Source organism: Triticum urartu, chromosome 3, assembly GCF_003073215.2.
Source record: "Triticum urartu cultivar G1812 chromosome 3, Tu2.1, whole genome shotgun sequence".
NCBI classification, from domain to species: Eukaryota; Viridiplantae; Streptophyta; class Magnoliopsida; order Poales; family Poaceae; genus Triticum; species Triticum urartu.
In genome coordinates, this window is record NC_053024.1 from 399,851,846 (window position 1) to 399,923,934 (window position 72,089).

Genomic DNA, 72,089 nt, shown 5'->3' on the forward strand with positions numbered 1-72,089 from the left:
CTTCACAATTGTAGCAATTACATTCATGACTTGAAGATCTTTTTTCATTGTAGGACCTTGACTTGGAACTTCTTTCCTTGCTTCTACTCTTGTAGAACTTGTTGAAGTTCTTCACAATTAAGCTCAATTCTTCATTGAAGGTTTGTTTCTCACTTGATGATGTGGGAGCATCACATGAGGCTTTGTAAGCACCACTAGACTTGTTGTGGAGCTCTTCCTTATCCTTGAGTGACATCTCATGAGCAACAATTCTTCAAATGACTTCTGTTGGCTTCAGATATTTGTAATTGGGCATCATTTGGATCAATGTGCACACGGTATCATATTTTCCATCCAAGGCTCTTAGGATCTTCTTGATGATGAATCTGTCAATACCTTCGTGCATATCAATCAAAGTATCACAAATTTCCTTTACATTCTCAAGACGGCTGATTATGTTGAATTCTTCAGGGCTTAATCCGTTGAAGAGAATATCACAAGCTTGAGCATTGTATTGCAACATCTTCAACTCTTCCGCAGTAGCTTCACGGTTCGGTTCTCTCCCGTCAAAGAATTCACCTTGCAAGCCAATACACACAATAGCCCAAACGGCGGTGTTATGTCCAAGAATATGCATTTTCATCTTATGCTTCCAACTAGTAAAATTAGTACCATCAAAGTAAGGACCTCTACGGTGGTAATTTCCCTCGCTAGACGCCATACTCTCCAAGGTTGTGAAAAGAAGGCTATGATCACCAAAAGCTATGGAAATCAAAGCAGATGGAGACCAAAGCTCTGAAACCACTTGTAGGATTGAAAGTATGTCTAGAGGGGGGTGTGACGCCCTCGATTCAATCGTACACTAATCATACACGCAAATGTGTACGATCAAGATCAAGGACTCACGGGAAGATATCACAACACAACTCTAGACACAAATTAACATAATACAAGCTTTATATTACAAGCCAGGGGCCTCGAGGCCTCGAATACATAAGCTCGAATACACAAGAGTCAGCGGAAGCAACAATATCTGAGTACAGACATAAGTTAGACAAGATTGCCTTAAGAAGGCTAGCACAAAATCAAGAACGATCGAAAAGGCAATGCCTCCTGCCTGGGAGCCTCCTAACTACTCCAAGTCGTCAGCGGTCTTCACATAGTAGTAGGCATCTATCACGCCCTCGATGCGGCTATATCTCCTACGTGTCGAAGCACGACTTAGAGGCATAACCGCATTGAAAGCAATGTCGCAAGTGAGTAATCTTCCCAACAACCCATGTAAATAAATAAAGGGGAAAAGTACATAGTTGGCTTACACTCGCCATGTCACACAAATACCTAAATAAGTCATTACATTCATCCAATACACTCAGGGTCCGACTACGGAACCAAAATAAAGATCAACCCCCAAATGCGACAAAGTCCCCGATCGCCCCAACTAGGCACCATTACTGATCATCTGGGAAAGCCACATAGTAACGACGAGAGTCTTCATCAAACTCTCACTTGAGCTCGGTCATATCATCAGGAACGGCATCATCGGTACCTGCATCTGGTTTTGAAAGTAATCTGTGAGTCACAGGAACTCAGCAATCTCGCACCCTCGCGATCAAGACTATTTAAGCTTATAGGTAAGGCAAAGGTATGAGGTGGAGCTGCAGCAAGCGAATTGCATATATGGTGGCTAACATATTCGCAAAAGAGAATGAGAAGAGAAGGCAAAAGCACGGTTGAACAACTATGATCAAGAAGTGATCCTAGAACAACCTACGTCAAGCATTACTCCAAAACCGTGTTCACTTCCCGGACTCCGCTGAGAAGAGACCATCACAGTAACACACGCGGTTGGTGCGATGGTAAAACAAGTCCAGCAACACCGCCCGAATGTGCCGACAAATCCCGATAGGAGATGCACATATCTCGTTCTCAGGTCACACTCATATGAGCCAGACGTCGGGTAGGCTAGCCCAGAGTTGCCCCTGGTAGCCCCGTACATCGCTCAGTTGGACCAACACTTAGAGAAGCACTGGCCCGGGGGGGTTAAAATAAAGATGACCCTTGAGTCCGTGAAACCCAAGGGAAAAAAGGCTAGGTGGCGAATGGTAAAACCAATGTTGGGCATTGCTAGAATAGTTTTATTCAAGGCGAACTGTCAAGGGGTTCCCATTATAACCCAACCGTGTAAGGAACGCAAAATCCGGGAACATAACACCGATATGACGGAAACTAGGGCGGCAAGAGTGGAAGAAAACACCAGGCATAAGGCCGAGCCTTCCACCCTTTACCAAGTATATAGATGCATTAATTAAATAAGAGATATTGTGATATCCCAACAAAATATCCATGTTCCAAACATGGAACAAACTCCAATCTTCACCTGCAACTAACAACGCTATAAGAGGGGCTGAGCAAAGAGGTATCATAGCAAAACAACGGTTTGCTAGGACAAGGTGTGTTAGAGGCTTGTCTCAACAATATGGGAGGCATGATAAGCAAGTGGTAGGTATCGCGGCATAGGCATAGCAAAAGAGCGAGCAACTAGCAAGCAAAGATAGAAGTGATTTCGAGGGTATGATCATCTTGCCTGAAATCCCGCAAGGAAGAAGAACGAGTCCATGAAGAAGACAAACGGACGTAGTCGAACTGGTCCTCACAAACGCGACGTTGTCGGAACCAACCCGAAGAAGCAACACCGGAAAGAAGCACACAACATAGTAAACAACCAACACATGAACATGGTATGATATGCGGGATGCGGTATGTGATGCATATGCATGATTTGGGAAAGGAATGATTGAACCTAACCTCAACTTGGAAATCCAAGAGTGCCACTGGAAAGAGGAGCTGATTTTGGTCAAAATCGATATAAAGATCACCGGAATCGGATGCACGGTTTGGAAATGGCAAGCAAAACAAATATGGCACCGGTCTGCGATTAACAGCAAGTGACCATCTAAATGCATCAAGATAAATATGCTCCAGCACTCAAACATGGCAAGAAAATACATGGCAGGGATCCACTCATGATGCTTGACAAAAGATGAACACAGAGCTACGGCTAATTCACTCATTAACAGGTTCAAACAAGCATGGCAAAAGTGCAAATGATAACAGGTTACAGACTTAGAGAAAAAACTGGAGCATGGCAAAACAGATTAACGAGTAGGCATGTTTATGAGCTTGATGCACTCACTAAAGAGCATGGCATGACAAACTAATCATACACCCATGAATAAGACATGGCATAGAAGCTATACATGGCAAGAACAACAACATAGCATGCACGGAACAATAGCAACATCCTCGGAAAAATCGCTAAACATGTCAACAACCTGCCAGGATCATTTTATAGCAAAGTAGAGCTCGATTGACTCAAGCTACGGTGCTCCATAAATGAAATCAAAGACATGGATGGATAGAGCACCACAGTATTAACAAAACATCCTTACTGATCATCCTCAAAAGAGGCACGGATCACTAGGAAACAACATGAACATATGTCATAAAAACAAAATCAGGACAAGGACTTGGTGAAATTCTAAGTCCCTGAAATTAGCATCACCGAGTAAGCTACTTTGCATGCTTGTCCTAGTCACCACAAATATCACAAAAATACAATACAAGCACCTCTGTAAAGATAACATGGCATTCTACAAAACACATGTAGAGCTCATGATCATAGCATGCACACATTAATCATGGCAAAAATGACAAAATGCCATTTGCTGAAACAGATCTGACTAATTCATCACATAGCCCTCTACCAACAGCATTTCGGGCATCAAGATGAGCTCAAATGAAAATGATGCAATGAGACGAAATGATGTACTCGTCGAGGCGAACATTTTGATATGCTACACGCACGAACCGGAGCTACGGATGCAGAGTTATGGCATGTCAAAGTATGCAAATAAGTTAGGGTTTCGGGAGGAAAAAGTCAACCAAGGCAAACGGATCTCAGATCCAGATCCAGCCGGCGCGGTTCCCGAGGTTCACCGGAGTAACTGTTTGCCGGAGTGAGGGAGTCGCCGGAGTCAGACTTGGAGGGGCTCGCCGGCGAGGAGGACGACGGCGGGGCGGCGAGGCTCGCTGGAGACGTAGCAGGACGGCGCCAGTCGCCGGAGTAAACAAAGGCCTCTTGGCAAGTCTCGGTCCAATCCGAAAATGTTTAACTCCCGCACACGAAAAGAGGTAGAAAGGGACACCGGATGACATAGGAGCGCCGGATTGCAAAACGGACAACGGGGAAAATGCTCGGATGCATGAGACGAACATGTATGCAAATGAAATGCACATGATGACATGATATGCAATGCATGACACGCAAGCAATGACAAGGCAACAACAGCGAATAACTGGAGGACACCTGGCACATCGGTCTCGGGGCGTTACAACACTCCACCACTACGAGAGGATCTCGTCCCAAGATCTAGAATGGCACCGGAGGGAAAAGGGAAGAGAAAGAGAAAAGGTAAAATGAAGTTGCTCCTTTGACAAATGAGTGAAACCAAAGAACCTTGCAAAGGTTAAGCCATTTCAAGAAAAGAATACAATGGAGATGACGAAGTTGAAAAACACCTCCTCAAGCAATACCATCCGGCGTCTCCCTTCAACACCTCCTCAAGCTGTCTGTCCAGCCTTCACCAGAATCAGACTCCATCTTCGTGCCGGCTCCTCCCGAAGAAGTCGGATCCGACTCCAGAGCCCCGGCAGACGGTATGGGGATTTTGGCAGATGGCTCCAAAGCCGCCACAGTTGAGGCCAGCCCGGGGACTGCAGTACCCAGCCTGGGGACTGCGGCGGCGGGCTCGAAGACTCCAGAACTCGGCCCAAGAACCGCGCCAGTCGGCCCGGGGACTTCATTAACCCAGCAAGCGGTTGCTGAGTCCAACCCGCCGCCTCCCAGCCCAACCGCCCTCATCCAAGTCACAGTTCTAGCAGTCGAAGAAATAGCAGCACCCTCATGGGCCCAGCCCATCCTCAAATTCCTGGTGAGCAAAGAGCTGCCGACTGATGAGACTTCAGCTCGGCAATTACAACGCCGAGCGGCAGCCTACACCATAGTCAACAGAGAGCTGGTCAGGCGCAGCGTGACTGGTATCTACCAGCGCTACGTAGAGCCAGAGCAAGGCCAAGAAATTCTCAGAGACATCCATCAAGGCGAGTGCGGCAACCATGCGGCTTCAAGAGCACTCGTCGCAAAAACCTTCCGACACGGTTTCTTCTGGCCGACTGCCTTAGAAGAGGCCAAGGAATTGGTCCAAAAATGCAAAGGGTGCCAGAAGTTTAGCTCCAAGCCGCAACAGCCGGCTTCTGCACTCAAGACCATCCCCATTGCCTGGCCTTTCGCAGTTTGGGGTCTAGACATGGTGGGACCATTCAAGACAGCACGAGGTGGCTTAACTCACTTACTTGTCGCAGTGGACAAGTTCACCAAGTGGATAGAAGTGAAGCCAATCAAGAAACTGAACGGTGCGACTGCCGTGACTTTCATCTCCGATATCACAATTCGGTACGGCATACGACACAGCATCATCACCGACAATGGCATAAATTTTGCCAAAGGCGCCTTGGCCCGTTTTTGCGCAACACAAGGCATCCGACTGGACCTAGCGTCCGTCGCCCATCCACAGTCCAACAGCCAGGTGGAGCGAGCAAACGGCCTCATCCTGTCCGGCATCAAGCCCCGGCTGGTCGAGCCTCTGGAGCGCTCGGCTGACTGCTGGCTCGATGAGCTGCCAGCCGTCCTCTGGAGTCTGCGCATGACTCCAAACAAGTCAACAGGCTTCACGCCTTTCTTCCTCGTCTACGGTGCCGAAGCCGTCATCCCAACGAACATAGAGTTCGACTCCCCGCGAGTCACCATGTACACCGAGGAGGAAGCAGAAGAAGCATGTCAAGACGGCGTCGATCTGTAGGAAGAGGGCCGGCTGTTGGCACTCAGCCAGTCCAGCATCTACCAGTAGAACCTGCGCCGATACTACAACAGGAAGGTCAAGCCAAGATCTTTCCAAGAAGGCGACCTTGTGCTCCGGCTGATCCAGCGAATAGCCGGCCAGCACAAGTTGTCAGCACCTTGGGAAGGCCCTTTCATCATCAGCAAAGTGCTGGGCAATGACTCCTACTACCTGATTGACACTCAGAAGCCCTGAGCACGCAAGAAGGACGACTCCGGCAAAGAGACAGAGCGGCCATGGAATGCAAATATCCTCTGAAGATTTTATAGTTGATGCAGTATGTACCACGCTACCTTTTATATTAAAGTACCAAGACTTCAGGCCCCCCGAGACAAGCTCGGGGACTGCCCTCTTTTGTCTACATGATAAAAGTTATGCCTACGAGTATGTTACTCTTTGTTATGCCGCTTGGCACCGGGCTCGACAGGTCGGCCCGGGGACTTGCCGACTTGCACTACGAAAAGCTTCCTGCAGCCGAACAAGTAGTGTGTGGCGTCTAAGCCATTTCCTGTCAGAAGCCGCAGCTCGCAGAGGGACTGTACGGTGGGCAGGAGTAAGGCAGAATGGGCGCTCACATGAAAAATGGCTAAGGACCCAAAGCATAAAACATAGCTCAAGACGGCTTCCAGCCTTCCTTTTCCTTTGTCACAAACCGACTATTAACCAGTCGGCTCACCGCCTTCTATCCAACTTGCTAAAAAACTCTAAAGCGGCTAAGTACTTGCCTTCCCAATGTAGCCAAGCATTTGAGCCAACGGCAGTCCGCAGAGCGGTTGTCCGACTGGCAAGGCAGGCAACTAAGGGAAAGCGGCAAAGGAAAAAAGCCAAAAGAGCAATGAGCAAGAAAAGATAGAACTCGGATAAGTATTTACATAGCATAGGCCCTTGGCCGAATCTTCGAGCAGAAGTTCAAAATACACCCCGCGGGTGGAATTGTGCGAATTAACAAGTTCTTCAAGGTTACTAAAGCAGATAAAATAAAGATATGGCGGCAGCCTAAGATGCGGCAGACGGATTCGGAGGGTCGGAGGAGGCGGCAGCGTCAGGCGTTGGGGCGGCCGGCTGGGCAGTCTCGGCTTGACCGCCTCCGGCGACAGTCGGCTCGGTCGCACGCAGCTCGTTGCTGGAGGCGCGGTCGAGCTGAGGCTGGCTGTCCGCTCCGTCTTCTGGTGCTTCCGTCTCGCCTCCGTCCTCCGCCTCGCCTTCCTCCTTGATGCTGGAGCCGATCACCTCCACCGAGTCCTCGCAGTAGTCTGGGTTCATCCCAAACCACTCCGGCGGCACCTCCTCGCCGTCTTCAGACCGCTCGGGAACGAAGATGCTGGTGTCGGTGTACTTAGCGATCGCCACGGCACGCTTGACGAGGGCGTCTTCTGCGGCTGCCAGTTCCGTCTGGGCCTCTGACCAGAGCGTGGCCAGCCGGTCTAGATCCAGCCCCGGATACCACACCTTGATGAACTCCAAGGCCCAGCGCGCTCCAGCTCGGGCCGAGGAACCCTTCCAGGCCTCAAGACGACCAGCCGCGACCTCTAGCCAGTTGGCAGTCAGGCTGGGGGTGCGCGGAGCCTGCATGTCCGGCCACAGGGCGGCAATCGCCTGGGCGCCGACACGTTGAAGCCAGCGCAGCATCCGGTGAGTCAGCCGAGGGCGAGCCTCGATGCTCAGGATATGCTCATCAAGGGTTTGGGGGGTGTCGGCGGCGATCTCTGCACCTTCCGCCCTCCTACCTTCACGGTCAGCCTTGATGGCTTGGATGGCGGCCTGCGAGTGCCCAGGGAAGAAGTCTGCCAAGACGGAAGAAACGAAGAAACAAGTCAAAAACCAGGAGTCAGCACGATTTATAATTGGCAGCTCGAAGAAAGAAAGTAAAGAAACTCACCATCAACGATGTATTCAATCTCATGGAAGCCAGAGGCCAGCAGTGCCTCTCTATCAGTCCAGGAGGAGCGCTCGCTCGCGAACTCGGCCAGGAGGGCGGTTTCCGCCTCTTCTACCTCCTTCTGCGTCTTCGCGAGCAGCTCCCTCTGCTCTGCCAAATGAGTGGCCAGCAGATCGCGCTCTGTAGCGAGCTTGTTGCACTCCTCCCCCTTGGCGCGCAACGTGGAGTTCGCCTCGCTCAGCTGCTGTTGAAGAACAGCGTTGGCTTCTGAAGAGAAGGAAGAAAGAAGGCGTTAAGTCATCAGGAAAGAAGGTCGCCGGGGAGATCCGGCCCGACTGCTCAGCAGTCGGCCTGAATCTTGGGGACTACAGCCCACGGGTGCGCCAGCACGCCCCCGCGAAGAAGGAAAAGAACTCACTCCGGCTCTCCGACAATTCGGCGGTCCGCTTGCCCAGCTCTTCAACATTGCGGTTGAAGGCAGTAACGCGGAGGTTGTGATAGTCCTGCGACAAAATATTTCAGACAAAAGTAAGTACCCGGAACTCACCAATAGGAGTTCCGGGCCGCCTGCTCAGCAGCCGACCCGAAACTCGAGGACTACACCCAGTGGGTGCGCTGGCGCGCCCCCTAGAGAGGAACAAAAAAACAAGGACCAAAGAGAGAACATACCCGGACGGCTGCCCGCGATGCCAGGTACGCCTTGGTGCAGTTCTGGATGGCGTCGCCCTCAGCTCGAAGCTTCATTTGGACGTCCAGAAGTGCCTGATTCAGCGGCCCCATGCCGCCTCCTCTCACCCACCCAATGGGCGCGGCGCTCGTCGCTTCGGCATCCGGGATCGCCGAGCTGGTGGTGCCGGTCTCCAGGGGGCGTGGCGCCGAGGTCGCCTTCTCAAGACGGCGGCGCGTTGGCGAGCCGACTTGAAGGAATAGCCTCGCCACGGCCTCATCTTCAGTCGGCGGCACCGGCGGGTCCGCCGGCTGTTCGCCTTGCGCGCCCCCAGACGGCGGCAGAGGTGGCGGCGGAACGATCACGTCCGGCGTGGAGGAGTCGCCGCCTTCCCTCTCCAGGACGGGGTTCTCGCCGCCGGCTTCCCCAGTATGCCCCGTGAACTCCGGAGGCGGCGGCGCAGAGTTCAACGGGGTGACGAACACCGCCGATTGGCGGCGCGTGGCCTCCTCAGCCTGCCGCTTCGCCGCGGCAGCGGCTTCGGCCTCGGCCAGTTTCTTCTTGGCGGAGGCCTCTGCCTTATCAGCCTCCACCTTCTCCAGGCGGGCGGCCTCTTCCTCGTTGCGCTTCTCCTGCGCATTCTGCTCCATCGCCTCCCGGAGGTCGGCGGCGGGGTCAATCCGCCGAGTGGTGGCGGACGTCTCCGCTGACCCCATGACGGAGGCAGCGACGGCCCTCTCAAGAGTGAGGGGACCCCTGAAGCAAGTAAAACACTCAGACAAAGCCACAAAGTAAGAATAAAGCATTGAAACGGAATAATCATGCGGAGACCAGTGGCGGCTTCTTCACTTCCTTACGGAAGCGGAGGGCCTTCGCAGCCGACTCGTCCTGCCGGGTCGCCGCAGCCGAACTCTTGGGCTTCTTCGGCCGACTGCCGAACAAAGTCGGCATGGGCCTACCCTTCTTCCCGCCGCCTGGAGCACTCAGCGCGGCAGAAGAGCCCGCGCCGGGATGACTGGCTCCTGGTCGGTGGTGGGGGGCGACCTCCTCCTCATCATCAGGCCAGTCCTCTAGACTGGCCCCGAGCCGCGGGCCGCCTCCTCCCTCGGCATCGTCCTCCAAAGCCGCCGCCCCCAGATCAGGGTCGTCGACGTCGCTCTCTGCCCAGTCGGCGAGGAACTCGCGGACCGGCCCCGAGGTGCCGGCTCGTGGATGGAGGAGGGGATTCTGACCAAAGCGGACTGGTCAGGTCGGACAAGATAAACTCGGCAACAGAGAAGACAATTCAAAGAAATAAGGAAAAAGGCAACTCACTATGGGCGGGGGGTTGGCGCGAGAGTACGGCTCCTTGCCGAACTTCCAATCCTCCAGGAGCTTGCTGTCCGAGAGGTAGTTCACCATGTAGGCCACCTCCTCATGAGGCATGTCCTTGGTGCACATCTGACTCGGGTCACGGTGCCCGCTCATTTGGCATATCATGTGGGGGCGACCTTGGAGCGGGAGGACTCGGCGCGCCACGGAGGCGGCCAGCAGGTCTGGAACAGTCAAGCCCTCCGACTGCGTCAGCACTCGGAGTCGCGTGATGGCGCCGGCTTCCGCAGGCGTCAGCGACTTGGCCCGGTACAACTAGTTGGGCAGTCTCCCAGCCGGCAGGTTGACCCAATCGCCCCTCGCAAAGACGCTCTTGACGTGGAAGTACGAGTGCTGCCACATCTTCACCGACTTTATCAGCTTGATGGCGGGGAAGGGGTTGTCGGCCCCCAATCTCCGCACGGCGACGAAGGCGCCGCATTGAGCTGGCACGCCTGCAGCCTGGTGTCGAGCTTGTAGAAGAAGAACTCCCCCAGAGCTCGAGGGTGGGGAGGACTCCGAGGAAGCCTTCGCACAAAGCCACGAAGGCGGACAACAGCACCACCGTATTGGGCGTGAGGTGGTGCGGCTGGCGGCCGTAGAACTCCAGAAAAGAGCGGGAGAAGCTGCTCCCCGGCAGCCCCAATCCGCGTAGGCAGTGCGAGCGGAAGATGACCCGCTCGCCCACCTCCGGCGCAGGGGAAATCTCCCCCTCGACGCAAGACACACCCGCACGTGATCTTCGTCGGGGAGCCCAAGAGTCTTGCGGAGGAACTCAATGTGGTCGTCATGCACTTCTGAGCCGTCCCAGGTGCCGGAATGCGCCGAGGGAGGCGCGGCGGCAGAGGAAGAACTCATCACGAGCTGATCGCCGCGACGTTCGGCAAAGCTTGGGCGCGCGGCGGAGCAAGGAAGAAGAAGAAGGAGAAGAGCAAGGAGTAGTGGGAAGGAGGGGCGCGCGTGCTCTGCCGTGCCCCCCTCCTCCCCCTACTTATAGCCTCATGGGCTGCGAAGCCGAGGGGGCGGGCATGGGATTTACTACGCCCACGACCCCACGACCCCCACGTTACAACGACAAAGTTACTGCGCGCAGTAACTTCACAAGAATCCCAACCATCCGCACGGGCCGCAGTGGATCCGCTTGAGGGCCGAGGCGCGGTAGTGGCCGGCCTCTCCTACGGGCCTGTCCCGTCACGCATGTAGGCTGGCAGACTAGCCCGGCCGCGCGTTGCCACGTGACAGGCCCGGAACGGGCGGCGGCCTGGAAGCTTAGCCGCCACGCTACTTGGATCCCGCCAAGACGTTCGAAGTACTGTGCAAGTCAGAGTTGGGCGGGTCCGACTCCTTCTAGTTGGCCCGGCAGAAATCAAGCAAGAACCATGTGTCAAGCGCCCGAAGAGAGAAACTGCTGAGGCTTCTCGGCCGATCGTCCGTGGCGCCTCACCAGCTTCGGGGACTACTGTCGGAGTAATGGGCCACGGGTAGGCTAACCCGAGCCCCAGAACCTTTCAAGACATCGGGGCAGGCTGCGCCCCTCAAGACCCCAGGACGAAGAGCCGCCTTCTGAGAAGTTGGTGGCAAGACAGCCGACTGCCCACTCGTGGCCGAGTCCCGGGGACGACTTCAGGATAAGCCGACTCCTGACTGGCGACTTCCAGAGAAGCCGGCTTTGGAGAGTCGGCCCGCGACTCCAACAAACCCCATGCCCTCATCAAGAGGGACGGGACGGGGAGTGGCTACAGTCAAGCCCACTCCCACCCCTTACCAGGGGCAGGCATGGCTACAACACGTCGTACCTAGGAAGATCTCCGTGCGGCGTGGCACTGTTGCCGTGCCGGCCCTGACATCAGCACCAAAGGACCGAATCCTGCGCCCACGACGACTTGTCTATATGACCCTAGGGCGGCGGGTCCCACCAGCCAGTGAAACCCCAGGAGACGGCAAGTGCACCCCCAGTCGGACCCGTTGGGAGTCGGCCCCGAGAGTCGGCCAGATCCTCCCCCGGGGCCCATGCGCCATTAATCAGATGTGACAGAGAATGGCGACAGTGATCGCCCGCCAGGCGGCGGGGCTGTTGCCATGACTCCATGACCAAGCCCGCGTCATCAGAAGCACGGCTACAGTAATCAGCAGCCGGGAAGACCCGCCCACGGCGGACGCGGCCTGTCGGCTCCGTACCTAGCCAGTCGGCGGGCCCCAGCAGTCGGCGGAGAAGACGGAGGCCGGAGACGCTGACGGCTGGGCCCACGTCCAGCCAGATTACCATTGTACCCCTGGGGTAGGCCTATATAAACCCCCCAGGGCACCCATGCAGGGGGTTGGAATCCATTAGCTCTAGACCAGATCATATAGGAGGGAGAGAGCTAGCCTTGCCCTCTCCTACCTCCAGGAAAACAGCTCTAGGAGCAATCGTGTAACACTTTGCCATAGTGATCATGCGGAGACCCCGCAGAGCAGCAGTAGTGGTGTTATCTCCCCGGATAGCCCTGAAGCTGGGTAAGATTCACAGGCGTGCATGTCTACGCCTCATCTCGTTTCCAGGCACCGGCGACGTTCTACTCACCCCCACCATGATAAGCCATCCTTTTGGCATATGTCGCACCCAACCCCCGACATCGATGCACTCACTACAGAGCATGGCATGACAAACTAAGCATACACCCATGAAGAATACATGGCATAGAGGCTATACATGGCAAGAACAACAACATAGCATGCACGGATCAATAGCAACATCCTCGGCAAAATCGCTAAACATGTCAACAACCTGCGAGGATCATTTTATAGCAAAAGTAGAGCTCGATTGACTCAAGCTAGGTTGCTCCATAAATGCAAACAAAGACATGGATGGATTGAGCACCACAATATTAAAAAAACATCCTTACTGATCATCCTCAAAAGAGGCACGGATCACTTGGAAACAATATGAACATATGGCATAAAAACAAAATCAGGACAAGGACTTAGTGAAATTCTAAGTCCCTGAAATCAGCATCACCGAGTAAGCTACTTTGCATGCTTGTGCTAGTCACCACAAATATCACAAAAATATAAGACAAGCACCTCTGTAAAGATAACATGGCATTCTACAAAACACATGTAGAGCTCAGGATCATAGCATGCACACATTAATCATGGAAAAAATGACAAAAGGCCATTTGCTGAAACAGATCTGACAAATTCATCACATAGCCCTCTTCCAAAAGCATTTCGGGCATCAAGATGAGCTCAAATGAAAATGATGCAATGAGATGAAATGATGTACTCGTCGAGTCGAACATTTTGATATGCTACACGCACGAATCGGAGCTACGGATGCAGAGTTATGGCATGTCAAAGTATGCAAATAAGCTAGGGTTTCAGGAGGAAAATGTCAACCAAGGCAAACGGATCTCAGATCCAGATCCAGTCGGCGCGGTTCCCGAGGTTTGCCGGAGTAACTATTCGCCGGAGTGAGGGAGTCACCGGAGTCGGACTTGGAGGGGCTCGCCGGCCGGAGGAGGAGGAGGACGACGGCGGGGCGGCGCGGCGGAGAGGCCGGGGCGGCGAGGCGTGGCCGGGCGGCGAGGCTCACTGGAGATGGAGCGGGACGGCGCCGGTCGCCGGAGTAGGAAGGGCGGCGGTCGCCGGCATACGGTGGCGCGGGCGCCGGTGAGAGGAGAGGCGGCGGCGGCGGGCGGGCTCCTCCCGCGGGCGGCAGCGACGAGGAGACGGGCCGCGGGGGCCTGGATTGGGACTCCCGGCCCGCAGCGGCGACGAGCGGCGAGCGCCACATGGCGGGACGCCACTGGTGCGGGCGGCGGCGCGGTGTGTCCGACACGGGCGGACAATGTCCGGCGCGCTGAGATGAGATTTTTAGGGTTTCGGGGAAGAGGAGACCCGGGATTTTCGTGGGGGATGTATTTATAGCGGTAGAGGGAGCTAGGAAGCTCCAAATGAGGTGCGGTTTTCGGCCACGCGATCGTGATCGAACGCTCTAGATGATGGAGGGGTCTTTGGTGGGTTTTGGGCTAGTTTGGAAGGGTGTTGGGATGCAACCCACACGAGGCCTTTTTGGTCCCTCGGTTAACCGTTGGAGTATCAAAGAAAGTCCAAATGGCACGAAACTTGACAGCCGGTCCAATCCGAAAACGTTTAACACCCGCACATGAAAAGAGGTAGAAAGGGACACCAGATGACATAGGAGCGCCGGATTGCAAAACGGACAACGGGGAAAATGCTCGGATGCATGAGATGAACATGTATGCAAATGAAATCCACATGATGACATGATATTCAATGCATGACACGCAAGCAATGACAAGGCAACAACAGCGAATAACTGGAGGACACCTGGCACATCGGTCTCGGGGCGTTACAGCATCCTCCGGGTAGTAGTAGTCATCAGTGGCGTTGTCTGGCTCCTGGGATCCGTCATCTGGTCGCAACAATCAGGTATGGGGGAAAAAGAAGTAGCAAAGCAACCGTGAGTACTCATCCAAAGTACTCACAAGACTTACATCAGATCTAAACTAAGTATGCATCTGTATCAAAGGAAAGGGTTGTATCTGTGGACTAAACTGCAGAATGCCAGAAGGGAAGGGGAAAGCCTAGCCTATCGAAGACTAGCATCTTCTGGAAACCACCATCTTGCAGCAACAGGAGGGAGTAGAGTAGCATAAACTAAAGTAGTAGAAGTGTTATCAACCTCGGCCAGAGATCCTTTCTCGACTCCCTGCGAGAAAGCAATCCTAGAGACATACTATCCAGTTATCATCTCATATCCAAATCTCATCTCCATGTCTCATATCAAGTATCCAGTTCTAGTTGTATCGATCGGGATACAACTCCAAGTGTCCGTTACCGTAGGACAGGCTATCGATAGATGTTTTCTTCCCTGCAGGGGTGCACCAACTTACCCACCACGCTCGATTAACTCCGGCCGGACACCCTTTCCTAGGTCATGCCCGGCCTCGGCCAAACAATACGCCGCAACCCGACCTAGGCTTAATAGAGAGGCTAGCACGCGGGACTAAACCTATGCCCCGAGGGGTCATGGGCCATCTCCCCGGGAACTCTTGCATGTTGCGTGGGCGGCCGGTGAGCAGACCTAACTACCTCCTTCAACAAGGCAGGAGCTTACGCAGTCCAACCCGGCGCGCGTCGCTCAGTCGCTGACATCTATTAAGCTTCGGCTGATGTATACTATGCAGAACACCCATACTATGTCCACGTGATGGTTAGTGCTATCAGGCCAGAGGCCCCGCGGACTAAATATCCAAATCGTAGTGGATTAGGAGCATGCGGTAATGAGCAGAGACTCATGATCGATGTGACCCCATCGCCCCATCTCAAGTACTTGCGGTAAGGGTTAAGAATGCCCGGCCACGCCTCGTAAGTATCTCGCGGCCACCTTCCAGGTCAACCCGACTCCACATCACTCGCAATTAAGCTCGCGCGGGTACCCCTCAGGGCCGAACCGTCTTTAGTAACATGGCTCAGTGCAAATTCATAATAACCATAGTAACTGTGTGTTTAACACCAAGGGGAAAAGCAGAGGAATCACCCCTGGTGAATCCCACTCGATGTTATCATCAAGGTGAACGTAAGAGGATCCACCCTCGAGGTTCACATTTGATGAGTTGCACGACAGAGCCGTAACGGAAGTGGTTAAGGAGGAAATCACCCTCGATGACCCCGACCGGATAGATACACTACAGAGATCTCATCAGGAGTGATGTAAGAGGTTCCACCCTCGGCACTCGATAGTAACTCTGCAGAGTCGTACAAATAGGGGGGTGATGTGCGGTGTCGGGGCCTGGACATCGATCACATGATCGAGTCATCGAACATAAAGCGAGGCAACTACGACAAGGTGGGGTCACTGATGGATCTCTAACCAACCTATACTAAGCAATTTAGGATAAGCAAGTAACAACAACATGCTATGCATCAGAGTAGGATCATACAGAAAGCAGTAGCAGTTCTAATGCAAGCATGAGAGGGAAGAAATGGGCGATATCGGAATGCTCAAGGGGGTTTGCTTGCCTGGTTGCTCTAGCAAGGAGGGGTCGTTGGGGATGTAGTCGTACTCAGTCGCATCAACGTCGGTCTCGGGGTCTACCGCAGAAGAAGAGGGGGGAGAAACAGTAAATACGGGGCAAACAAGCATCAAAAAAAGATAACAAGGCAAAACACGGTGCCAGGGGTGACCTAACGAAGTACTAGGCGATACTGGCGAAGGGGGAAAACATCCGGGAAAGTTTTCTCGGAGTTAGGCATTTTCGGACAGATGAAACGGAGGGGGGCGGTTGCAGGTTTGCTATGAAAGGGACGTGTGGCGGACGAACGGGTTGCGTATCCGGGTTCGTCTCGTCGTTCTGAGCAACTTTCATGTAGAAAGCATTTTCATCCGAGCTACGGTTTATTTTATATTTATTTTAAAATATTTGATTCATTTTTAGGATTTATTTAATTATTTAAATTCAACATTATCCAGAATAGTGTTTGTTGACGTTAGCATGACGTCAGCATGATGTCAACAGTCAACGTTGACCGTTGACCTGGTCAACCTGACATGGGGGACCCACCTGTCATTCTCTGCTTAGGTTAATTAGGGTTATGTTAATTAAGTATTGTTTAATTAAACTAACAGGTTAATTAGATTAATTAAATATGATTAATTAACTTAATTAATTAATTAATTAATTCATTAATTAATTATTTTAATTATTATTTATTTATTTATTTTAATTATATATGTTTAATTTTTTAAACTAACATTTTCTGGGCTAGGCCCACTTGTCATTTGCTCATAGGGGCCTAACAGTTCGGGCGTGCTAGCGGGCGAGGCCGTGGGTGCCCGATGGGCGTGGCGCAACCCGAATGGGCGCGCTGGCGAGGAGGGCGTCGGCGACCGTGGCCGGCGCGGGCACCACGATACGGGCCGCGACGAGCAGCGAGCGTGGGGAGCGGAGCTTAGCGAGGGAGGCCGGAGCGGGGTGGCGAGCGAGGAGCAGCAGGGCGTCGGCCGCGGGGTGGAGCGCGAGGTGGGAGGTACGCCGCGGGCGCGCGCGCAGGCGGGCGCGTCATAGGGCGGTCCAGTGTGTGCGGGAGCACGGCGGTGGCCGCGGCCGCCAGCGGCAGATGCGGCATGGGCGCGCGCGGCAGCGCGGTGGAGCACACGAGCGGGAGGCAGAGGAGCAGCATCAGGGGCGCCGGGGCGTGACGGCGGGCACGGGCGAGCGCGGCGTGCGTGCAGCGGGAGCGGGAGGAAGGGGAGGCCAGGGGCAAGGCACAACCGGCGCGGCGGCTCACCGTGAAGCTGTAGGGAAGGGGCAGTGGACTCGGGACGGCTTGGGGTGGTCCGGCGAGGGAGAGGATGAGGCGGACGATGGCGACGGGGACGAGATTGTCCGGCGTTGGCACGGTCGCGGATGAGACGGCGTCAGCGCTGTCGGCGACATCGAGCCGCACCCCCCCCCCCCCCCCCCCCCCTGATCCAGACGGGACCGCGCAGTGGAGGGGGGGTCCGGCGATGGGGCAGCAGGTGATGGAGGCGACGGGGCGGCGCCGGGAACGGGCGCCGACGGCGGGCTCGCGGGGCTGTTGCCCCCACTCGATCCAGATGCGGGAGGGAGAGGAAGGAGAGATCGGGAGAGGAGCAAGTGGTGGATGGGGATCGTGGGGGTGTGGGTGATTAGGTCACATGGAGTGGGGGGTTATGGGGGAGAGGTGGGCCGGCCTGTGGTTGCCCAGCTGGGCCGGTTGGCCTAGTGGGGGAGGCCTTTTCTTTCTCTTTTTTTTGATTTTATGCTTTTCTCTTTTTATTTAAAACAGAGACGGCCAGGGAAAGGTTTGGGCTACCAAGAGACTTTGAAAAAAATGTGGGACTAGGCCACTTAAATTCCTATTAGTATTTGGCACTTCCACAAAGAGTTTGAGGGACAACTGAACCCATTTGGATTTTCCCCCAATAAAATAGCATTTTAAAATGCTGAAATGGCACTGTTTTAATTACTATAGTCCATCTTGGCTTGGAGGCGATGTTATTTTCCTTAACAATCATTTGTTATGGAATTTTGGCCAAATGATGAACTATTTTGTAGCAACTTTTTGTGCAACTTCAAAAATCACTTCCTAATTGAATTTGATTTCAAAGTGGAATCTCAACTGATATTTGAATCGAAGTTGATCAAGCACCGTTTAGCAAAACGATTAGCTTTAATCATGGAGGGTTACTGTTGCATGACACCGGGGTGTTACAAATCTCCTCCACTACAAGAAATCTCGTTCCAAGATTTAAGGGGTGGAGTAAGGGGGAAAGACTCGGGAAGGACGGAGCTCAACACAAGATAGGTACCTGGGGGCTATCTCAGTGAATGTAGCATAGAGCCACCCCTTGAGTCGAAATTCAAAAAGGACGTCGAGATCAAGGTAAGGAGGTGCAATAAGAAGTTTCGAGTGGGAAGGCAATCGTCTGATGCCAAATCAGAAGGCCAAAGGGGTTCGGAGCAACGAAAGGAAATATTCGGTCTGATAACAGAATAGATCGTCTCTCGGAAGGTGGCTCGTCATTTACATACGAAGCCAATCATGAGAAATAACCTTAGAAAGAAGGGTGTACATGAGAGTCAGGTTTCGATCTTGTGGAACTGTGGGTCATGGGCCCACCATGTGGGTTAAAAGCAGGAAGGCGCTAACATCTTGAATGGTCATGATAGCAAGGCAGGTCAGAGGATAACCTTTCAGTTATGTTGGCAACAAAGTTTGGTACCAAGGGCAAGGGACGAAGAGAACTATTTTCCTGCTCGTTAAGACGAGGCGGACCAATAGGCAAAGTTCTCATCCATCGGTGGTTACCGGAATGTCATCAACAATAGTAACAAGGTCTTACTTACAGAGCTTGTACACCGAGGTGTTTACAAGACCCCCGAAATTATTTCTGCTAATAACATATATAGATCACAAGAAAGATTAAACAAACCAATGGAAATAAAATGTGTTTATACACAAGATTTAGGAGTGTAACTTTTCCCAAGGAAAAGTAGAGCATGATATACATGTTAGATCAACAAGTACACCACCATTTGGATAAAGGGGCAAGGGAATTCATGATGTTATCCATACAACGGTGTTTGGATAATAGAGCAAGAAACATTTGGCAATACACTTCCAATGTTCTTGTTGTTGTTCGGCGTACCACAGTCATGCTTCGAGGTAACATTAACATGGTGTTTCAAGCAAGATTGAATCTGAGGGTCACAAGAAGTACAAAGGAACAATTCCAAGAATGTTAAGGAATGTAAGATATAACCAAAACATGACCAAGTCTGTGTTGGCAGGAAGTCAAGGATGTTGTCGATGATATCACAAACCATCGAGGGGTACGGATGGTATTTCTAGCCATGAATTCAATTGACATCTCTGAAGAAGCCAAAGTGTTGACGGTGATCACGACAAATTTTGTTGAGAGGCTTTATGAAGATGCCATCGAGCAGCGACGACATCAAGCAAAAGGGAGGATGAAGTGAAAAGCTATGAGAACCACAGATTTGACACAAGCTTGAAATCAAGCTTGTTGTTTGAGGTGAAATGATAAGATGAGGAAGATCGACGTAGGCTTAGCTCGTCGACGGAAGTTGTTCCGGGCATAAGGACCAGGTAGCACAGTTAGAATTAGCACGATAATGATGTAGTTGATCAGGCTAGGAATGACTTGAAGGATTATTAAACTCGTAAGCAATGAAAATTAATTAGATTTGTTGCATCGGAGTGCGGGATCGATTCTCTTATCGGTGTTCTTGATTGATAAACAACCCAGAACCCATGAAGTGACAAAGACAGGGTAAGGTAGTACTTCATAAAAAATTTATAAGATGTAGAGTAATGGCATGATATGCTCGAGATACCATGGGTAATACTCGAAGGTAGATCATAACAGAGGTCGGGCAGACGCATTGATCTGTAGAAGTCAGATGTTTTAACTTGTCCGAGAAATGGGATCAAAGAAGAACAATCATGGTTGGATCCATGGTTGTAAAGGATCAATTCACAGATACCAGATGATAGTTATCAAGGAAATAGTTATTATTACAAGAAGCTTCCACGATAGGATCTACATCGTGTCCATGGGCATGAACACAAAGTTCAAAGTCGACTCCCACTTCTTCAATGCATAACCTTCCATTCACTTCTTGTTTTCGATGAAGTCGTAGTTTTGAAATTATATCTGGCAAAACACCAGAAGAGTAAGACTCGTTAAAACTCTCGGGTTCAAACGGATTATGGGAGGCATAGGTTCAACCCATAGGGGCATCTTAGGAACCTATTCCACAAACTTCAAAAGTAAACAACACCAGCTCAAAAGCAAAGCATGGTTGACAAAAGGAGAGGATACAATTACCAAAGGCATTATGTATTTGGGAAAGAACTTCACGAGGTTCTTTGAATATGAAGGACTTTGTCGGATGTTAAACCAATAATGGGTCTGGCGATCCACAACGGAGCTGATGTGAGTATCGATATTCAATCAGAAGAAGAAATAATGCAGAGGCATCGGATTTTGGAAATATCTGATAATTCCAAAGCTTAAATGCAAAGGAATTATGATTTCCAATTCAGGGGATCAGAAGCAGACGCTCTAATCAAGGATGGATAATTAGAATAGACCTAGGGGCACAATCGATGACAAATAGATTGGTCGAGAACCAGCTCATGTTCGAAATGACGTCTGAGCCGGAAAGATAATTTAGAAGGATCAACTGATGATTGCGTGCTTTCACACACATGTTGAATCGATAGGATCAAAATGATGGTGTCAAAGGATACTAATGAATATTGCTACACATATGAAAAGCATCCATAATGCAAGCAGACAAGTATTGCAGAGCAATAGTTTGAAGAGGATTCTCGGAAGATCGGATAGTATTTACAAGTATTTTGAAAAGCATATGAACAACTGGGGATGAGCAGACCCCAGTTAAGTGAATTATCCTTAGTGCAAAAAGAAGCTGCGAAGCAGAAGGCACCAGGATTCTCGGAACAACGGAGCGTACTAGTGGTATCTTGTAATAACAGGAGCAACTAGGGATGAAGGTACAAGTGGAAAGGATGTTATTCAGGGGGATTATCGGTGGTCAGGAACTGCAAGGTGGTTGGCACAGGGTCTCGAGAAACATCAAGGAGTATCTGCAGAATCTTCTTGGCGAAACAAGAGATCGTCAGTAATGTCGGGGCTCTCCGGGAGGAAGTGGGTATGAGAACCTAATGTTAGAGTTAGTAAAATGTTTAACCCGAATGGAAGAGAGATTAGAGTCCCAGAGTATAGATGAGGAGTAAAAGATCCTAATACCACCCAATGGCGACGTGGGCCCGTAAGACACACAGCCATGTTAGTAAAAGTTTTTGGAGTGACTCAACTCGACTTCGGCCAAGGAGATGGAAAGGGGGCTACCTACAGGCAGTCGGCTCTGATACCAACTTGTGACACCCTCGATTCAATCATACACTAATCATACACAAAAATGTGTACGATCAAGATCAAGGACTCATGGGAAGATATCACAACACAACTCTAGACACAAATTAACATAATACAAGCTTTATATTACAAGCCAGGGGCCTCGAGGGCTCGAATACATAAGCTCAAATACACAAGAGTCAGCAGAAGCAACAATATCTGAGTACATACATAAGTTAGACAAGATTGCCTTAAGAAGGCTAGCACAAAATCAACAACGATTGAAAAGGCAAGGCCTCCTGCCTGGGAGCCTCCTAACTACTCCAAGTTGTCAGCGGTCTTCACGTAGTAGTAGGCATCCTCCGGGTAGTAGTTGTCATCAATGGCGTCGTCTGGCTCCTGGAATCCGTCATCTGGTCGCAACAATCGGGTATGGGGAAAAAAAGAAGTAGCAAAGCAACCGTGAGTACTCATCCAAAGTACTCGCAAGACTTACATCAGATCTAAACTAAGTATGCATCTGTATCAAAGGAAAGGGTTGTATCTATGGACTAAACTACAGAATGCCAGAAGGGAAGGGGAAAGCCTAGCCTATCGAAGACTAGCATCTTCTGGAAACCACCATCTTGCAGCAACAGGAGGGAGTAGAGTAGCATAAACTAAAGTAGTAGAAGTGTTATGAACCTCGGCCAGAGATCCTTTCTCGACTCCCTGCGAGAAAGCAATCCCAGAGCCATACTATCCAGTTATCATCTCATATCCAAGTCTCATCTCCATGTCTCATCTCAAGTATCCAGTTCTAGTTGTATCGATCGGGATACAACTCCAAGTGTCCGTTACCGTAGGACAGGCTATCGATAGATGTTTTCTTCCCTGCAGGGGTGCACCAACTTACCCACCAGGCTCGATTAACTCCGGCCGGACACCCTTTCCTGGGTCATGCCCAGCCTCGGCCAAACAATACGCCGCAACCCGACCTAGGCTTAATAGAGAGGCCAGCACGCCGGACTAAACCTATGCCCCCAGGGGTCATGGGCCATCACCCCGGGAACTCCTGCGTGTTGCGTGGGCGATCGGTGAGCAGACCTAGCTACCTCCTTCAACAAGGCTGGATCTTACGCAGTCCAACCCGGCGCGCGCCGCTCAGTCGCTGACGTCTATTAAGCTTCAGCTGATGAATACGACGCAGGACGCCCATACTATGTCAACGTGATGGTTACTGCTATCAGGCCAGAGGCCCCTCCGATCAAATATCCAAATTGTAGTGGATTAGGAGCACGCGGTAACGAGCAGAGACTCACGATCGATGTGACCCCGTCACCCCATCTCGAGTACTTGCGGCAAGGGCTAAGAATGCCCGGCCACACCTCGTAAGTATCTCACGGGCACCTTCCAGGTCAACCCGACTCCACATCACTCGCAATTAAGCTCGCGCGGGTACCCCTCAGGGCCGACCCGTCTTTAGTAACATGGCTCAGTGCAAAGTCATAGTAACCATAGTAACTGTGTGTCTAACACCAAGGGGAAAACCCGAGGTATCACCCCCGGTGAATCCCACTCGATGTTATCATCAAGGTGAATGTAAGAGGATCCACCCTCGAGGTTCACATTTGATGACTTGCACGACAGAGCCGTAACGGAAGTGGTTAAGGAGGAAATCACCCTCGATGACCCCGACCGGATAGCTACACTACAGAGATCTCATCAGGAGTGATGTAAGAGGTTCCACCCTCGGCACTCGATAGTAACTCTGCAGAGTCGTACAACTAGGGGGTGATGTGCGGTGTCGGGGCCTGGACATCGATCACATGATCGAGTCATCGAACATAAAGCGAGGCAACTGGGACAAGGTGGGGTCAGTGATGGATCTCTAACCAACCTATACTAAGCAGTTTAGGATAAGCAGGTAAGGTATGAAAGCAGGTAGCAACAACAGGCTATGCATCAGAGTAGGATCATACAAAAAGCAGTAGCAATTCTAATGCAAGCATGAGAGGGAAGAAATGTGCGATATCGGAATGCTCAAGGGGGCTTTGCTTGCCTGGTTACTCTGGCAAGGAGGGGTCGTCGGGGATGTAGTCATACTCAGTCGCATCAACGTCGGTCTCGGGGTCTACCGGAGAAGAAGAGGGGGGAGAAACAGTAAATACGGGGCAAACAAGCATCAAAAAAATATAACAAGGCAAAATGCGGTGCCAGGGGTGACCTAACGCAGTACTAGGTGATACTGGCGAAGGGGGGAAACATCCGGGAAAGTTTTCCCGGAGTTAGGCATTTTCGGACAGATGAAACGGAGTGGGACGGTTGCAGGTTTGCTATGGTAGGGACGTGTGGCGGACGAACGGGTTGCGTATCCGGGTTCGTCTCATCGTTCTGAGCAAACTTCTTGTAGAAAACATTTTCATCCGAGCTATGGTTTATTTTATATTTATTTTAAAAGATTTAATTCATTTTTAGGATTTATTTAATTATTTAAATTCAACATTATCCAGAATAGTGTTTGCTGACGACAGCATGACGTCAGCATGATGCCAGCAGTCAACATTGACCGTTGACCTGGTCAACCCGACGTGTGGGCCCTGTGGGACCCACCTATCATTCTCTGCTTAGGTTAATTAGGGTTAGGTTAATTAAGTACTGTTTAATTAAACTAACAGGTTAATTAGATTAATTAAATAGGATTAATTAACTTAATTAATTAATTAATTATTTTAATTATTATTTATTTATTTATTTTAATTATATATATTTAATTTTTTTAACTAAATTCGTTCTGGGCTAGGCCCACTTGTCATTTGCTCACAAGGGCCTAACGGTTCGGGCGTGCTAGCGGGCGAGGCCGTGGGCGCCCGATGGGCGTGGCGCCACCCGAATGGGCGCCCCGGCGAGCAGGGCGTCGACGGCCGTGGCTGGCGCGGGCACCGCGATACGGGCCGTGACGAGCAGCAAGCGTGGGGAGCGGAGCGCGGCGAGGGAGACTGGAGCGGGGCGGCGGGCAAGCAGCAGCAGGGCGTCGGTCGCGGGGTGGAGCGCGAGGTGGGAGGTACGCCGCGGGCGCGTGCGCGCAGGAGGGCACGTCATAGGGCGGTCCAGTGTGTGCGGGAGCACGGCGGTGGGCGCGCGCGGACGTAGGTGGCTGCGGGCGCCAGCGGCTGACGCGGCATGGGCGCGCGCGGCAGCGCGGTGGAGCACACCAGCGGGCGGAAGAGGAGCAGCATCAGGGGCGCCGGGGCGCGACGGCGGGCGCGGGCGAGCGCGGCGTGCGTGCAGCGGGAGCGGGAGGCAGGGGAGGCCAGGGGCGAGGCACAACCAGCGCGGCGGCTCACCACGAAGCTGTAGGGAGGGGGCAGTGGGCTCGAGGTGGCTTGGGGTGGTCCGGCGAGGGAGAGGACGAGGCGGACAACGGCGACGGGGACGAGGTTGTCCGGTGTCTGCGCGGTCGCGGATGAGGCGGCGTCAGCGCGGTTGGTGACATTGGAGCCTCATCCCCCCTGATCCAGACGGGATCGCGCAGTGGAGGGGGGTCCGGTGATGGGGCGGCAGGTGATGGAGGCGGTGGGGCGGCGGCGAGAACGGGCGCCGGCGGCGGGCTCGTGGGGCTATTGCCCCCACTCGATCCAGGTGCGGGAGGGAGAGGAAGGAGAGATCGGGAGAGGAGCAAGTGGTGGATGGGGATCGTGGGGGTGTGGGTGATTAGGTCACAGGGAGTGGGGGGGGGGTTATGTGTAACGCCCTTGATGCTGCTATATCTCCCACGTGTCGAAGCACGACTTAGAGGCATAACCGCATTGAAAGCAATGTCGCAAGTGAGGTAATCTTCACAACAACCCATGTAATACATAAGGGAAAGAGATACATAGTTGACTTACAATCGCCACTTCACACAATACATGAATCAAGCATTCCATCATCCAGATACAATCAAGGTCCGACTACAGAACCAAAATAAAAGAAGACTACCCCAAAAGTTACACAGATCCCCGATCGTCCCGACTGGGCTCCACTACTGATCAACTGGAAACGAAACAACACAAAGAACGAGATCTTCATCGAGCTCCTCCTTGAGCTCGGTTGCGTCACTTGCACGATATCATCGGCACCTGCAAGCTGGTTTTGGAAGTATCTGTGAATCACGGGGACTCAGCAATCTCACACCCGCGAGATCAAGACTATTTAAGCTTATGGGGAGGTAAAAGGTATGAGGTGGAGCTGCAGCAAGCACTAGCATATATGGTGGCTAACATACGCAAATGAGAGCGAGAAGAGAAGGCAAAGCACGTTCGAGAATCTATGATCAAGAAGTGATCCTAGAGTAACCTACGTCAAGCATAACTCCAACACCGTGTTCACTTTCCGAACTCCGCCGGAAAGAGACCATCACGGCTACACACACTGTTGATCCATTTTAATTAAGTTAAGTTTCAGGTTTTCTACAACCGGACATTAACAAATTCCCATCTGCCCAAAACCGCATGCACGGCTTTCGATAGTTCAAATCCCTGCAGGGGTGTCCCAACTTAGCCCATCACAAGATCTCATGGTCAACGAAGGATATTCCTTCTCCCAAGACAATCCGATCAGCTCGGAATCCTGGTTACAAGACATTTTGACAATGGTAAAACAAGACCAGCAAAGCCACCCAGATGTGCCGACAAATCCTGATAGGAGCTGCACATATCTCGTTCTCAGGGCACACCGGATGAGCAAGACGTCGGGTAGGCCAGCCCAGAGTTGCCCCTGGTAGCCCCGGACATCGCTCAGTTGGACCAACACTTAGAGAAGCACTGGCCCGGGGGGTTGAAATAAAGATGACCCTTGAGTCTGCAGAACCCAAGGGAAAGAAAAGGCTAGGTGGCAAATGGTAAAACCAATGTTGGGCCTTGCGGGAGGATTTTATTCAAGGCGAACTGTCAAGGGGTTCCCATTATAACCCAACCGTGTAAGGAACACAAAATCAAGGAACATAACACCGGTATGACGGAAACTAGGGCGGCAAGAGTGGAACAAAACACCAGGCATAAGGCCGAGCCTTCCACCCTTTACCAAGTATATTGATGCATTAATTAAATAAGAGATATTGTGATATCCCAACAATAATCATGTTCCAACAAGGAACAAACTCCAATCTTCACCTGCAACTAGCAACCCTATAAGAGGGGCTGAGCAAAGCGTAACATAGCCAAACAACGGTTTGCTAGGACAAGGTGGGTTAGAGGCTTGACATGGCAATATGGGAGGCATGATAAGCAAGTGGTAGGTACCGTAGCATAGGCATAGCAATAGAGCGAGCATCTAGCAAGCAAAGATAGAAGTGATTTCGAGGGTATGGTCATCTTGCCTGAAATCCCGCAAGGAAGAAGAACGAGTCCATGAAGAAGACAAACAGACGTAGTCGAACGGATCCTCACAAACACGACGTTATTGGAACTAGCCCGAATAAGCAACACCGGAAAGAAGCAAACAACATAGTAAACAACCAAGCATAACATGGCATGATGCACAACCAAGTATGATGCATGTCTGATTTAATGAGGCATGGCATGGAAAAGAGCACAAACAATACTACAAGTTAAGTGGAGCTCAATATGCAACGAGTTGCATATTGACGGAACCACATCCTTATTTGGTTCACTCTCAGTTAGATACTCAACAATATTAAATGTTGGTTAACATGGCAAGAGGTGAGTGATACGTCTCCAACATATCTATAATTTTTGATTGCTCCATGCTATATTATCTACTGTTTTGGACTATATTGGGCTTTATTTTCCACTTTTATATTATTTTTGGGACTAACCTATTAACCGGAGGCCCAGCCCAGAATTGCTGTTTTTTGCCTATTTTAGTGTTTCGGATAAACAGAATATCAAACGGATACACCAGACTTCGAAAAATGCCACTAGAAATGGCATGAAATGGCATTTTCCAAAGTTTGGAAATTGTAGTGGCATTTCTCGGATACACTAGATTTGGAGTGGCATTTATCAAATTAACCCAAAACAAAAATAACTAGGCGAGCTGCTGGGTCCCTGGTGTCAGCCGCTTGTTGTGCAATTCTCTCGTTTATTGACTACGTTGACAATGGCATGGGACCCAGATGTCAGAAATCCACTAGGAGGAGCCATTTTTTCTATTGGCTTGAAATAAGGAGGCACTTGCTTGCGTACGAGCTTGTCAGTTTCTTCGGAGGTAGGCATTTTTATTCAAAAAACTGCCACTTCGCATCTTGCGTCGCAAATAAAACTGCCAGGAGCGCATTTGTAGGCTAGCTAGTGATCGATCAGTAACTTGTAAACACTGAGCGAACAGAAATAAGTAACTGTTAATGCATCTCAATGATTCAAAGATCATATACAAATATGTAGCTCCAAAAGCAAAGATCAGCCACTTCGGATCTTGCGTCGCAACTAAAAAGCGAACAGAAATAAGTAACTGTTAATGCATCTCAATGATTCACAGATCATATACAAATATGTACCTCCAAAAGCAAAGATCAGCCACTTCGGATCTTGCGTCGCAACTAAAACTAACTAGTACGATTCCCATACATAAGATCAACATGTTAATGCATCTCAATGACTCACAGATCATATACAAATATGTAGCTCCAAAAGCAAAGATCTAGAAAAAACATCTGTTCTTCCTACTAACATGGATGCTTCTATTGGCCAACATTCAGTACAGACTGAAAGACAAATTTGTTTGTGAAGTCTACAATTCCTCTTGCAAACATAAGTGGTTTCACCAACAACTGGAACCATGAGAATGAACCAGACATGATGGAGGAGCATGCACTGCAATATGATTTGGTCTTCCCACGATCACACTGCGAGACTATTTTCAGAATACAAACTTTAACTTAGGCAAAATGATGTCCATTGTATAATCAGACCAAACCAATGAAGCACCTAGTGTTGGCCAATAAATAGTACAGTACTACATTTCTGCAGTCCATGAAGTGGCTATCCAATCTTTCTGTGTCTATTTTCAAATGGCACTGCATGCAGTGACTATACCATTCTCTTCTGCAGTTCACCAAAATTTTGGGCACTGTGTTGGTTTGCCAAATAGCAACGGGCAGACATCTCTGTCTGCACAAATATCAAGCAGCTAGTAAAATATACCACACCTTGTATTTTCGGTTTAAACATGTCTCTTCCGCTTAGCATCTGTCATGTTCTGCACTGGACAATCTGATACAATTATGTTTTGCCCTGGACAATTTCTTACTGAATTGATTTGCTGGTTCAGAGCAGAAATATAGCGCCTATTCTTCATCAGACCAAGGATATCCATGTTCGCAGTGATGGAAGAGGTGAAATCGATACAACCGAAATTGAGCATCCAATCATTGAATCCTATCCTGCACCTCCAATGTAGGTCCACCCTGCCAATAAATTCACATGCAAACCACTAGTATTACTATCTAATGACAGTACAAAAAGAGTAGCAAGATAGTAGCAAACCATGTACCTTCATAATGAACAGATCATAGTGCCACCAATTGGATATAAAGGTTGGGAAAAAACATGCTCCTAATGTTGAACCAGTTGGACTTTTTGTGCAGTTCCACTAAAATCGAGCATCCCTGTTTGCATAGATATTGAAAGTGTGATTACTCTAAAAGTGGCACTAGTTGAAGCATGGACTCACAAATATAAGCATTCCAATTTCTTAATGGGAAAAGGTAGCAAGACTGTTTCTAACCACTTGTTTGAAGGAATAAATAAAGCAATAGTGGCTGATGTGAGGAAAGCATACATAGTTTTTTCTAGAAAAGTGAGCCATTCCTGACCTTTCCTCTTCTTTTAAGAAAATTTTGTGCAGTTCTACTAAAATAAAATGCCATCACCGCCTTGACAATTCAGTGACACTGTACAAAAGGAAATGACTTAACATTACATCATGATGTCAGGTATGTAGTCGACAGGCATTAGAGAAAAACATACATACCTCCTCAAGAGAACAACCGGAGGAGGAGGTGCCCACTCTTGACCTTTCCTCTTGTTTTCATAATTGTCTGTGCAGTTTAACCAAAATAAAATGACATCAGCGCCTTGGCATTTTGGTGACAATGTACAAAAAAATTAACTTATCTCATGAAAGTGAGGTATGTAATCTATAAGCATTAACAGTGCAAAAATCTGACGGGAGTAACAAGTTTCATCATTGGTATACTGGCTGTGCAACATCATTAGAATGCCTTATAGCTGAAAAATCTTTAATACATCCACAATCAACAGCTAACCCTAAAATAATCGAGTGACATTAAATGGCATTGCTTAAATTTATGGGTGGCATTAGACTGAGAGCGGCATTAGTTAAATGTGGCATCACTTTAGCAGTAGCATTGCTTGACTTGACTGCTGGCGTTATACTAACAGCAAAAAAAAGTGGCAATAAGAGCATGGGAGGCACCAGTACGATGTACCTCCACGGACGCAGAGTGGTGAGGGAGGTATGGTTGCCTAGAGCAACAATATCCACGCAGCATATGTGGATTACGGTCCCATTTTTGTTCTCTTTAGACACCTTTTTCCTATGCGAGGACAACAAACCGATCGACCTGGTCATTCTCTATTGCGTTGTCATGCCTTTCTACCGTTCTTCAACCAAGAGACACGAGACTCGTTCCTTAGCTACTGATTTTCCCCTTTTCAACCTAGATGCGGGTTCGATGCCTACTCTCTTGGACAGTACAGTCTCCCTTCCTTTCCTTATTCAACCCAGACATGGATTAGTCTGCATGAAGTAGGGTTTCCTTTAATAGTGCAAATTATGGTTTTCGTCTGCGTGGCCAGCAGAGTAGAGGATAGCAAATTGGGAAGATGGTGGAGTGGAAAAATATCCACATGCAACGACATAGCAGATGGGGCAATAGAACAAGGTTATGGCTCGAAAAGAGGTAGCATACCTGAGGGTCGGCGGGAAGTGGCTTCGCTCGTGGTCGTCGTCCTCCGCACACACTACGGCAGCGAGCTTGGGGACGGAGGCCATCCCGCGCGGGCGCTAGGTCTGAGAGGACGGCCTTGTCGTCAGTGCGTGACCTCTCTCGCCGACGACGAGTGCGTCAACGCTGCACGTCCTTTTCTTCCCCGGAGGATCTGTGACCACTGGTGAGGAGGGAGAGAGGGGCCGTCTTTTTAGATCTGGAGAGAGGGTGGTAGTGTGAGATGCAAGTGGGCAGCCCTTAGCAAGAAAGCGTTGAAGCTCCAGCCTATATATATCTTTTTTATACTACTAGTACTGGAGGTGGGGTAGTGGTAGAGTAGTTTATATTTTATCTGCGTACAGTACCAGTTAGTCGTGCTTCAAAACTGATCGGCACACCATTAAAAAAATAAAGGTCTATAACTAATGCAGCACCTCGGGCCAACACGGCCAGATCACATTTTGCACGAGAAATTACACACCATGTTTCGTTGACATGTGGTCCCGTTCCAACATATTAGTGAGATGACGACGAGTAGTAGGAGTATTTCCGAACGGACGTGTAAGCCGGGGCGCCTCTTCGTGAACCGTGGCAAACTCGCAACCGTCAACCGACTCTTCGCCTTTCCCTCTCGATTTGGAATTGTTGTCGCACGCTCTTCCTCTCCCTCCTCCATTTTCCTTCAGCCCTTCACCCTTTCTTCTGCCATTGTTCGATCATCTTCTCCATGGAGGGAACAGGCCGGAAACGACCTCGGTATTCTTGCCCTGATCTGAAAGATGACGTGGTGGAGGAACTCATTAATCGGTGCGACGTCATCACCTCGGCTAGCATGGCAGGTTCATTCCAGCCCATTCTCGACTCAACTAATAACATCATTGCAAGGAACCCAAGGGTCAAGGAGCGGTTTGATCTCCCCTATCTTCTTCGCCGCGACCCTGATGACTGGCGCCGGCACGACGGAGGCCTCGCCTTGTGCAAGTTGATGCCGCTTGATAATGATATGTGTGATGTTAAGATGCCATCTCTTGAGGGCAAGGCTTGGGCGGGCGCAAATGGAGATTGGGTTATTTACATTGGGTCCAACTGCGAGTGGGAACTTGTGAATGTGTACACTCGTCACCGGGTTCCACTTCCAAAAATCTCAGCACACTGCCCAGAGGTTGAGCACACCGGTAATGTACGCACGTTCAAATATGATCATGGTGACTGTCTTCTATGGAAGATAGCAATTTGTCGAGTTCCCAACCGCTCTTGGAATTACAAAAACTATGATGTTGTTGCTATGTTCGACAAGCTTGTTTCCGTCCTTGATGGTTTCACTCGATGGATATTGCTCAAAAATCAGTTTCCGTACACGGATGAGTACTATGATGCAATTGAATACGAGGGCCTTGTGTTTGCTGCCACCACTTGTGGCACTATTTTTTCATGGCATCCTCGTTGTTTTCGTACATTTGTCTTCCACCATAATTATAATTGTTTCATCCACATGCATGCGGGTTAGCAAGTTTCCCTTTACTAATTAACCTTCTTCTTGTGTTTCCAAGGTCCTGTGAACATCCCACCACCTATACTTGAAGATTTTTATAACCAAGGGGGAGATGACGATGGTGATGATCAAGAGCATGAGGACGAGCAGCGCCGATATACTCTGTGGCGCCTGGCAACTAATTCCGATGGATCACCTCTTCTTGTGTGTATACAACCCACTGATGATGTTACTGCTAAGGAAGCAGGTGTAGTCTCCCATGGTCGCACTCTCCGGACCTATTCCAACACCCGTTGCATGGTATTTGGGATGGATACTAGGGTGCTAGCGCCAAATCCTTCTCCTTGGCACGGAATTGATAGTCTTGGAGAAAACTCGCTCTTCCTTGGACAAAACTATCCGATGATGGTGAAAGGCGATCCAACTGCTGTTGACACATTTATGAGAAGCAAATGTGTCCATACCTCGGACATTTGGGTGGTTCCCTACCCTGGTACTGAGATAGTAGGCCGCTTCAGCCTGGATGATCAGTCCTACATTGGTCTCCAGATCGACAACGGATGGCCCGTCCCAGAGAATCACTTGTTGTTCAAAGAAAGCGTTTCCAACACCGCGGAATGGTTGAGTTGAAGTTCATTTCATGGCTTGTTATTTTTTGTTTGGTGAAAACTTTAGTATTTATAATGTATCCTCGTTGTCGATGTGGGTTGATGACCTGTTGTACTATGTAATAAAATGATATGCCTGTGATAAACTTACTAAATTTATGAATGGCTTTCGAGTCGCTTCTTTGAGTGAGTGGTGCGATGAGGCAAAAAAATATTTTCCGAATACATAATTGTACGTGCATTGCAACAGGTTATTGGATGAGGCCAATCAACAATAGTAGTACACTATTTGTACTAGCTTCACATGCTTTGCGCGTCGGGCGGTTGTTTTTACTGTAGCCATATGTTAATGTGTTCGTTGTATGTAACCAACACCTCGAATCCTCGATATACTAGTAGTATAGTATATAGTAAGAGTATGTAGTAGGAGTAGTAGGGTGGCATGGGCCAGAACAAGCATTCACGTCCAGGAGTACGGCTCATGCCACCACCACGACATCCATCTGACACCATATTATTTCTTGGAGTCCGTGCGAGAGCAATCTCTTCAACCTCGTCGTTTCTCTAACTTCATCCATCGGACGGCGTGCGAGGTGGGGGTTTGCCAATGGTCGGTTTCCTTAACTGCGGTCCCACTTGTAAGGCCAACTCCAATGCACGACCCCAAACGGACCTCTGTTTTGCACGAACTCCAACGATAATTTTGACTACTCCTATAGTAAGTTGGATTAGTGCCTTCTCGATGCATTCATTGTTAATCTGCGGAGGCTCGATCTTGCGTGCTTCTTTCTTCTTCGAGTGTAAAGAAGTAGACGTTGCTTCCTCGCATCTAGTCTCATGTCTAGCCTCTATTCTATACTAGCTAAAAGTGATAGAACATCTACTAAATTGTGCTCTATCAATATATGGATGTACTCTCCTTCCCAATACAAAAACTTGCATCCATTCAACTCCCTCCGTTGCACAATACTACATGCCTTCTATTTGTCAAAGTATATATGTATCTAGACATGTCTTAGTATATAGGTACATCCATTTTTGGACAAATGGAAGTCAAGTATTTTGGAACGGAGGGAGTACACAATAAAAATTTTAAGTTAGCACAACTAGTCTAATCCGAGAGCAGAACCGAAGATTTGGTCGGGCTCTTCCTCCTTTTCCCGACACGTGGGACATCCAGCATCCAGGTCGTGTCATGAAAGAAAATAGAGTGGTAGTTGAAGCCACGAGATGTGCATCTTGGGTTAAACTGTAAATAGAATCTTACTACTCTTGAGTAACTCCAAAAGCAGCCACCGAAAATCTTTATTGGATTTGTTTTTCATCACCACCACGTCGAGGTGAAAGATGTGCAGGTTCAGTGGGTCCTCTTGTGTTTTCACTGACATGTGGGGCCGCATGTGAGCAAACAGACGATGGGCTCCGCGCGTCCGCTAGCTGGCTGAGAAGAGAGATAGAGGAGGGCTGAGCACGGACTGCAGGAAATTTGTTCCACGTACTTCGATATAGGCTCGATATAGTGGGGTGGCATGGGGCATAACTAGCATTCACGTCTAGCAGTACGGCACACACCACCCACACGAGTCCCATCCGACACCAATTTTCTTGGAGTCCGTGCTACAGCCATCTCTTCTCCCTCCTGTCCTCTTTTCTCAGCCATCGCGCGGTGGGTGGGGTGGGGGTTTGCCGATAGTTGGTTTGCTGAATTGCGGTCCCACTTGTAAGTGAAAATGCAAGACCGCACGCATTCCCGCTTGAGCGGCGTGCCGAACCAACCGTGTGGGGGTGCGACGCGAACACGGCAGGATTTTCCTTTTGAACTCGTAACTTGTAAAATTTGGTTCTGCTCCATGGCGCGACCGATAGATAGAAAATAACGATTTTGCCTGGAGTAATGAGAAGTTTGCTTCTGGCACCGTTCATGCATGGAGTACGAACGAAAATTATGAAGTTGATGCAAAAGGTAAAATAATTATTGTAGTATCATATACTACTACATGGATTTGACGGATGGATAAAAATACATACGGATCCATCATCATTCAACAATATCCTCACGCCCTAGTGCGCCGGGTCACCAACCGACGTGTGAGGAGCAGCGGCGTTGGCGGCGAGCTCAACGTTCTTCTGAACAGTGCCGTCCAAGGTTGCCCTGCGCTCCAAGAAGGCCAGCGTCCTATCGTCCTCCTCTTGCATGTACTAGTCCTTGTGGACGATTTGCGCGTAGACGTGGGTGATTATGTCGATGGTGTCTTGCTGCGCCAGGTGCTGCGCGGCGAGCGCGACCTCGAGGTGGACATTCCCGGCGCGACAGTGGGCAGTCGCAGGGCCACCAGTGCGTCGAAGAGGTTGTTACCATAGTGGCCGTTGAGGGTGGCGGGCATCATAGAGCCTGGGCGCGTCGGCTGGAGGCTTACGTCAAAGTCGTCCGCAAGCTTCTTGACGACGGTGAACTTGTCGAGGAAACCGATGAGGACCTCGTCGAACAAGGATGCGAAGCTGTCGTCCAAGCAGCCCCTCGCCCTGGCAGCCTCAAGCAATACTACCTGCTGGGCCGCAGGCCGGCATCATGGACCATCTGGCACAGCCGGCTGATGCTCGCGCTCATCGCCTCCATGGGTCTAGCGTAGCTTCTAGTCAACTGATCTTGCGATTCGAGTGATCACTCAGCCCTTGGTTAGCGTGCGTAGGTGCGTAGGATTTCGTACTACTCATCGGCCCTCTACTGCACCTGCCTTTGGCTGTATGATAGGTGGGCCGGCCACCCCCTGGGGCCACGTGTCATTCATCTCCTGACATGTCTCTCACATGCACCCTACAAGTGTATATACTCCCTCCTTTCCGGTTTATAGGGCTTATCTCAAAATCTTACCTTTTCCATTTCATAAGGCTCAATTTGGTTGTTTTCCAAGGTGCATTAAATCATTGCATGCAAGTACTAAGAGAAAATTGACCAATGCATGTAATTTATGCATGCATGCATTGCAATTAATGCATTGGTAAACATACTTTTTTGAGGAAAACAAGAGCATTAATTGGGTGCTTTTGCAAACTACAAAAAGTATTCCACCACTCACCATCTACCTTGGTTGGTGAGAATTTTGAATTGAGCCTTATAAACCGGAAAGGAGGGAGTATAGTGGTTTTCTTTTTCTCTCCATATCAACCATTTTATATTGCGTACGTGTCATTCAAGAGTGAAATGATGGTTGCTTCTTCCGACTAACTTACTGTGTGATTTGACTGCTCCTTAGTGGCCCCTACACGTACTCCCCCTACGTGTATGCAATAGTCACACGTACACATGGACGCAAAAACGCGCGCGACGCCCTAATGCATGCATGTCCGAGCATACAACGGAACACACACGGTGACGCTCAAGTGCTCAAACTACACGTGCATGCACACACATACTCAGTCAGGGTGAGCTAGTGACCATATGAACACCGGAATATATATATATTGAGCGCAATGAGCGTATTATGAAGTCCACTGACCATATTTTTACAAATATACTGTGACAGACAGTGTATTTATCTCGTTTGAAATTAAGCCATGTTAACCGGAGAGGAGGCAACATGGACTAGCATTACTTTGCGGTGTCCCGTCAACTTGCCGAACGAGGAGAAGGTTACAGGATGGGAGAAGCTTGCGCGCGGTGGCTCACAGGACAAGGAGAAACTTTTGACTAATGCAAGCTCTCCCTCGCTCAGGCGGCGGATGTGCAACAGTTAATTCGGTGTCAGATTGCCTGAAGCATACTGCACTATACTACTAGGAACTGGATGGAGGAGCTTCTGCACTCTTATTATAATTTTAAAATGTGATAAAGCAATCTTCAACACATTTGGTTCTCTTCGAGGGTTATCGCATGTGATAATGGAAGTTGATTGCATGGAACACTCGCCACAATTCTCGCTTAATTCTGGCTCATATCCTATTACAAATAGTAGCGCTCGGTAATATTTCCTCTTTTTTTGTTATTCAGCATGTAAACAGGTCAGCAAACCTTGCGGTGCATCTTCGTGTGAACCGTGCTTGCTGCACTTTGAATGTGGCCGAGAGCTGGCTTGATGAAACACCTCGCTTCCTACTTCTTTTTTTGGCTTCCTAGTGACCAGTGTCTTGGCTGATCGTCCTAAGAATGCTTATATATGAATAAAGCTCTCTCATTTACCCGCAAAAAAGATTAAGCCATATTAACCGGAAAGGAGGGAGTATGAACTAGCACTCCTTTTTGGTGTGTCCCGTCAATTCGCAGAACGAGGAGAAGCTTGCAGGACAAGGTGAAGCTCGCTTACGCCTTTTGACTAATGCAACCTACCCTCGGTGGACATTCATCAGTCCATTCGGTGTCAGATTGTCAGAGGCATACACTGTAGTACCCAACATGTGGAGTACCATCATTGTTCGACTTCACGAAGGGGCAAAGAGCCAAGCGCAGTACTAGTACGCGTACTTGGTTTTGCACCTTCATACTACTCCACCCTCCGTCACAGTTTACATGGCGCGCTTCATTATGATGCATTTCTCTCAATGCATTTCCAGCACCAGAGAGACTTAAGACGCGTTTGGTTTAATGCTCAATTAATTAGGGCGTGCTAACCGCAATCAAGTCCACAATTTTCTCTCCATGTACTATACTACTACGGAGTGCATGCATGTGTGTACCCGGGGTGGAAGCACTGCATGCATGTGTGTACGCATTATTCCCTCTAGTAATAGACGACGTGCTATAACTACCAATGCTATTTTTCAGGCCGATCGCTAGTCGCCTTGGTCCCATAGATTTTTTTCTTTTTTCTGAAGCGCACTGTATAAACAGTGACGGATGGAATAGTATGAGCGGATTCAAAGAAGAGCGTATTGATGGTTGCTTCTTCAGAGCAACTTAAAGTGGGAAAGGTGGGGCTTATGATTTGACTGCTCATTACTCACTATTAATGCGGCGCAACAACCGGGCTGAGTCTCCCATGCGGTTGTGCACTACCCCCTCGGTTCTTAAATATACTCCGGAGTATTTGTCTTTCTAAAATATGTTGAAATCTCTGTTAAGACGAATAGAATATTTAGGAACGGAGGGAGTACACATACGAAGCAAAAAGAGTGAATCTACACTCTAAAATATGCCCGTTTGAAATTTGTAAAAAGGCAAATATTTAGGAACGAAGGAGTATAATTTCGTGCATGGCACATGGACCCGGATGATGAAGAGGCTTCTGGCAATGCTATCAAGCTTCCATCATTTGTTTACATAATTGACGTACTATACAAATAATTTTCCAGCGACATGAAATTGTACAATGGTGTGAGCTTTCAGCTTTCGTTTCGCGTGTCTTGCCATTGATGCTCTTTTGGAAACACTAAAAAACTAACTTCCTTGCTAATGCATGTCAATTATTAGCAGATCAGAGCTAATAATTACATCACAACTGAAGACGAAGTTGTGAGAAGGTGTTAAATTAAAATTGATCCATGCTTTCATTGGCAGCAACGTCCCCCCAGCTCTGTCTAAATCAACAAGGCATGTTGGGAAAAAAGTAGCTGTCTGGAGCATGCAACATTCCGATCATTTTGTGCAGTTCCACTAAAATAGAGCTGAGCGTCCCTGTTCCAAAGATATCAAGTGTGATTACGATAATAGAGGACTGGTGATGAAACAATAAACACACAAATAGAAGCCGGTCACCTTTGCGGTATCTCTTAAGACTAACTAGTTGGAGAAGATTAGGCTTGGAGTTGGATGAGGAGGATAGAGCAAAACCAATCTCCCTTTGTGAAGTTGCACTGAAATGTAGAGACGTTGCCTATGTGACATTTTAGTACAGCTGCACAAAACACTCTTAAGAAAAAAGTGATTTGTGAAGTTCACCAAAAGGTCGCAATAGCAACAAGGTGAAATGGATAGCCCTGTTTGCAAAAAAGAGGTAGAAAGGAAACAATTACTGGCCAATAACAGTTGATGACACATGCGACGACAAAAAAGAAGCATATTCCTTGTCCTAAGGGAAGATAACAACACGGTTGTGTTTGTCTAAAACGGTGTGAGGACGAGAATGCAATACGGAAAGTACGCCGGACGAGCTACGTTTTGGGCAAAGAACTATGGAAGATCCACATGCAGTGACGTGGGAAAACGGGCAGTGGAGCAAGGCCGGAGGGGATACCTGGAGGTCGTCGGGATGTAACTAGGTGAGCGGCGGCGGGCGGAATCTGCGAGCAGGTGGCGTAGGCCCTGCCGCGCCGGAGCTTGGTCAGAGAGAACGGCGTGTACCGCAGATCGGGACGTGCTGCCTCGGTGCCGTCGAACGGGGAAAGGATGCACTTCCTTCCTTTCCCCCGACAGATGGGATGCGGCCGAATCAGTGACCAACGGTGAGAGGGAGAGAGGCCACCGCACTCCCTTTCCCCCGGCGAACGGGATGCGGCCGGATCAGTGACCAACGGTGAGAGAGAGAGGCCACCGAACTCCCTTTCCCCCAGCGGACGGGATGCGGCCGGATCAGTGACCAATGGTGAGAGAGAGAGAGAGGCCACCGGAGCATTGTGTGAGATACTCTGAAGAGCGGACTACCTTTTCCTCCATAAAATCGTTTTATATTCTATGTACGTGCCATTGAGCGCTATAACTTTATTTAAAAATAACGCGCCAATGCGTCAAGTCAAACTTCATTTCGTGCACGCGTGGTACATGACCTCCCTAGGTAAACAACCACTACAGGCATTCAAATTAGCACGTGGGCTGCCATTTCGTAAAGAAATGAGCTCCACTGTGTACCCGCGCGGGTGTGGCTGGGCACGAAGCGTGAGTACGTGCACAGTGCACCTATTCTCTTCTTGTATATGGTCACCACCTACGTGGGATTGTGTGAGAGAGATACAAACCTAGAGAGATATAGTGTGTGGGTTCTTGAGAGTTTTTTTGGGGGGGGGGGGTCAATCAAAATTTTTAACATATGCAATGTGTGTGAAATAGAGTCCTGGATATAACATATATATAGAGGGGGCAATCCACGAGAAGAGAGTGGAGGTATCATCAGCTTGAAGTGTCTATAGAATCAAAGAGAGGGATGATGTGTGTGTGTGTGCGCGCACGATCGATAAAGAGTGCCATCGAATTTGTGTGTGCCCACGTCAAAGATATAGAGTGGCTGGCCTACTGGAATGTGAGATGGGACATGTGCAGTTTGTCTCTGTGGCATGGATACCTACCTGCAGCACTCGACTATCGGTGTGTGGTGGGGGAAGAGGGAGGCCCAATTAACTATAGAGGTACAATGGCCGGTATATGTGTGGAGGAGGAGAGAGGCCTACCTCATGTATTAAGGAGATCGATCTGCCTCATGTATTAAGGGAGATCGATCGGCATCCATGCATATGTGCAGGAGATGAATAAGGTTGGGAGAGAGACAGAGCTAGAGTGTTGGAGGGGGTGGTAGTGGAGTTGCTTCTAACAAATGGTGGGATATGCTTGCTAGACAAACGGAGGGCACGCCCGCAATATCAATAAGAGAGGAGATAGCTGCTTGTTGTCTGTGCATGTGCGTGTGAGAGATGGTTCAGGAGGCATGAACGAATGATGAGGGGGACGATGTGGCTGTGGTAAGCAGACGTAACTGCATAGGAAGATCAATCGCCCTTTGTAAGAGAAAGGAGAGACATAACTTGTGAGGTACGTCGATCGATGGGGGGGTAGTTAAAGTCGATCTAGGTATATGTTGGGACATCGATCGGTATACATGCATGTGTGTGTTAGAAGCAAATGAGGCACGAGGAGAAGGATAGAGAGAGAGGGATGCATGTAGGAGGTGGTACGAGAGGCATACTATATCGAGGGGGAGGAGTGTGCGAGTACGAGAACGATGAAAAGAGTAGTGGGAGTGAGGCATGGACGGTGACAAGAGAAGAGGGGAAGCTTGTGTTTGTGCTAGGCACACGTGGCTAGAGAGGCATATCGATCGATGTGTGCTGTAAAGAAGGAGCTGGGGGCCTACACACACCGTGGGTGAACGACCTAAAGTGAAAACATGAATTTGCGTGATGGAGCTAGAGAATGCTGAGGGAGGGTGAGAGGGATGTGGGCGTGTGCATGCACAAGAGAAAGTTAGCGCTAGCTACAAAGATAAGAGGGTTGTGTGGGTGTAAAAGACGAATAGAGATCATATATACTTCATTATAAAAAGCAAATTCGGATATTTGAAGAATTTATCATAGTGTTTAAAACCGACGGATGTGTGAATATATATAACGGTGATAAACATGGTGTGGTTATGAACATGGTATACTACATTTAATATATTTTATCTCTACTCTTATAAAAAAATGGAGTTGTTGATGATGGTGTGCCTGCCATCCTGCATTATAGGCCGTCGATTTATATCTGGCGGATAGCAAGGAAACTTTGATGGTTGAAGTTGGCAACAATCATGATTGTAGATTCTTATTGAAATAGAGAAACGAATTCAAATTTAGTTCGAATTGCAGCGGTAGTATAGACATTTGGAATGCACTAAAATGTTGGTATGAGTAGGTTACATGCATTATACAGCAAGCGAAAAAATTTAATCGGACATAACATGGATTCATACTCCCTCCTTCCATCTACATAGGGCGTAATGAGATTTTTAAGACCGCCTTTGACTATTGACAAGATTAATAGTACATGACATGCACAATGTGAAAATTATATCATTGAAAGAACCTTTCACAGACGAATTTAACGGTGTGCTTTGTGTAAGTTGCATGTCATATATCATTGCTCTAATATTTGGTCAAAGTTAGCATCAAAAAACGCATTAGGCCCTATATAGATGGAAGGAGGGAGTAGCTTTGAATAGCATTTGTATAGTAAAACGAGGCAAGACTCTCTCTTTGTGTGGTGTGAATAGTTTTATTTTTTTTCATTTTCTTTTTGGTTGAGGGAAGTGCGAATTGATTTGGTACGTACAAGTACAATGTTACGACACGTTAGGCTTGTCCCTGAAATTCAACCCGCGTCTTGTTATATCCTGAAAATTCAGATATCGTGCTCCCAAAACTGGCGCCTTCACAACCCGCACCTTGCTATCCCGAAACTACAACGCGCGCGAAAACTCCCTCCAGCTACCAAATCCCGACATGCGAAATCCCCCTTCTAACCCTGAGCCGAAAGCGCCGCTAGTTCAAATCGGTGGGGGGTACTTTTGTAACACACCCTACATTTTGGACAAGCGAATTCCTAAGTCATGCTTCACCCCCTCCCATCACCCCCTTTTCGCCATTTGAAATCACAGGCCGCCATAACCTCTCTGCTCCAGCCACGAAACCCCACCCTCCTCCGTCCGCCACGTCACCGCTGCCTAGTCAGAGCCTCTTCCCCGACGATGTCGTCCACCGCAACAGCTCGACGTCCCTCGTCCTTGAGGATCCATCGTCCATCTCGCCGTCCCGCCGGTTCAGCCGCCCCATCCTCCACCTCCACAGAGCTGCTCCGACGATCGCCTCGTCTATCGCAGCTGCTCCATCCCCACAGCGCCGCCTTAACCTGCTCCACCGGAACCGCAACATCCTCACCGACTCCTCGGACGAAGCCGAGGCCTACTCGGCGCCACCAAAGAGGTTGTACACTCATCGCATCGCACCTTCTCCTTAACTCGACCTCCCAGCACCGACGGTGCTCCATCCCACACCCCCATGGAGCGGCTACCTTGAAGCCGGTGCCGCGGGCGATATCTCCACGGCGGCTCTCCCCCAGTGCGAGGCCCCTTCGGCGGCAGCGTCCATACCAGCCGGATCTGCTGCTGCTGCTCCGGCTCTCGCTCGATCGCTCGCTCGCCCAACTGCTGCTGCTGCTCTCCCCCTCGCTCGTGCTGCTGCTCTGCTCCGATTAAGCCACACTTCAGTCGACTGAATCGACTTTTGGGTCAGTCGATTTTCAAGGGTTGGGGGGCTCGCCGGAGTTAAGGAAGAACCACCCGCAGCGGGGACGGGGGCTCACCGGAGAGGTACCCCACTATCTATCTTAGGGTTCGGGGTGGGGGCGGGGGGCCTAGAGGACTGGCCAGGGCGGTGGTGCGAGTTGTTTTGGGGCGGCGAGGCGGCGCTGGGGCCGGCGGTTCGGCCGGTGGTGGCTGGCGGCTCAGGGGGGTGCAGGTTGAAGATGAACTGCAGGCCCTCCCTAAACTACATGTCAAGTGCCTCTCTGCTACCATTGCGTTCAGTTTCGACAGTAGCATTCAGATTCCACAGTAAATTTCAGTTTCGACAGTTAAGTTCAGAGTCCACAGTTTTTACCTCATCTGTTGTAGTCAGGTGGTTTTTGGTGATGTTAATTTTACATCCATTTTAGATCATCTATTGGAAATGCTATTAGAATTCCACTTGAGATTGACGATGTCTGTCTTGTTCTGCTTTAGCCTTGACGTCTTATGGCTCATCGGAGCTGCTCCAATGATAGAACGATCCATCACAACAGAGCAGTGCCCTGGACGCCATCTACAGATTCCTCAGATCTTCCTCCACACCTCCGACAGCCACCTCTGCCTCAACTGCTTCAGCGACCAACCCAATGATGCTGAGGTCGACACGGCTACGGCAAAGAGGTTGTACACTTGTTGCATCACTTATTACTATACATTCACGTCGATCCATTAGGGCTATTTTGGTTCAACGGAAAAACATCGATCCACTGGTTGTTACCATCACTCTAAATTTCTGCATGCTCTCCTTACATAATCTCACCATATTTTTTTCGTATGCATGTCAGATATTGTACACAGTCATGCTGAACATGTAGAGAAAAAGAGAAGAGTTTTGCGCGGCAATACAATGTCATGAAGACATCGCTCCATGGTGGATTCAATGGCATACCCTCCCCACCCCTCTCCAGATTGTAATCCAGAGGAAGATATATGTTCTGAGGCGGATTCGGACGCCGCTGACCACTCCTATTTACCCCCAAGGTGTTTGATCTACCTTGGCATGATGATGTTAGTCATATCATGCATATGTTGCCTTGAAGTGCCTACTTTTGACATCATATATGTCATCTGCTTAGTTTAGACATGTTCTGTAATGCCACATGTTTAGTTTCTATATCATATATGGGAATTATGCAGTCTCATGTCTTTTAGCCAGCCATAATATATGTGAAATGTGCAATGCCATCCTGTTTAACCAGGCATCATATATTTGAATGATATCTTGCCCATCGTTTTCTTAATTACATTTCCATTTGTCGACAATGTTTGTACATTAAACTACTCTTCCTGTGAATCAGCCATTTGGGTGGGAGATGGAAAAATCTGGACTGAAACAAGGCCATCAGAGCAGACAGTGCTACCTGTCGAAGCAGATCTCTTGTTGGGTCCCGATAGCTCCTCAGAGATGGATTCAGAGATAGATGACCAGTCCTATTACCCCACTGAGGTGTATGCCCTAACTTGGCACGGTTATACTGCTCATATCATGCATACGGTGTCTTGCATTGCATAGTTTAGACATCATATACACAATATTCAACACAATTTTCTTAGTTCAGACATCATACCGAATGCCCTCTGTTTAGCATATAAATCATATATGTGAATTAAATGATGCAATCCTGATTACTTAGATAACATGTAGGTGAATTATGTCAGGCGATCGTGTTTAGTTACTCATCATATCTTTGAATTATGTTATGCTATGCTATCCAGTTTAGATAGACATCATATATGTGAAATTATGTCATGCTATCCATTTTAGTTAAACAATATACATGTCAACTATTTCATGCCCTCTTTTTTCCACTCTATTGCATCTGTATCTCATACAATGTCTGTACATTCAACTATGTTTCATGTTTATCGGCCATTTGAATTGGAGCGGGTGATGCCAGTATCTAGCGGACTAAAAACACGGTCTTCAAATAAAACAATGCTACCTCTTGATGGAGATAGCACCCCGGTTGTAGATGCACAAGAACCAGCCCTACCACACATAACCCAAACTCGCGCAGATTGTACCCCTACTACGATGGACAGAGAACTAGCTTCACCCAATCTAACCCCAACCCCAGCCGATAGTAACCCAGTTCTTGTTGACACAGCACCATCTCCACCACAGAGCTCCCAAACAAGAGCAGTTAGTAAGGCAGCTCCCGTGCCCAAAGGGCCAGTACTATCACGGCGAAACCCAACTCCACTAGTTAGTACGCCTACTCCTGTGGAGGAAGCACAACCAGCTAGTCGTAGTTTAGCATCTATCGCATTTGATGTTGTTAAATCGTATGTGTGTATCTTCCCATCTTGGAAATATTATACTGAAGATGAAGGAAAATGCCAGTTGCAGGTGTTTGTCCAGGAGTTATGTGTAAGTAATGTTATTCATGGCAATTACTTTGCTTTGTCCTATACATCCTACCTCCATGATGGTTATAATACAACAAATTTTCCCATTTTTCTCTATAGAGAAGGACCGATTTGGAAACTCAGGATGAGGTAACCTGTGCTAATACCTCTGCTATCTTCAAGAATGCTTGGTGGCAGTATTGGAATTACCTGAAGAAAAAGTACTTCACCGGCAAAGAAACTCATCAAATTCCCTTACGTTCTCCTGAGACACATTTACTGGACGATGACTGGGAACGCCTTGTTCTGTACTGGTCCCGAACCAAGAATGTGGTAAGGTCTATGAGCTCATTTTCTATTTTTAAGTATTATATTCTCGCGTCTTACTGTACTCTGTTCATGTAGAACAAGTGCCTAAACCTGAAGAACAACTGTTCTAATTTAAGATTCCATTGCTACCATAGGACATAGATATATGTTTGTTTGATGCTTTTATTATGTACTAGAACTTGGCAATAGAAGACTTGGTAGTTTAATCCTATCCACCTTACTAATGAACTGGTTCACCGAAATGAGTTTCATATACTAGTACATGCTAAACTTGTTATGTGTCTGCTTGTTTCTTCTTTTAGAATGCTGACAGAATATTGGGGAAGAGTGCCTTATTAAGCAACGGTAAAGGAAGTAATGCAGATAAGGTTCAGGATAGTGACACATCCTGTCTTGGTTTAGTGTTGGAGTTACTGGCCACTACCACTTGCACAAGCTATTCAAACTCACTGTCTGAATCAGTTCGGTTTGTTGAGTCTCAACTACAAGCTGAAAGACATCGATCAGCTATGCTGCGACAAGAAGCTGAAGGACTGCAGAAGTCCCTGGAGCATTCAGATGCATACTTTCTGGTGCAACAGCAAGCGTTGGAGGATTTTAGCGCCAAACAGGACAAAGCTAATCAGCTTGCTAAGCTTATTGCCAGCATGGTGGATACCCAGGATAACGTTTCTTGAGCTCATTTGAAGTTGTTTCAGTTATGCTCTTGTTTTGCTGCCGCGTTTATTTGCACTGGTGGCCAATTTTGATGGCCAGTGTATATGATATGCTGCTTTGTTCCCTATATTTGCACTGGTGGCGAATTTTGATGCCCAGTGGATGTAATATGTGTAATAGCCGTGATAGCCTAGCGTTAGTGGCTTGCTTATTTATTTCCTTGTTTTCTTGTTTATTTGTTTGCTTGTAGTCATTGCAGTTCTTTTTCCGCGGTTAACTAGTGGCTACAATAACCTATTTTTTAAAACTAGGCCATAATAACCATGGGCTAATATTTACTTTAGTGACACTAGGCCTCCTACGGGCCGTAGAAACAGTGGGCCTTTTACGAGCCGTAGAAACAGTAGGCCTTCTACGGGCCGTAGAAACAATGGGCCTTCTACGGGCCGTATCATCAATGGGCCTTATACGGGCCGTATGATCGATTGGCCAAACATGGGCCAATAACAGGCCGCATTATGGCCGCAAACGGTCTAGAGTTGGAATCGTCCGTTCATGGGCCGACCGTAACGGGCCATCGTTAATAGGCCGTATTTGATGACGCTATGAAAACGGCCCAACATATTACCGGACCACAAGCGGGCCGACTGTAACCACGGGCTGAATTTGGCCCATAAGCAGAAAATGACAGTAACGGGCCGTAAGTAAACGAATGCTGGAATTGAGCCCAAGAATAAATGTGCTCCGAGAAGGCCGAAAGATAACATGGGCTGGAAACGGCCCAACAGAATAACGGTATAAAGTGATACACTCTTCATTACGGGCCAGTTTCACCACGGGCTGTTAATGGGTGTAAAGTGATACACTGTTCATTACGGGCCAGTTTCACCATGGGCCGTTAATAGGCCAAGAGTTACATAGGGCCTCATATGGGCTGAAAGACGTCATGGGCCATACATGGGCCAGAAGTGAAAATGGGCTGGAATCATATTGGATGGCCCAGATGATGCTACTGGGCCTAATTCGGATAGGGCGTAACGGGCCATGGGTTAGCGGGCTGTAAATGGGCTATATGCGAACAGGCCGTTAACAGGCTTTCCATGGGATGGCCCGCCAGCTTTTGACCAAGTCAAACGGGCCGGCCTTTTCACAGGAATGGGCCTCTGTTGGGCTGTGCCACGTGTCGACGTATCATAGGCGCCTATCTGACCAACTGACAAACTGACACGTGTTTCGTCCGGCCAATAAGAATTTTACACGTGGAAATTTCCCATTGGTCGGGGCTGTTAACGGGTTATCGGATCCAAAACCCGAACCGATAGCTTAACGGCGTTCCGTTATGCTGGATGCCACTTGTCGGTCACCCTTGACGAAAGCACTTCTGTGACGCGCGATTTATCGTCATGGAAGTGGACACTTCCGTGATGATAATTTTGGTAATGTCATGGAACACTTCTACGACAGCACAGGTATGACTATGTTGGTTCTGTCATAAATTTTTCATGGATGTACATGCATGAAAAAAAGCGACCTACTGTGACAAACACGTATCACCACGGAAGTGTATTTTTTTTGTAGTGCCCATCATTGGAATATACAAGCCAAGTTCTATAATGTAAAATTCCCACTAGTATATGAAAGTGACAACATATGAGACTCTCTATATGAAGAACATGGTGCTACTTTGAAGCACAAGTGTGGAAAAAAGGATAGTAGCATTGCCCCTTTTTATTTTTATTTTTTTGGGGCCTTCTTTTTTTTGGCCTTTATCTTTTTTTTGGGACAATGCTCTATTGAATGATGATCATCACACTTTTATTTATTTACAACTCAATGATTACAACTTGATTCTAAAACAAAGTATGACTCTATATGGATGCCTCCGGCGGTGTATCGGGATATGCAATGAATCAAGAGTGACAAGTATGAAGAAATTATGAACGGTGGCTTTGCCACAAATACTATGTCAACTATATGATCATGCTAAGCAATATGACAATGGTGAATGTGTCATGATGAACTAGGTGGTGGAAAGTTGCATGGAAATATATCTCGGAATGGCTATGGAAATGCCATAATAGGTAGGTGTGGTGGCTGTTTTGAGGAAGGTATATGGTAGGTGTATGATACCGGCGAAAGGTGCGCGGTATTAGAGAGTCTAGCAAAGGTGGAAGGGTGAGAGTGCGTATAATCCATGGACTCAACATTAGTCATAAAGAACTCATATACTTATTGCAAAAATCTAGAAGTTATCAAAGCAAAGTACTACGCGCATGCTCCTAGGGGGGTAGATTGGTAGGAAAAGACCATCGCTCGTCCCCGACCGCCACTCATAAGGAAGACAATCAATAAATAAATCATGCTCCAACTTCGTCACATAACGGTTCACCATACATGCATGCTACGGGAATCACAAACTTTAACACAAGTATTCTTTAAATTCACAACTACTCAACTAGCATGACTTTAATATTATCACCTCCATATCTCAAAACAATTATCATGCTTCAATCTTTTCTTAGTATTCAACACACTCAAAAGAAAGTTTCACAAATCTTGAATACCAAGCATATTATTATTAAGCAAATTACCATGCTATTAAGAGACTCTCAAAATAATTTAAGTGAAGCATGAGAGATCAATAGTTTCTTTAAAAACAAATCCACCACCGTGCTCTAAAAGATCTAAGTGAAGCACATAGAGCAAAATTATAACGCTCAAAAGATATAAGTGAAGCACATAGAGCAAAACTATCTAGCTCAAAAGATATAAGTGAAGCACATAGAGCAAAACTACTTAGCTCAAAAGATATAAGTGAAGCACATAGAGTATTCTATAAAATTTTAATTCATGTATGGCTCTCTCAAAAGGTGTGTACAGCAAGGATGATTGTGGCATACTAAGACACAAAGACACAAATAATACAAGACGCACCAAGCAAAACACATATCATGTTGGTGAATAAAAATATAGCTCCAAGTAAATTACCGATGGAAGTGGACGAAAGAGGGGATGCCTTCCAGGGCATCCCCAAGCTTTGAATTTTTGGTGTACTTAGATTATCTTGGGGGTGCCATGGGCATCCCCAAGCTTAGTCTCTTACCAATCCTTGTTCCATGATCCATCAAAAGAATTCACCCAAAACTTGAAAACTTCACAACACAAAACTCAAAATAGAAAACTCGTGAGCTCTGTTAGCGAAAGAAAAAAAAGAACACTTCAAGGTACTGTAATGAACTCATTATTTATTTATATTGGTGTTAAACCTACTGTATTCCAACTTCTCTATGGATTATAAACTATTTTACTAGCCATAGATTCATCAAAATAAGCAAACAACACACGAAAAACAGAATCTTTCAAAAACAGAACAGTCTGTAGTAATCTCTAGCTAGCGCAAGATCTGGAACCCCTAAAATTCTAAAATAAATTGCTGGACGTGAGAAATTTATCTATTAATAATCTTCAAAAAGAATTAACTAAATATAAATCTTCAAATAAAAATGACAGCAGTTCTCGTGAGCGCTAAAGTTTCTGTTTTTTACAGCAAGTTCAACAAGACTTTCCCCAAGTCTTCCCAACGGTTCTACTTGGCACAAACACTAATTAAACACAAAAAAACACAACAAAAACAGAGGCTAAATAATTTATTTATTACTAAACATGATAAAAAAGCAAGGAATAAAAATAAAATTGGGTTGCCTCCCAACAAGCGCTATCATTTAACGCCCCTAGCTAGGCATAAAAGCGAGGATAGATCTAGGTATTGCCATCTTTGGTAGGCAATCCATAAGTGGATCTCATGATAGTTTCATATGGTAATTTTATTTTATTTCTTGGAAAGTGTTCCATGCCCTTTTTTAATGGAAAGTGAAATCTAATATTGCCTTCCTTCATATCAATAATCGCACCAACCGTTCTAAGGAAAGGTCTACCAAGAATAATAGGGCAAGAAGGATTGCAATCTATATCAAGAACAATGAAATTTATGGGCACATAATTCCTATTTGCAACAATAAGAACATCATTAATCCTTCCCATAGGTTTCTTCATAGTGGAATCCGCAAGATGCAGGTTTAGAGAGCAATCATCAAAATTGCGGAAATCTAGTAAATCACACAAAGTCTTGGGAATAGTAGAGACACTAGCACCCAAATCACACAAAGCATAAAACTCATGATCTTTAATTTTAATTTTAATAGTTGGTTCCCACTCATCATATAGTTTTGTAGGGATAGAAACTTTCAACTCAAGTTTTTCTTCATAAGATTGCATCAAGGCATCAACAATATGTTCGGTGAAGGCTTTATTTCGACTATAAGCATGTGGAGAATTTAGCAAGGATTGCAACAAGGAAATACAATCAATGAAAGAGCAACTTTCATAATTAAATTCCTTGAAATCCAATATAGTGGGTTTAGCAACATCTAGATTTTTATTTCTTTCAATCCCACTTTCATCAATTTCGTCATTAAGATCTAAATACTCCGAATTTTTAGAACACCTTCTAGGTAAAGGAAGATCATATTCAGTTTCATCAAGATTCATATTGCAAAACAAAGATTTAATAGGGGACACATCAATAACTTTTAGATCTTCATCTTGATTTTCATAGGAATTGGGGGAACACGCTTTAATAAAGGCATCTTTGGAAGCATGCATCCTAGCGGTTCTTTCCTTGCACTCATCAATGGAAATTCTCATGGCTTTGAGAGGCTCATTGATATCATGTTTAGGAGGAATAGATCTAGGATTTAAAGAATCAACCTCAAGAGAAATTCTATCAACGTTTCTAGCCAAATCATCAACTTTAAGCAATTTTTCCTCAAGCAAATCATTAAAATTCTTTTGTGAATTCATAAACTCTTTAACACTAGTCTCAAATTCAGAGGGCATCTTATTATAATTTCCATAAGAGTTGTTGTAGGAATTCCCATAATTATTAGAAGGATTACTAGGATATGGCCTAGGATTAAAATTCCCTCTATAAGCATTGTTACCAAAATTATTCCTACCAACAAAATTCACATCCATAGATTCATTGTTATTCTCAATCAAAGTAGACAAAGGCATATCATTAGGATCAGTAGGAGCACTCTTATTATCAAACAATTTCATAAATTCCTCCATCTTTGAACTCAAAACATAAATCTCTTCAATTGCATGCACCTTTTTACTAGTAGATCTTTCAGTGTGCAATTGAGAATAATTAACCATAATATTATCTACGATTTTGGTAGCTTCTCCTAAAGTGATTTCCATAAAAGTCCCTCCCGCGGCCGAATCTAAAAGATTTCTGGAAGCAAAATCCAATCTGGCGTAAAAAATTTGTATAATCATCCATAAATTCTAACCATGTGTAGGGCAATTACGTATCATTAATTTCATTCTCTCCCAAGCTTGTGCAACATGTTCATGGTCAAGTTGTTTAAAGTTCATAATATCGTTTCTAAGAGAGACGATCTTAGCAAACCCACTATTTGCTACAAAATTCACATCCATAGATTCATTATTATCTTCAATCAAAGTAGACAAAGGCATATCATTAGGATTAGAAGAAACACTCTTAGTAGCAAATAATTTCATAAGTTCATCCATATTACACTCAAAACATTAATTTCTTCTATCGCATGCACCTTTTTATTAGAAGATCTTTTAGTATGCCATTGAGAATAATTAACCATAATATTATCTAGGAGTTTAGTAGCATCTCCTAAAGTGATTTCCATAAAAGTGCCTCCCGCGGCCGAATCTAAAAGATTTCTAGAAGCAAAATTCAATCCGGCATAAAACTTTTGTATGATCATCCACAAATTCAAACCATGAGTAGGGCAATTACGTATCATTAATTTCATTCTCTCCCAAGCTTGTGCAACATGTTCATGATCAAGTTGTTTAAAGTTCATAATATCATTTCTAAGAGAGATGATCTTAGCGGGAGGAAAATACTTAGAGATAAAGCATCTTTGCACTTGTTCCATGAATCAATACTATTCTTAGGCAAAGACGAAAACCAAGCTTTAGCACGATCTCTAAGCGAAAAAGGAAATAGCTTCAATTTAGCGATATCATTATTGACATCTTTTTTCTTTTGCATATCACATAAATCAACGAAGCTATTCAGATGAGTAGCGGCATCTTCTCTAGGAAGGCCGGCGAATTGATCTTTCATAACAAGATTCAACAAAGCAGTATTAATTTCACAAGATTCAGCATCGGTAAGAGGAGCAATCAGAGTGCTAAGTAAATCATTATTATTGGTATTGGTGAAGTCACACAATTTGGTAGTATCTTGACCCATCGCGACAAATAAGCAATCTAACACACGGGCAAACAAAAGGCAAACGGGTAAAAGAGGCAAATAGAGAGGGAGGATAGAGAGAGAGAGAGGGCGAATAAAACGGCAAGGGTGAATTGGGGGGAGAGGAAAACGAGAGGCAAATGGCAAATAATGTAATGCGAGAGATAGGGATTGTGATGGGTACTTGGTATGTTGACTTTTTGCGTAGACTCCCCGGCAACGGCGCCAGAAATCCTTCTTGCTATGTCTTGAGCTTGCGTTGGTTTTCCCCGAAGAGGAAGGGATGATGCAGCAGCGTAGCGTAAGTATTTCCCTTAGTTTTTGAGAACCAAGGTATCAATCCAGTAGGAGGCCACGCTCAAGTCCCTCGTACCTACACAAAGCGATATCTACTCGCAACCAACGTGATTAGGGGTTGTCAATCCCTTCACGGTCACTTACGAGAGTGAGATCTGATAGATATAATATTTTTGGTATTTTTGGTATAAAGATGCAAAGTAAAAAGTAAAAGCAAAGTAAAAGGCAAAGCAAGATTAAAGTGATGGAGATTGATATGATGAGAATAGACCCAGGGGCCATAGTTTAACTAGTGGCTTCTCTCAAGAGCATAAGTATTCTACGGTGGGTGAACAAATTACTGTTGAGCAATTGACAGAATTGAGCATAGTTATGAGAATATCTAGGCATGATCATGTATATAGGCATCACGTCCGTGACAAGTAGAGCGAAACGATTCTGCATCTACTACTATTACTCCACTCATTGACCGCTATCCAGCATGCATCTAGAGTATTAAGTTAAAAACAGAGTAACGCCTTAAGCAAGATGACATGATGTAGAGAGATAAATTCATGCAATATGAAATAAACCCCATCTTGTTATCCTCCATGGCAACGATGCAATACGTGCCTTGCTGCCCCTTCTGTCACTGTGTAAGGACACCGCAAGATTGAACCCAAAGCTAAGCACTTCTCCCATGGTAGGAACTACCAATCTAGTTGGCCAAACCAAACGGATAATTCGAAGAGACTTGCAAAGATAACCAATCATACATAAAATAATTCAGAGAAGATTCAAATATTATTCATAGACAGAATTGATCATAAACCCACAATTCATCGGTCTCAACAAACACACCGCAAAAAGAAGATTACATCGAATAGATCTCCACAAGAGAGGGGGAGAACTTTGTATTGAGATTCAAAGAGAGAGAAGAAGCCATCTAGATACTAACTATGGACCCGAAGGTCTGAGGTAAACTACTCACACTTCATCGGAGAGGCTAGGATGATGTAGAAGCCCTCCGTGATGACGGCCCTCTTCCGGCGGAGCTCCGGAACAGGCCCCAAGATGGGATCTCGTGGATACAGAAAGTTGCGGCGGTGGAATTAGGTTTTTGGCTCCTGTTCTGATCGTTTGGGGGTACGTAGGTATATATAGGAGGAAGGAGTACGTCGGTGGTGTTGGAAATATGCCCTAGAGGCAATAATAAATTGGTTATTATTATATTTCCTTGTTCATGATAATCGTTTATTATCCATGCTAGAATTGTATTGATAGGAAACTCAGATGCATGTGTGGATACATAGACAACACCATGTCCCTAGTAAGCCTCTAGTTGACTAGCTCGTTGATCAATATATGGTTACGGTTTCCTGACCATGGACATTGGATGTCGTTGATAACGGGATCACATCATTAGGAGAATTATGTGATGGACAATACCCAATCCTAAGCCTAGCACAAAGATCGTGTAGTTCATATGCTAAAGCTTTTCTAATGTCAAGTATCATTTCCTTAGACCATGAGATTGTGCAACTCCCGGATACCGTAGGAGTGCTTTGGGTGTGCCAAACGTCACAACGTAACTGGGTGGCTATAAAGGTACACTACAGGTATCTCCGAAAGTGTCTGTTGGGTTGGCATGAATGGAGACTGGGATTTGTCACTCCGTGTAAACGAAGAGGTATCTCTGGGCCCACTCGGTAGGACATCATCACAATGTGCACAATGTGATCAAGGAGTTCATCACGGGATGATGTGTTACGGAACGAGTAAAGAGACTTGCTGGTGACGAGATTGAACAAGGTATCAGGATACCGATGATCGAATCTCGGGCAAGTACAATACCGCTGGACAAAGGGAATTGTATACGGGATTGATTAAGTCCTTGACATCGTGGTTCATCCGATGAGATCATCGTGGAGCATGTGGGAGCCAACATGGGTATCCAGATCCCGCTGTTGGTTATTGACCGGAGAGTTGTCTCGGCCATGTCTGCATGACTCATGAACCCGTAGGGTCTACACACTTAAGGTTCGATGACGCTAGGGTTATAGGGAAAGTATGTACGCGGTTACCGAATGTTGTTCGGAGTCCCGGATGAGATCCCGGACATCACGAGGAGTTCCAGAATGGTCCGGAGGTAAAGATTGATATATAGGAAGTATGGTTTTGGCCACCGGAAGTGTTCCGGGCATCACCGGTAGTGTACCGGGACCACCGGAGGGGTCCGGGGGTCCACCAAGAGGGGCCACCAGCCCCGGAGGCCTACATGGGCCAATAGTGGGAAGGGACCAGCCCCTCTGTGGGCTGGGGAGCCTCCCACCAAGGCCCAAGGCGTCCTCAAGAGGAGAGGGGGCAAACCCTAGGCGCAGATGGGCCCTAAGGCCCACCCTAGGTGCGCCCCCCTCTCTCCTCCCCTTGGCCGCCTCCCAGATGGGATCTGGGGGCTGCCACCACCCCTAGGGAGGGAACCCTAGGTGGGGGTGCAGCCCCTCCCCTCCCCCTATATATACTTGAGCAAAGGGGCAGCCCAACACGCGATTCAATCTCCCTGTTGGCGCAGCCCTACCCCTCTCCCTCCTCGTCTCTCGTAGTGCTTGGCGAAGCCCTGCTGGAGTCCCGCGCTCCTCCACCACCACCACGCCATCGTGCTGCTGTTGGATGGAGTCTTCCCCAACCTCTCCTTCTCCCCTTGCTGGATCAAGGCGTAGGAGACGTCACCGGGCTGTACGTGTGTTGAACGCAGAGGTGCCGTCCGTTTGGCACTAGGATCATCGGTGATTTGGATTACGACGAGTACGACTCCATCAACCCCGTTCACTTGAACGCTTCCGCATAGAGATCTACAAGGGTATGTAGATGCACTCTCCTTCCCTCGTTGCTAGATTACTCCATAGATTGATCTTGGTGATGCGTAGAAAATTTTGAATTTCTGCTACGTTCCCAAATAGTGGCATCATGAGCTAGGTCTATGTGTAGTTTCTATGCACGAGTAGAACACAAAGCAGTTGTGGGCGTTGATTTTGTCAATTTACTTGCCGTTACTAGTCTTATCTTGATTCGGTGGCATCGTGGGATGAAGCGGCCCGGACCGACCTTACACGTACTCTTACGTGAGACTGGTTCCACCGACTGACATGCACTAGTTGCATAAGGTGGCTAGTGGGTGTCTGTCTCTCCCACTTTAGTCGGATCGGATTCGATGAAAAGGGTCCTTATAAAGGGTAAATAGAAATTGGCATATCACATTGTGGTTTTCGCGTAGGTAAGAAACGTTCTTGCTAGAAACCTATAGCAGCCACGTAAAAAACTTGCAACAACAATTAGAGGACGTCTAACTTGTTTTTGCAGCTTATGCCTTGTGATGTGATATGGCCAAAAGGATGTGATGAATGATATATGTGATGTATGAGATTGATCATGTTCTTGTAATAGGAATCACGACTTGCATGTCGATGAGTATGACAACCGGCAGGAGCCATAGGAGTTGTCTTTATTTATTTATGACCTGCGTGTCAACATAAATGTCATGTAATTACTTTACTTTATTGCTAAAGTGTTAGCCATAGTAGTAGAAGTAATAGATGACGAGACAACTTCAAGAAGACACGATGATGGAGATCATGATGATGGAGATCATGGTGTCATGCTGGTGACAACGATGATCATGGAGCCCCGAAGATGGAGATCGAGAGGAGCAAAATGATATTGGCCATATCATGTCACTATTTGATTGCATGTGATGTTTATCATGTTTTACATCTTATTTTCTTAGAACGACGGTAGCTTAAATAAGGTGATCCCTCACTAAAATATCAAGAAAGGTGTTCCCCCTAACTATGCACTGTTGCGAAGGTTCGTTGTTTCGAAGCACCACGTGATGATCGGGTGTGATAGATTCTAACGTTCGAATACAATGGGTGTAAGCAAGATTTACACAGCAAAAACACTTAGGTTGACTTGACGAGCCTAGCATGTACAGACATGGCCTCGGAACACGGAAGACCGAAAGGTCGAGCATGAGTCGTATAGAAGATACGATCAACATGAAGATGTTCACCGATGTTGACTAGTCCGTCTCACGTGATGATCGGACACGGCCTAGTTGACTCGGATCATGTTTCACTTAGATGACTAGAGGGATGTCTATCTGAGTGGGAGTTCATTAAATGAACTCAATTATCATGAACATAGTCTAAATTGTCTTTGCAAATATGTTGTAGATAAATAGCTCACGTTGTAGCTCCCTGTTTCAATACGTTCCTAGAGAAAGACCAAGTTGAAAGATATTGTAAGCACTGATGCGGACTAGGTCCGTAGTCCGAGGAGTGTCCTCACTGCTACACAGAAGGCTTACGTCTTTGATGCACCGCTCGATGTGCAAACCCCTACAACGTCGTCTGTGGATGTTGTGAACACCTGACAGACACATCCGTATGACTACTTGATAGTTTAGTGCACCATACTTTACGTCTTAGAATCGGGATTCCAATGACGTTTTGAACGCCATAGAACATATGAGATGTTCCAAGAGCTGAAATTGGGATTTCAGGCTCATGCCCATGTTGAGAGGTGTGAGACCTCTGACAAGTTCTTTTGCCAACAAGATGGAGGAGAATAGCTCAGCTAGTGAGCATGTGCTCAGAATGTCTGGGTGCTACAATCACTTAAATCAAGTGGGAGTTAAACTTCCAGATAAGATAGTGATTGATAGAGTTCTCTAGCCACTATCACTAAGCTACTAGATCTTTGTGATGAACTATGACATGCAAGGGATGGAGTTGATCCCGGAGCTGTTCGCGGTGCTTAAGACCGCAAAAGGTAGAAATCAAGAAGGAGCATCAAGTGTTGATGGTTTAATAAGACCACTGGTTTCAAGAAGGGCAAGGGCTAGAAGGGAAACTTCATGGATGGAAAATCAGTTGCCGCTCCAGTGAAGGAACCCAAGGTTGAACCCAAACCCAAGACTAAGTGCTTCTATTATAAAGGGGACGGTCACTGGTAGCGGAATTACCCCAAATGCATGGTAGATAAGAAGGCTGGCAACTTCAACAAAGTATATACGTGTTATTAATGTGTACCTCGCTAGTACTCCAGGTAGCACCTGGGTATTGGATACCGGTTCAGTTGCTATTACTGGTGACTTGAAGCAAAAGCTACGGACTAAACGGAGACTGGCTAAGGGCGAGGTGACGATGTGTGTTGGAAGTGTTTCCAAAGTTGATGAGATCATAGTCGCACGCTCCATCTGCCTTCGGGATTAGTATTGAACCTAGAGGAATTGTTTCACAGTTGAAGCCACCTGGAACACCACAGTTGTAATGGTGTGTCCGGAAGTCGTAATCGAACCCTATGAGATATGGTGCAATCTATGATGTCTCTTACCAATCTACCGTTTTCATTTTGAGGTTATGCGTTAGAGACAGCTGCATTCACTTTAGATAGGACACCATCTAAGTCCGTTGAGACGGCATCGTATGAACATTGGTTTGGCAAGAAACCAAAGTTGTCGTTTCTTAATGTTTGGGGCTGCGATGCTTAAGGCTTCAGCCAGAGAAGCTCGAACCCAAACCGGACAAACACATCTTCATAGGATACCCAAAGGTGACAGTTGGGTATACCTTCTATCTCAGATCCGAGGGCAAATTGTTTGTCACTAAGAACGGGCCCTTTCTCGAGAAGGAGTTTCTCTCGAAAGAATTGAGTGGGAGGAAGATAGAACTTGATGAGGTTGTCGAACCTTTATTTCAACCAGAGAGTGATGCAACACAGAAAGATGTTTTCTGTGGAGCCTACGTCTGTTGAATAGGAAGTTAATGATAGTGATCATGAAGCTTCGGATCAAGTTGCTATCGAACCTCATAAGTCGACAAGGATATGTACTACTCCTGAGTGGTATGGTAATCCTGTCTTAGATATCATGTTGTTAGACAACAATGAACCTACGAGCTATGGAGAAGCGATGGTGGGCCCGTATTCTGACAAATGGTTAGAAGCCATGAAATCCGAGATAGGATCCATGTATCAGAACAAAGTATGGACTTTGGTGGACTTGGCCGATGACCGGCAAGCCATTGAGAATAAAAGGATCTTTAAGAAGAAGACAGACATGGGCGGTAATGTTGCCGTTTATGAAGCTCGACTTGTGGGAAAGAGTCTTTTCACAAGTTCAAGGAGTTGACTACGATGAGAATTTCTCACCCGTAGCGATGCTTAAGTCTGTCGTAATCATGATAGCATTAGCTGTATTTTTCGATTATGAAATCTTACAGATGGATGTCAAAACAAGTTTTCTTACCAGTTTTCGTAAGAAAAGTTGTATGTGATACAATAAAAGGTTTTGTCGATCCTAAGGATGCTAAAAGGTATGCTGGCTCTAGCAATCCTTCTATGGACTAGAGAAAGCATCTCGGAATCGGAATATATGTTTTGATGGAGTGATCAAAGCTTTTAGGTTTATACAATGTTTGCTAGAAACTTGTATTTACAAGAAAGTGAGTGGGAGCACTACAGCATTTCTGATAAGTATATGTGGATGACATATTGTTGATCCAAAATAATGTAGAATTTGTGGAAAGCATAAACGGTTTGTTTGAAGAGTGATTTTCAAAGGAAGACCTGGATAAAGTTGCTTGCATATTGGGCATCAAGATCTATAGAGATAGATCAAGACGCCTGATGATACTTTCAAAGAACGCACACCTTGACATGTTTTTGAAGGAGTTCAAAATAGATCAGTCAAAGAAGGGGTTCTTACCTGAGTTGTAAGGTGTGAAGTTGAGTAAGACTCAAAGCTTGACCACGACAGAAGAAAGAGGAAGGACGAAGGTCGTCCCCTACGCTCTTGTCATAGGCTCTATACGGTATGCCATGCTGAGTACCGCACCTAATGTGTGCCTTGCCACATGCCTGGCAAGAGGGTACAAAGGTGATCTAGGAGTAGATCACCGGATAGCGGTCAAAAATTATCCTTAGAGGAATAAGGAAATGTTTCTCGGTTATGGAGGTGATAAAGAGTTCGACGTAAAGAGTTACATCGATGCAAGCTTAACACCTATCCGGATAGCTCTGAGTAGAGATACTGGATACGTATAATGGAGCAACAATTTTGAATAGCTCCAAGTGGAACGTGGTAGCATCATCTACGATATGACATAAAGTTTTGCGAAATACATAGGGATCTGAATATGGCAAGACCCGTTGACTACAACCTCTCTCACAAGCATAACATGATCAAACCCAGAACTCTTTGAGTGTTAATCACATAGTGATGTGAACTAGATCATTGAGTCTAGTAGACTCTTGGATGTTGGTCGCATGGCGATGTGACCTGTGAGTGTTAATCACATGGCGATGTGAACTAGATTATTAACTCTAGTGCAAGTGGGAGACTGTTGGAAATATGCCCTAGAGGCAATAATAAATTGGTTATTATTATATTTCCTTGTTCATGATAATCGTTTATTATCCATGCTAGAATTGTATTGATAGGAAACTCAGATAGATGTGTGGATACATAGACAACACCATGTCCCTAGTAAGCCTCTAGTTGACTAGCTCGTTGATCAATAGATGGTTACGGTTTCCTGACCATGGACATTGGATGTCGTTGATAACGGGATCACATCATTAGGAGAATTATGTGATGGACAATACCCAATCCTAAGCCTAGCACAAAGATCATGTAGTTCATATGCTAAAGCTTTTCTAATGTCAAGTATCATTTCCTTAGACCATGAGATTGTGCAACTCCCGGATACCGTAGGAGTGCTTTGGGTGTGCCAAATGTCACAACGTAACTAGGTGGCTATAAAGGTACACTACATGTATCTCTGAAAGTGTCTGTTGGGTTGGCACGAATCGAGACTGGGATTTGTCACTCCGTGTAAACGAAGAGGTATCTCTGGGCCCACTCGGTAGGACATCATCACATTGTGCACAATTTGATCAAGGAGTTGATCACGGGATGATGTGTTACGGAACGAGTAAAGAGACTTGCCGGTGAAGAGATTGAACAAGGTATCGGGATATCGATGATCGAATCTCGGGCAAGTACAATACCGCTGGACAAAGGGAATTGTATACGGGATTGATTAAGTCCTTGACATCGTGGTTCATCCGATGAGATCATCGTGGAGCATGTGGGAGCCAACATGGGTATCCAGATCCCGCTGTTGTTTATTGACCGGAGAGTTGTCTCGGCCATGTCTGCATGACTCACGAACCCGTAGGGTCTACACACTTAAGGATCGATGACACTAGGGTTATAGGGAAAGTATGTACGCGGTTGCCGAATGTTGTTCGGAGTCCCGGATGAGATCCCGGACATCACGAGGAGTTCCAGAATGGTCCGGAGGTAAAGATTGATATATAGGAAGTATGGTTTTGGCCACCGGAAGTGTTCCGGGCATCACCGGTAGTGTACCGGGACCACCGGAGGGGTCCGGGGGTCCACCAAGAGGGGCCACCAGCCCCGGAGGCCTACATGGGCCAATAGTGGGAAGGGACCAGCCCCTATGTGGGCTGGGGAGCCTCCCACCAAGGCCCAAGGCGTCCTCAAGAGGAGAGGGGGCAAACCCTAGGCGCAGATGGGCCCTAAGGCCCACCCTAGGTGCGCCCCCCTCTCTCCTCCCCTTGGCCGCCTCCTAGATGGGATCTGGGGGCTGCCGCCACCCGTAGGGAGGGAACCCTAGGTGGGGGCGCAGCCCCTCCCCTCCCCCTATATATATACTTGAGCAAAGGGGCAGCCCAACACGTGATTCAATCTCCCTGTTGGCGCAGCCCTACCCCTCTCCCTCCTCGTCTCTCGTAGTCCTTGGCGAAGCCCTGCTGGAGTCCCGCGCTCCTCCACCACCACCACGCCGTCGTGCTACTGCTGGATGGAGTGTTCCCCAACCTCTCCTTCTCCCCTTGCTGGATCAAGGCGTAGGAGACGTCACCGGGCTGTACGTGTGTTGAACGCGGAGGTGCCGTCCGTTCGGCACTAGGATCATCGGTGATTTGGATCACGGCGAGTACGACTCCATCAACCCCGTTCACTTGAATGCTTCCGCATAGCGATCTACAAGGGTATGTAGATGCACTCTCCTTCCCTCATTGCTAGATTACTCCATAGATTGATCTTGGTGATGCGTAGAAAATTTTGAATTTGTGCTACGTTCCCCAACAGGTGGAGCACCGAGGGCCCACGAGGTAGGGGGCGCCCCCCACCCTCATGACCTCCTATTTGACCCCCTGGAGTAGGGTCCAAGTCTCCTGGATCACGTTCGGTGAGAAAATCACGTTCCCGAAGATTTTATTCCGTTTGGACTCCGTTTGATATTCTGTTTCTCCGAAACACTGAAATAGGCAAAAAACAGCAATTCTGGGCTGGGCCTCCGGTTAATAGGTTAGTCCCAAAAATAATATAAAAGTGGAAAATAAAGCCCAATATAGTCCAAAACAGTAGATAATATAGCATGGAGCAATCAAAAATTATAGATACATTGGAGACGTATCATTGCGCTGGTCCACGAAGGGCTCCACCACGAAGGGTCCACGAAGAAGCAACCTTGTCTATCCCACCATGGCCATCGCCCAGGAAGGACTTGCCTTACAAGGGTGGATCTTCATGAAGTAGGCGATCTCCTTGCCCGTACAAACTCCTTGATTCAACTCCACAATCTTGACGGAGGCTCCCAAGTGACACCTAACCAGTCTAGGAGACACCACACTACAAAATGTAATAGATAGTGTGTTGATGATGAACTCCTTGCTCTTGTGCTTCAAATGATAGTCTCCCCAACACTCCGCTCTCTCTCGTAGGATTGGATTTGGTGGAAAGAGGGTTTGAGTGGAAAGTAACTTGGGAAGGCTAGAGATCAAGATTTATGTGGTTGGAATGGAATATCTTGACCTCAACACAAGTGTAGGTGGTTCTTTCTCAGAAAATGTATGTTGGAAGTGTAGGCATGTTCTGATGGCTCTCTCCATGAATGAAGAGTGGGTGGAGGGGTATATATAGCCTCCACACAAAATCTAACCGTTACACATAAATCACCAAACTCGGTGGGACCGAATCATGAAACTCAGTCACACCGATTTAGTTCAAAATGTGAACTTTAGAATTTTCGGTGGGACCGACATGTCAACTTGGTGGGACCGATTCCATTAGGGTTAGGGCATAGCTTAATCTCGGTGAGGCCGATTCTGGTACTAGGCAAACGAAGAGTTGGTCAGGCAAACTCGGTCGGACCGATTCGCTCATCTCGGTTAGACCGAAACGTTACGAATGGGAAACAGAGAGTTTGCATTGCAATCTCGGTCGGACCGATCGCTCATCTCGGTTGGACCAAAACATTACAAAGGGAAACAAAGAGGTTGCAATCCCATCTCGGTGAGACCGAGATCCCTATCGGTGAGACCGATATGACTAGGGTTTGTGGCAGTGGCTATGTCAAGTGAACTCGGTGGCGCCGGGTAGGAAATTTTGGTGGGGCCGAGTTTGACTTTTGGATTGGGACATAGGTGGATATGAGAAATTAGTTGAGGGTTTTGGAGCATATCACTAAGCATTTTGAGCAAGTAACTCATTAAGCAACATCTCATCCCATTTTAATAGTATTGGCTTTTCCTATGGAAATAATGTGATCTTGGATCACTAAAAGTAAAATGTCGAGCCTTGAGCTTGAGCCAACATGTCTTCTTAGTATTTTGATGGGTCCACTTTCTAATCCATGCCATGCCATACATTGAGATTTCTTGAAATATTTATCTTGAAATAGCATTAGCTCAATGGGGTATATGTTGTTAGGAATTACCAAAACCACCCAGGGATAGTTGCACTTTCAGCGATGCCTAGCTCGACATGTGACGAAATATGATTTTTTATTTGTTGAACTATATAATTTGTATTGAACTATTTGTTGTTGCACTATTTTGTTGAACTATTTGATATTCGGTGATGAACTATGCGATAAAAAATTATTTATGTTGAGAATTTAATGCCAAACCATGCCGAATATGAGCCGATTCTCGCCGATATTAGGCCACTTTTTGCCGAAAGTGGGCTGAAAAGCGGCCAGGAATGGGTCGATATCGACGCCTGGGGGCGACCTGGGGCCGACGGCTGGATGCCCAACCGCCCTAGAGCCGATTCTACCGCCGGCTCGCCCCCAGACCGCAATTTTTATGCCTCGTGGGGGGCAACTGCTGGAGATGCTCTAAGTCATGCACTACGATGGCACCTAGTACTACTCCATATTTTTCCTCCTCGATGGCACGTGAATAGCGCATACTCAATGACAGAGCACCGGATGGTAGCCATGGACATGGTCGGCCCTTTTTGGAGAGAGTACTGAATATTAACTTTGATGTGTCCCATTGACTCGCAGAATGACGAGAAGCACACACAGAATGACGGAGCACGGGATGGTGGCCATGGACATGGTCAACCCTTTTTGGAGACTAATGCACTACTTTTGATGTGTCCTGTCAACTCGGAAATGAGGAGAAGCTTTGCTTACTACTAGTACGACCTCTCCCTCGATCATGCATGCGCGATGGCTCGCAGGACGAGGAGAAGCTTTTGCTTTACGATAGTGCGCTTAATACAGGCGGTGGACATGCAGCAATTCATTCGGTGTCAGATTGCCAGAAGTATCCATACTGTAGTACCATCATCACTGTTTGCATGAATTTTTTAACGTAGTAGAAGAGTGGATTTCTCCAGTGGTCATCACATGTGAGCCAATCGATTGGCACCCTTCTGCGCTCCATTTTGTCTTGCGTTCCTTCCTCGGTCCAGCACGCTGACAAGTGGGCCCGATGCTCATGTATGCCAACGTGCTAATCAATTATTTTGCCAGAGTCAGCTATCACACCCTTTCGATGCCATGTCAATGTACCCACTTGTTCGGTTCAACCACCTCCCTAGGTGTTTGGATAGGAATTGGCCAGCGCGAGGCGGTTCTATAGGTGGGTAGGCGGCAAAAAATAGGGGAAAACGCGTGAACCAGCTAGATAAGGGAGGGAAGCTTCTACATTCGCAAGGGACGTGGCATTGGCTATTGGGCGGCTACAGGAAGTCATCCGAGTACGTCATAAAGGATACGAAGAGGTATCCTATATCAGCAAGGACCAACTTCCCTACCGATAGCTCATCTAACAGAACTCCCAAGTTAACCGTGCTGAGGTTGGAGTAGTCATGAGATGGGTGACCGGATGGGAAGTGAACTCGATATTAACTAGATGGATGGGTCACTGACATTTTTTGTTTTTTGAACACATGTTAATCAAAGGTCTATCGCGTTACTTTTTAATAATTTTTATTGTTTGAACACATGCTAATTGATTTAAAAGAAGGTCTATCGCGTTACTTTACGACATGTTTCCAAAAATAGTGATATGACCTCTATCAACTTATAAGTCATGTCTGTCAAATTAAACTCGAGGTACTTGTTCTCAAATTAACCTATGGGCCTTGCCGGAGTGCTGCAATGTGTCAATGTCAATTGCAAGATGAGCCACCAAGCTAGCAATGGAGTTGCCAACATGCTCAAAGTGCACGCGACATTGAGTAGAAAGAAGCATGCCTAGGAAATTAATGCGTGCCTAGGAAGGCCCTTTGTACAAAGAGGAAGTACTCTTTCGGTTACACTATAAGACTAGCCACAGTGGGAGTAACTTCAGCAGTAACATCGAGTCCAACTCAGCAAATTAGCTTATGTGGCAATGAGTTAATGAGGAGAGGGGTAGTTGAGTAACTTAGCTAGTTACTGTAACATCACATGTCCCAGTGCAATATGAGTCTATAACCTAATAAATGAAGATTTGCATGTTACCACACTTATGTTACTACCCACTATGCGAAGAGGCTTCCTATATCGGCAAGCACCAGCTTCCCTACCGATTGCTCACCCAATAGAACTCGCAAGTTAACTGTGCTGAGGCTGGATTAGTCATCAGATGAGTGACCGAATGGGAAGAGGACTCAATGTTAAACTAATGGGATGGGTTACTATAAATGTTTAATTGGCTTAAATGTATATAGTGCTCCATCCTATTAGTTGAACCTCGAAGTCTTTGTTTTGTAATTTTTGACATTTTTTTGAACACATGTTAATTGAAGGTCTATCGTGTTACTTTTTGTAATTTTTTTTGAACACCTGTTAGTAAAGTGATATGACTTTTATCAACCTATAAGGAATGTCTGTCAAATTAACCTTGAGGTACTTGTTCTCAAATTAACCTCTAGCTCTTGCAGGAGTACTTGTTTTTTGAACACATGTTAATCGAAGGTCTATCACGTTACTTTTTGATAGTTTTTGTTTTCTGAACACATGTTAATTGGCTTGAAAGAAGGTCTATCGTGTTACTTCACGACATCTTTCCAAAAAAGTGATATGACTTCTGTCAACCTATAAGCCATGTTTGTCAAATTAACCTCAAGGTACTTGTTCTCAAATTAACCTCTGGGTCTTGCAGGAGTACTTATTTTTTGAACACTCGAAGGTCTATCACATTACTTTTTTTGACAATTTTTGTTTTTTGAACACATGTTAATTGGCTTGAAAGAAGGTCTATCATGTTACTTCACGACATCTTTCCAAAAAAAGTGATATGACTTCTGTCAACCTATAAGGCATGTTTGTCAAATTAACCTCGAGGTACTTGTTCTAAAATTAACCTCTGCACCTTGCAGGAGTACTGCAATGTGTTAGCGTCAGTTGCAAGATGAGCCAGCAAGATAGCAGTGAAGTTGCCAACATGCTCAAAGTGCATGCAACATTGAGTAGAAAGAATTATGCCCAGGAAATTAATGTGTGCTTAGGGAGGCCTTTGCTCAAAGAGCAAGTGTATATAAGGTACAGTCGGCAGGCTATAAGGACGAGGAGCGAGAAGCAATACATGCTGCTGGATATACTATAACTAGGTGTCCCATGGAAGTAACATTCAAAGTTATTCTCACACTATAGAATGGTATAGGAATGTGGATCGATTTGGTTGATTTTAAATCACTAAATAATACAAAATATTATGAGTGCAGACGCTCGACCACGAGGTTCCTTGCTCCTTCTTGGTCGTTGGGAATCTATGTTCTCCCACTCTTTTTTGACATTAGATTTGTTCATCCTTTCGCCAACACGCGAGACATCTAGCATCAAGGTGCATGTGTCATGCAAGAAAATGGAGATAATCAGATAAGCAGTGCGTAAGTGAGTCGTGCACTTCGATGGCACCTACTATGCAATATTTTTTCTCCTCAATGGCATGTGAATAGTGCATGTACTCAACGACGGAGCATGCGATGGTAACTGTCGGTGCCAAAACCGGCGGATCTCGGGTAGGGGCTCCTAAACTGTGCGTCTAAGGCGGATGGTAACAGGAGGAAGGGGACATGATGCTTTACCCAGGTTCGGGCCCTCTTGATGGAGGTAATACCCTACGTCCTCCTTGATTGTTCTTGATAATATGAGTAGTACAAGAGTCGATCTACCATGAGATCAGAGAGGCTAAACCCTAGAAGCTAGCCTATGGTATGATTGTATGTTGTCCTACGGACTAAAACCCTCTGGTTTATATAGGCGCCGGAGGGGGCTAGGGTTACACAGAGTCGGTTACAAGGAAGGAGATCTACATATCCGTACTGCCAAGCTTGCCTTCCATGCCAAGGAAAGTCCCATCCGGACATGGGACAAAGTCTTCAATCTTGTATCTTCATAGTCCAACAGTCCGGCCAAAGGATATAATCCGGCTGTCCGGATACCCCCTAATCCAGGACTCCCTCAGTAGCCCCTGAACCAGGCTTCAATGACGATGAGTCCGGGGCGCAGATTGTCTTCGGCATTGCAAGGCGGCTTCCTCCTCCGAATACTTCATAGAAGATTTTGAACACGAGGATCGTGTCCGGCTCTGCAAAACAAGTTCCACATACCACCGTAGAGAAAATAATATTTTAACAAATCTAATCTGCCGGCGCATTCCGCAGTGTGACATCACACCACAGCCAGGTCACCATTCGAATCGTTTTTCACAACCAACCTCAGCGTGTTTCGCGAGGCGGTTTCCTTGGCACGTCTTGTCGAAGCAGAGATCGTGTCCCCTTATTACAGGATTCCCATCAATATAGACATGGGTAACCCAACCGTGCCATCAATTACGACGCTTGGGGGATAAGCAAGTTTTACCAGGTTGGCGGGGGCGCATAGTTTCGTCTGCCCTTATAAAGGGATAAGGTTTCACCTTTTTCTACCCACGCCTTCTTCCTCCTTGCTCATCCATTCTCGCGCACTCGAGCTCCAGCGCCCAAGTCCACATCCTTCTCCTCAACTCTCTCCAAACATGTCCGGAGCGGGAGGCAAGTGGATGGTCTCCTCTGTCACGGAGGGAGACATCAAAAAGCTACGCGGGGCCGGATATTTAGCCGCGGATATTGCGCACCGGCTACCAGCCGCGAGGCAGATCGTCCCTACCCTAGAACCTTACGAAAGGGTGGTTTTCCTCCCCCACTTCGTCTGCGGACTGGGGTTTCCCCTCCATCCATTCGTCCGCGGCCTTATGTTCTATTATGGGCCGGACTTTCATGATCTGGCCCCGAATTTCATCCTCAACATCTTGGCGTTCATCGTCGTGTGCGAGGCTTTCCTCCGCATCCGGCCCCACTTCGGCATGTGGCTGAAGACCTTCAATGTCAAGCCGAAGGTAGTAGGCGGCCAACAAGCGGAATGCGGCAGAGCCATAGTGGGCAAAATGCCCAACGTTACATGGCTCGAGGGCTCCTTCATGGAGACCATAAAGGGGTGGCAGTCGGGGTGGTTCTACATCACCGAGCCGCGCCACACCAACTGGGTGGCGGACCCCGAGTTTCGATCCGGAATCCCCACGCGGATCACTTCCTGGAAGGAGAAGGGCCTGTCCTGGGGCTCATCGGTGGAGCTGGACGTACTCCAGAAGTGTATCTGGAACATGATAAGCAAGAAACTCAAGCTTGTCAACATAGTCCAGGTCATGCTCTTCCGCCGGATCCTCCCGTGTCAACAACGGGCTTTCAACTTATGCGAGTTCGACCCAGCCCAGCACCAGACTCTACGCGAGCTCTTCGACACGACACATAAGGATGTCTGGAAGGTGCTGTTCAAGGGCGCCGAGGTCCCCCTCCCCTTACCAAGGACCGCGGGCTAAGCGTGACGCGCCCTGCGAATCTGGTAAGTTTTGTACATCTTGTAGGGTATTTTATTTTCCATAGTTTAACCATGTGCGGGATCTGAGCTCCCATGCCTTTGACAGGCCTGGGTGGAGACATCGGAGTAGATTGACTGCCTAGCCCCTCTGCCCGAAGACCCCGCAGACGCTCTCCTGACGGAGATGCGGACTCTGGCTCCTTATGAGGTGCCGGAGAAGAAGATCAAGAAGAAGGCCACGGGAACCCGAAAGAGTTCCCAGCGCCAAGTGGTATCAGACTCATCGTCCGATAACTCCGAGACGCACTCCTCCCATGAAAACGAGGGAGAGGAAGACGAAGATTATCCCCTCCAGCCGGGGAGACAAGAAAAGGAAGGCCGCCCCAACCGGGGAGGCCGAAGGGTCCAAGAAGGGAAGGACTCTCCTTCCGGACTATTCCACCACCGCCACCGACAGCGTAGATGAGTGGTTACTCAGGGACAAGCCCCTGGCAAAGTCATAAGTATTCAGATACCAGAGTAACTCATAGCATACTTTTATTGCACTGCTTCTCCTAACGTCGAATATGATCATGCAGTCCGCCCCAAGCCCGTATCGATGTATTCTCGTCGGACGGTTTCTTGGACTCGTCGGACATGAATAGTGAGTCCCTTCCAACCGCCTCCCCTCCTCTCCCTACGGACAATGTCGAGGTATTGTCTCAAGGGGCACCAAGCCGGGGGGAGATAGTCCTGGAGGCGCCTCAAGGCGACCCTCCGGACTCCAGGCGTAAAGGGAGCAAGACTCCCAAGGGCTCCAAGTTCGGCCCTCAGCCGAACACCACGCCGGAACCTCCAGTGGTTCCGGACTCCGGCAGGCGGCCCCCTTCCAAGAGGGGCCAGCCGCCTGTGCCGGTGACCTCTGTCCATCCAGAGGCACCGGACAACCTGCTGGGAGCGCTTCGCGGCGCTTCCATCGATGAAGAGCACCGCACTATTATGAGTGTGGTGATCAAGAAGGTTCATTCCTCCAAGAGCGGACTGACTGAAGCCTATGCCAGCCTTCTAATAGGATTTGAGGTAAGTATTTAAAATATAGGAAAATATTACCGCATAGATAGTAGCCCCTGATGCTCTGTTTGGTGTTCACAAAGAAAAGCTGAATAGAGGATCAAATAATATCTGCAGGAGCCTAATAATCGCTGCTGACCTTTGCCGCACTGACTGCGGAGGTCGCCGCACTGAAGCAGAACCTCGAGCGGTCCGAGAAAAAGCTCGGCCTTGCCAAGAGGCAGCTCGAGGATAACAAAGGTAAGTAATACCTTGTCTATATATATATAAAATAAAAAAAGATGCGGTTGCAAAATGATAGGATCATCATGGATGTGCCAGGGGCCACGACCGAAGTGGCGGCCCTGAAGCAAGCGCTATCCGAGGCCGAAAACAAAGCGGCCAAGGAGCACACCAAGAGGGAGAAACAAGAGGCACGGGTGGGCGAGGTGCAGCAAGAGCTCCAGGCTCTCGTGACGAAGCACGAGACTTTGGAGGTTGACTCGAAGACACGAGAGTCCGAGCTTGCAGCGGCCCTCGAGAGCACAAAGCATGCCAAGGCTGAAGCCTAAAAGGCCCTCCAGGATATTGAGGCGATGAGGTAGATAGCGGCGGGTAAGGCATTCCTTATGCAAAGCAAGCATGTGAAAGTAAATTACTTGTTACTTACTTGAGTCCGGAGCTCTCCAGGAGCATTCGCAGATTTGCCCCACAGTGTGTTGGATGCCGCGAAGTACTACTAGGCCGAGGAGGGAAGCTCAACGGAGAAGTTGTTCTGGTCTTAGTATACTGGGACCGAACACCCGATGCCTGTGAGCGACCAGCTGACGCAATTGGTCGAGCTGCACAAGGTGGCCGAACAGGCCATGAGGGGCCTTATAGTCCGGATGTGGCCCGACGACTCCCTTCCCAACAGCTACTTCGGCCTGGTGAGGCGGCTTGTGGATGCTTGCCCATGGCTGGAATTCATAAAGCGGTCTGTCTACATCGAAGGTGCACGCCGGTATTTTGCCCGTGTGAAGGTGCACTAGGCCAAGATGGACGCCGAGAAGCTGGTGAAGGAGAGGCCGCCGCAGGGCAAGGAGCATCGCCACCCCGAAATGTATTATGAGGGTGTCCTGAAGGGTGCCCATCTTGTGGCGGACGAGTGTGCGAAGGATGTAATTTTTGAATGAACTTGCTCATGTGATCCTGTACTATGAAAACTTGTTCATATGCGCTATGCAATGCTTGCTTGAATTTAAAATATTACCTTCTGTGCGGTTGTTTATCAAATATGAGAGATGGCCAGTCATCGGCTTCTACCCCCATGCCAGGAGTGCTGGGGTGTTCGGGATAAATCTGAGCACTCTTTTCCCCATTTTTGGGTCCTTCGAGGGAGGTGCTCAGCACAACGAACAAGGCAATCGGACTATAATGCTTTATCACTCTCACTTAGCCATAGAAATCTACAATTTTAAATTTTGGCGAAGCTCCTAGTATTCGGAAGGCCGAATTCGGGGCGCTATACACGCCTAAGCCGGACAAAGCCGAATCCTCGCCCTAAGCGGCAAAAGTCTTTACGGACTTGAGACCTCTCAAACAATGACCAACTCTCGCCTTATCATGACAGTCAGTTTTAGCTTTCTCTACTGAGGTGCTTGCCCAGATGAACCGGGGCACAATCGCAGTAGTTCTCCCAGTGCTACCTTAGCCGATATAGTGGAACATAAGGTACGAAAACATGGGAGCCGGGCAAACCCAACTATTGACCCAAGACATGATTCGGAGCTGATGCATATAATGCTATAAGTTCGGGGTGCCGCACTGTCGAAAGTGTTCGGACTTATCACGCCGTATTATGGGGTACGCTTAAGCCCCTGGCGTATTGGCCGTACCAGAGTGTACGGGTGCTGAATGTCATGAATGAACATATATATAAAAAAGAATAGAGAATGCGATAATAGTCTAGTGCTATGCATTCTTTGTTCAAAAAGGTGCGTCGAAGCAGAATGATACAAGTAGTGCGATAAGCAAAAAGTAGGACTATTTGACATGTCCCCTCAAAGGGCAAGATGAGGAATGGTATTTAAAGCATGTATTTCACTCGTTATCAGAGACCACCTGGGAGTTCCATGGTGGGACGTAGCTTTCTGCCTCCTTGGTTGTTGTTTCATGTGTCCGGCAATCGTACTACCGGACGGGGTTTCCAGAGAGTAAAGTCCTGAAAGAGATAAAAAATAACAAAGCGGGTAGCCCCTAGTGCGGTTGAGCCGCGTTTTGGGGCGTGCCGTAGTCGTGCCCCTCCCCACCTATGCCCATGGTATTTTTCAATGCGTAGTTATGTACGCGTGGCATGGATTTCACCGTTTGGCTGGGACTGGGGTGGGGGCCGCATTGCTATGCGAGCTCGGAACATGCCAGGCGGTCTTGTTGCAGATTACTCCGGGCGCACTTGATGGTGTCTGGGTGTTTAATCACCGAACTGGTGGATTGCCTGAAGAGGCTGCTTTGTGCTTCTGCTGCGAGGGCCGTAGTGTGCTCCTCTGTGCGGAGAGAGCGTTCTGTGTTTCCATTGACTGTGATGACCCCCCAAGGTCCTAGCATCTTGAGCTTGAGGTATGCATAATGCGGTACCGCATTGAATCTCGCAAATGTGGTTCGCCCGAGCAGTGCGTGATAGCCACTGCAGAATGGGACTATATCGAAGATTAACTCCTCGCTTCGGAAGTT